Consider the following 56011-nt stretch of genomic DNA (forward strand, 5'->3'; position numbering starts at 1 on the left):
TCTAAGGTCTGATTCGTCCTCTCGGTCTGACCGTTGGTCTGCGGATGGTAGGCTGAGGACATGCAGAGGTCGATCTTCAGAGTTGCACAGAGTGCCTTCCAAAATCTAGATGTGAACTGCACCCCCCTGTCAGATGTGATATTGGTGGGGATGCCATGAAGTCTTATAACTTCCTTTATGAAGACGTTAGCTGTCTCCGCGGCAGAGGGAGTGCCCTTCATGGGCAAGAAATGAGCCATCTTCGTGAACCTGTCGACTACGACGAAGATCGCTGTATGGTTCTCCGAAGGGGGGAGTTCGACGATAAAATCCATGGAGATCATTCTCCATGGTCTATCAGGGACAGGTAGAGGTTTTAGTAAGCCCCAGGCTCTGGACTTGTTGCCCTTACTCCGAATGCAGGTCGTGCAGGTCTGTACGTAACTCTTGCAGTCGTTCTTCATCTTCGGCCACCAGAAGTTACGCCTGAGTAATTCTAATGTTTTGAACGTTCCAAAGTGGCCAGCCATGGGATGGTCATGACAGGAAGCCAGAACTAAGGTCCGAGCTGTCTGGGGGACGAAGATCCTGTTCCCATGCCACATAAGATCATCGCTGGAGGACAGCGGGATACCGGGTGGGGGTGAGGCGCCTCTGGAAGCCTGTTTAACTTGAGAGACCACATCTCCTTGGAGTAAGAGGAAGTTTCCAGCAGGAAGGATGGTGTCACTGAGAGGTGGATCTTCCGGCTGGCTAAACATGCGAGATAAAGCATCTGGCTTCGTGTTCTTGGATCCGGGGCGGAAGGTTATGTGGAATACGAACCGTGAGAAAAAGAGTGCCCACCTGGCTTGACGAGGCTTCAACCTCTTAGCTGTCTTCAGATATTCGAGATTTTTGTGATCTGTATAGATCAGGATTGGGTGGATAGCCCCTTCTAGCAGATAGCGCCACTCCTCCAGTGCCGACTTAATTGCCAGTAGCTCACGGTCGCCCACGTCGTAGTTTCTCTCGGCTTCGGATAGTTTGCGGGAGAAGAACGCAACTGGGTGGAGTACGGACTTAGGTCCCTGCCTCTGGGACAACACAGCTCCTACTGCCACCTCCGAAGCGTCAACCTCAAGGGTGTATGGCAGGGTAGGATCAGGATGTTTCAGAATCGAAGCTGAAACGAATAGCTTCTTCAGGGCTTCGAAGGCCTCTTGTGCTTCAGGTGTCCAGCGGAACTTGGTGCCCAACTTGGTTAGCCCGGTAATGGGGGCGATGATGGAGGAGAATCCCTTTATAAATTTGCGATAGAAATTCGCGAAGCCCACAAACCGCTGAACTCCTTTTCTATCGGATGGGGCAGGCCAGTCCTGGATTGCAGTTATCTTCTGGGGATCCATCTCGACCCCTCGAATCGAGATAATCAGACCAAGGAACTGGATACTTTCCTTCTCGAAAACGCATTTTTCTGGCTTGGCATACAGGCCGTGAGAGCGGAGGCGAGTCAGGACCTTCTTGACATGTTCTCTGTGGGTAACTAAAGTGGAGGAAAAGATTAGTATATCATCCAAATAAATGATAACAAACAAATCTAAATAGTCTCTGAAGATGTCGTTCACAAAATGCTGGAACGTAGCCGGGGCGTTGCATAACCCGAAAGGCATCACTAAATATTCATAGTGTCCGAAGCGGGTACGAAAAGCTGTTTTCCACTCATCGCCTTTTCTGATACGGACGAGGTTGTAAGCCCCCCGAAGATCCAGCTTGGTAAAGAGTTTAGCGGAACCCAGTCTCTGGAAAAGCTCAGGTACTAATGGCAGAGGGTAGCGATTTTTAACTGTGATTTTATTTAGTGCCCGATAGTCCACACACGGACGTAAGGATTGATCCTTCTTCTCGACAAAGAAGATTCCAGCGCCCGCTGGGGAGGTGGAAGGTCGGATGAACCCTTTTCTAAGATTATCGTCCAGGTAGGTCTTTAGAGTACTTAATTCGGATTCGGACAGTGGGAAGATCCTTCCGAACGGAATTTCTGCCCCCGGGAGCAGTTCAATAGGGCAATCATAAGGCCTATGAGGAGGGAGAGTCTCTGCGCCCTTCTTGCTGAAAACATCGAGAAACGCATGGTATTGCTCAGGTACAGCCTGTCGGGTTTCTTCATCCGCATCCAGACAGAGAAGGACTGACGAGTCACCATTGGGAGTCGGACAACAATGCTGGTGGCAGTAGTCAGAGGGGAACTTGATTACTCCGGTGGCCCAGTTGATGTGAGGATTGTGTGCCCTCAGCCAAGGCATGCCTAGGATGATGGGGAACAGGGGAGACTGGATGACATCCAGGCAAAGGAGTTCTTGGTGAGACCCGGCGATGATGGCGGGTAGAGGACTGGTCTCCTGAATTACTGGCCCTGATTCCAGAGTAGACCCATCAGCCAAGTATACCGAGAGCCCCTTCACTCGTGGTCTAAGAGGGATCCTGTTCATTCGGGCGAAAGACGAGTCAATAAAGCCACTGCATGCCCCGGAATCAATTACCGCGTGGGTTGAGATAGTCCTTCCTGGGAGCTGCAAGAGAACAGGAACAGCTAGATGGGAGATGTTATCTGGCAACATAGGAGACGAGACAGGTGGAACACGGAGGCACTTACACATCTTCGCCGGGCAGGAACGAACAAAGTGCCCTGGTTCCCCGCAGTATAGGCATAGGTTATTGACCCGACGACGCTGGCGTTCTTCCTGGGTCAGGGACGGGCGTAGTAGCCCCAGCTGCATAGGCTCCGGAGCGTCCGATGTGGATGCAACTGGAACAGGCGGAGGTGGGTGACTAGGCACCCGTGGTAACATCCAAACCGGACGGGGAGTCGTGGTGGATCGTTCTTGGCGGCGCTCCCTCAAACGCCTGTCGATCTGGATAGCAATGTCAATCAGGGCCTCCAGGGTCTCAGGAACACCCACTCGTGCCAGCTCGTCTTTCAGGGCCTCGGAAAGCCCCATGCGGAACTGGTACCGCAGGGCCGCATTGTTCCAGTCCGTGTCTGCACTCCAACGTCGGAATTCAGAGACGTAGTCTTCTACGGGTCTGCGTCCTTGTTGTAGGGCATGTAGGGCTGCTTCGGCAGTGGCGGCTAGCTGGGGATCCTCATAAAGCCTGGACATTGCCCGGAAGAAGGTGTCCATGGAGTCTAGGGACGGATCCTTCTGTTCCAACAGTCGGTGAGCCCAGGCCTGGGGTTCATTGCTTAATAGGGAGATGACGAACCCCACCTTCGTTGCCTCAAGGGAGAAAGTTCTGGGCTGTAGGGCGAAGTAGAGTTCGCAGGAGTTGCGGAATGCCCTGAACTTGCTCCGGTCCCCTGTGAACCGTTCCGGGGTTGGGACCCTGGGTTCCGGTGGCAGCATTACGACTGACGGCGGGGCATGGGCCCCAGGAGCCGCTGGTGCAGAGGCGGATAGCGCCTGGATTTGTTCCTCCAGTCTGCCGTAGCCCTCTTGTAGATTCTTAACTGCCTGTGTAAGGCCGGCCAGATGGTGGCAGAGTTCATCCATGGGGGAGGCTCCCTGCGCAGGCTCGGACATGGCTGTCCAGTACTGTCACGTACCTGGTGGTCGAGCCTGGAGTGCAGGGAGCGGCCCCTCGTATCCCCTGGCTATTGAACCCCTGAAGGTGGAGACAGGTATTCAACAGTCCAGAGGGCACAAGTGCCTGGTAGATGGTATTAGTCCGGGAGGTCAGCTGGGCACAGGTAACAGGCTGGTATAGCGGATGGTGCTTGACTGTCGCTGGCAGGCACAAGTGCAGGAACTGGCTGTGAGCAGATGTTCCGTAAAGCAGGAACTCAGGTAGGTAGCAGGAACAGCGGAATCAGATACAGGCCGGGTCAGCAGGAGACGATCAGCAAGGTACAAAGGGATGAGGCAGAAGACGTGGTCAAACAGGCAGAGGTCGTGGGCAGGCAGCAATCAATCAGAGTCAAGGAACAAGCCGGATGTCAGGAATCAGATAACAGGTTTTGGATACAAGCAGCACGGATCACGGACACGCTGTAGACTGGACAGCACAGATGGAAGGGAGCCAATGACTAAAGAAGGCTTCAGGGCGCCAAGCGAACGTACGACGGGTCAGCGCGCCCTCGCACGTAGACGTGCACCCGTTCGTGACCTACGTGTGCGCGTGCGCGCGTTCGTGTCGACGCGAGTGCGTTCGTTAGCTTTGACGCGCGTTGACGGGGAACGACGGACTCTCCACGACAGGCTCCGGCGGGTAAGGTTTCTATGTCTAGTCGAGACGTTAGGGCGATCGTGACAGGCCAAAACGTTCGGAATTCGCCGAACGGCCGAACGAACACGAAGCTCATCCCTATAGACTACATTCAGATGCCCAGAATAGGCACCTATGAGTACACTTTAGTGTGTATTGACATGTTCTCAAGTTGGCCAGAGTGCTGGCCGGCAGCTAAAGCAAATGCAAAAACAACAGCAAAGAAAATTTTGAATGAAATAGTTTGTAGATATGGAGTTCCTCAAAACTATTGAGAGTGACAGAGGAACCCATTTTACTGGGCAAGTAATGAAAGAGGTAATGAAAGCCCTTCACATACAGCAAGCTTTCCATACACCTTATCATCCACAATGTAGTGGTAAAGTTGAGAGACTTAATGGAATTTTAAAAAACAGATGTGCAAAAATTAAAGCAGATACAGAAAAAGGATGGGTGGAAGCTTTGCCATCAGCCCTATATTCTGTACGAACTACCCCTAAACAACCACATGGGCTGTCCCCCCTGTGAGATTTTATTTGGAGGACCACCCAACAGTTGCAGGCTTCTCACTCTAGTCTGTTACAACATGTTCAGATTTTGCAAATAACATTGAATAAAATACATGAAGGTTTTTATAAATCTATCCCCAACCCAGATTCTGTTTCAGGTATTCACAGAATCCAACCAGGTGACTGGGTGGTGGTCAAGAGACACGTCAGAAAGCAGCTAGAACCAAAATTTGATGAACCACATTTGGTGCTTTTGACAACCGGTTCAGCCGTCAAGTTGAAAGGAAAGCCCACCTGAATTCACGCCAGTCACTGCAAGAAAATCCTAAAGTAATGATATCCTTTGAAAAAATTAAGATTTTCTTTTTGTTGTTTGTGAGAACTGAGACATGGAAACATAACCCTTTCATCCAAATGTTAAAATTGTATGCAACCCATAGCAACGCTAGTGACTGCTGGGTGTGTTCTCACTTACATCCCCAAACAGGAACAATACCCATGATAGCAATGCCTCTCAAATTCACTGATCTAAACAGGACCAGAATAAATGGCTCATACATAGTCTCCAAAGCTAATGAGCACATCAGAGATCAGTAACTTTGATGGTTTCAAAACCGATAGACACTCCACAGATTTGTTCAAACATTACATGCCCGTTTAACACTAAATGTACACGGCTGGGCAATTCAGATTGCACCGGAGCAAAGATTACAGTTTATGGAGGGAACTATGGTCAATATTATTAAATCCCAGATCCAGAACTAAATAGAACCCTTTATAGTACAAATTGCTCACAGTTCCCAATATGTGAAAATATCGGATACCTGAGATTCCATGTTATTGCTTCCAGTTTTTTAGGAGCAGGGTTATATTATATATGTGGAAATAAAGCATACGCCTGGCTTCCTACTAATGTTACAGGTACATGTTATATTGGGAAGTTAGCACCTGTTTTGGCTGTTCGCAAAATACAGTGTGACCAGATCAAAGTCCAGAATATCCTTTAGTGTTCAGAAGAGAGCTGTTCACTGAAGGCGACATGGCATGGTCATGGTTCCCTTCCTGGACAGGATGGGGAATTGAAGCAATGAAAAGAATAAATAATTACACTAGAATTGTAGATGTGATTATTAACCTTACTGCCACTGATATAGGTTTATTAAGTGAAGAAATGGCTTAGATTAAAAAAGTAGTATTAGAGCACAGATTAACACTAAATTTTCTCGCTGCAGCTCAAGGTGGGATGTGTAAGGTATTTCGCACTGACTGTTGTATATACATATCTGATAATGAGGACATTATTAAAGGGCATCTTGCTAAGATAAGAGAACTACAGAATAAGACCAGAGATATTGCTAAAGATGGATGGAACCCCTTTAAGGGTTTAGAAAGGTGTTGTTGACTTTTTATATGGCATAACAACATTTGTTATTTACTTACTCATCAGGCTATTCCTCTGTGTGACTACCCGCTGTACCAACAAATGGTCCACCAGCCCTGATGAACCCATTATTGTGAGAAAACTAGGAGAGAGCTGAACAGGGCGCCGTCTCTCTGCACCGATGTAGCAGGAGTTACCAGCAATCGGCTGAATGTAACGCGGAGAAGAATGGTGTCAAATAAACAAAAGGAGGGAAATGACATGGACATTCACTGTACTGTTCATTTAAGCACAAAATACTCCATTTTGTTCTCACTGTTGAAATGTGTTCTGTAACCTTCACCTAACACACAGACACATCTCCTACTAAACTCTCTATACTCCCCCCTCCCTTCTCAATGTTTTACTTTTGCAATTGTTCTATTGGCTAGCTTTTTTTCTATTTCTAATTCTATTTTTATTTCTAATTTCTATTTGTTAGCTTTTAATAACATATTTCTATTTGTTAGTTTTTAATAACATCTTACACCACCCCTTTCTTATCTATGTATAAAATAACATGTAATAATACATTTTGACACTGAACGGACATTTTAAACACAGTGATTGAGTCCTGTGAATCTGTTCCTGTTGCTACAGTATTAACTTTGTTTTAGAGTCCCAATCAGAAATTAGTCACGCTATACATCCAATTTATATTCTTTCATTCTAGGTACATTTTGCACGCATCCACCCCTGAAGAATGAACTGGGTCTCGTGAAACGTGTCCGGGTAAACTAGATGCCTGTGTGTTATATGATTGCTATTACATGTATGTACCACTATTTAATTTATATGTATCCCTTATGAACTGCTATTTGTTTGTGACATCAATGCATGTATTATTTCTACTTGAATACATTGTTATACTGTATTTACTGCTGCTTTGTTTATTGGCTAAACTGTGCTAACCTCACTCAAAGTCCCAGAGCACATATTCTGTTTTGTTGCATATTTCAGGGATGGGGCTGTGTCACTCGCAACACCAGACCTTTCTCCTTTTTGTTTATTTATAATTAAAGCATTTGTTAACCCCCAAAAAATGGATCCTGCTCCATTAAAGCATGTTAAATGACACAGTGCTTGTGCTGTGTCATTTGCCCCCCTGTAACACCTAAAAACCTGGCTGATCCTGCCAGTTTCTACCCTCCCCCCTGTAAACTGACCACGGTATATCATAGCTGCTGAACCCTGACACCGTGGTCCGTTTATGTGCCTCTGTCATCCACAGCCCTGCTCTCTGTCTCCTCTGTGCTCTCTCCCCCTCCCTCCCTGCCTGTCAGCTCTGCCCCACCCCCTCCTTCTTGCTGCTTGAATAACTCTAACCAGTAAGGCACCTTCCGCACTGCCTCCTATTTCAGTGTCCCCCCCTGTGTATGATTTATAAAAAAAATGCTGCAAATACCTAATTTCAGAGCCAAGATCGTGATCATATGACCGGCCAGATATCTCCTCCTCTTCTCTTCCCCTCCCAACTGATGTCAGCAGGGGAATCTCAGCCCCTCCTACTGCATATCTCAGAAGAGGAAAGGAGAGATCCCGCCAGTCATGTGATCGCAATCTCGGTATTTGCAGCTTTATTTTTTTTAAATCTGAATGAAACTGCTGAGAAAGTGCCACCTATAGTGATGGACGAACTTCCGACGGGACGTTTCGCGAACGCGAAACGCGAACGGACACAAACGTTCGCGAAAACGACCGTTCGCCGCGGGCTCCATTGACTTCAATGGGAGGCGAATTTCGCAAACCTTTAGGTCGAATTTGCGGCCACGGGGTAATTATTAGGGGGTAGCACGTAGTCCCACCACCTGGACAATAGCATAATACATGTATGAGGTGAATTTGGGATCGATAACTACAAGCATTTTTTTTTTATTTGGGAAATTGTTCTGACAATTCAGGACTATGGAGCTAATGAAGGCAATGGAGGAGAGGGAAGGTCAGGGACCAGGGTAGGCAAACAAGAGGGTGCAGGAGATACAGAGCACTGACAGCAGCACCGTAATACAGAGCACTGACATCAGCACCGTGACATACAGCGCTGACAGCAGCTCCGTGACATACAGCGCTGACAGCAGCTCCGTGACATACAGCGCTGACAGCAGCTCCGTGACATACAGCGCTGACAGCAGCTCCGTGACATACAGCGCTGACAGCAGCTCCGTGACATACAGCGCTGACAGCAGCACCGTGACATACAGCGCTGACAGCAGCTCCGTGACATACAGCGCTGACAGCAGCTCCGTGACATACAGCGCTGACAGCAGCTCCGTGACATACAGCACTGACAGCAGCTCCGTGACATACAGCGCTGACAGCAGCTCCGTGACATACAGCGCTGACAGCAGCACCGTGACATACAGCGCTGACAGCAGCTCCGTGACATACAGCGCTGACAGCAGCTCCGTGACATACAGCGCTGACAGCAGCTCCGTGACATACAGCACTGACAGCAGCTCCGTGACATACAGCGCTGACAGCAGCTCCGTGACATACAGCGCTGACAGCAGCACCGTGACATACAGCGCTGACAGCAGCTCCGTGACATACAGCGCTGACAGCAGCTCCGTGACATACAGCGCTGACAGCAGCTCCGTGACATACAGCGCTGACAGCAGCTCCGTGACATACAGCGCTGACAGCAGCTCCGTGACATACAGCGCTGACAGCAGCTCCGTGACATACAGCGCTGACAGCAGCTCCGTGACATACAGCGCTGACAGCAGCACCGTAAGCAGCCCCAGGAGGAAGTCAGCACAGCACAGGGATGGTGTGATCCCCTCATAATAAGAACCCCCAGGAGGAAGTCAGCACAGCACAGGGATGGTGGGAGCCCCTCATAATAAGAACACCCAGGAGGAAGTCAGCACAGCACAGGGATGGTGGGAACCCCTCATAATAAGCAGCCCCAGTAGAAATATGACACCGCTCAACCTCTTCAAAGAGGAGGGTAGGGGCATATAGTACGGTGTGCTTTTTTGGGTCAGGGAAGTGAGCCAAATGAATTAAGAAGGTCTGTGTGCTTGATTCCAAAAATTGTTTATAGACATATACATGGTCTACTGATCACATGTGTTGAATTCCTCCGAGATCCATGCCTCATTCATTTTTAGAAATGTGAGGTAGTTAACACTGTCGTGAGCTAGGCGAGTACGCTTATCGGTCACAATCCCCCCTGCTGCGCTGAACGTCCTTTCGGACAGGACACTGGATGAGGGGCAAGCCAACAGTTCGATTGCAAATTGGGCAAGCTCTGGCCAGAGGTCAAGCCTGCCCACCCAGTAGTCTAGGGGTTCATCACTCCTCAGAGCGTCCACATCGGCCGTTAACCCAATGTAGTCGGACACCTGACGGTCTAGGCGTTCCCTGATGCTGGATCCGGATGACACCTGTCGATGGGTCGGCTGAAAGAATGACCTCATATCCGAAGTCACCAACACATCTTCAAACCGGCCTCTTCTTGCAGGCGCTGTTGGATTGGTACCCGCAAATCCTTCTCTGGGAGTGGGAATTGCTCCTCTGCCAGCGCACGCAAAAGCAGAATGCAGCATTTCTCGAAGCAAGGCCTGGAAGTGCTGCATTCTGACAGCCCTCTGCGACGGCGGTAACATTTCCGCCATTTTGTGTTTGTACCGGGGATCTAAGTACGTTGCCACCCAGTACTGGTCCTTGACCCTCATGCTTTTTATACGGGGGTCCCTATTAAAACACTGGAGCATGAAGGCCCCCATTTGCACTCAAGCGGAAGGTATGTGGTGGTGGTGGTGTTGTTGGTGGTAGTGTCTTTGGGGGTGCACATAGCAGAGAGTGAAGAAGAGGGTGCAGATCGAGAGGATGAGGAGGGTGCAGAAGAATAAGGCTGAGTGAGCCACTCAACCAAGTCTGGTGCGTCCTTTAAAGTAATTGAACGCACCTTCTGCAACTTCCCACTTTGGCTCAAGGCTGTTGCTCCTGCCCTACCCCTACCACCCCTGCGGAAGGGCCTGCCTCTTCCTCTGCCTGTCATTTTTTAAATCACCCTGTGACAAAACTCTTAGTCCCTATACCGCTGAAGGACTGCTGCAGTATAGGGCAGCGGTCAGCAGTAGTGCACGTCAACCCTATGTATTGTGGACCGATAGCGGTCCTTACAGAACAGCAGACTGTACTGCACTCAGGCCTATGTACCGTAGCACCCTATACCAAGTTACCAGTCCTTATAAAAACTTTTGTGGACCAAGCAGGTTGTGTGTTAGTGTTTAGCAGACTGTGCGTCAGTCCCTATACCGCTGAAGGACTGCTGCAGTATAGGGCAGCGGTCAGCAGTAGTGCACGGCAACCCTATGTATTGTGGACCGATAGCGGTCCTTACAGAACAGCAGACTGTAACGCACTCAGGCCTATGTACCGTAGCACCCTATACCAAGTTACCAGTCCTTATAAGAACTTTTGTGGACCAAGCAGGTTGTGTGTTAGTGATTAGCAGACTGTACGTCAGTCCCTATACCAATGAAGGACTGCTGCAGTATAGGGCAGCGGTCAGCAGTAGTGCACGGCAACCCTATGTATTGTGGACCGATAGCGGTCCTTACAGAACAGCAGACTGTACTGCACTCAGGCCTATGTACCGTAGCACCCTATACCAAGTTACCAGTCCTTATAAGAACTTTTGTGGACCAAGCAGGTTGTGTATTAGTGTTTAGCAGACTGTGCGTCAGTCCCTATACCGCTGAAGGACTGCTGCAGTATAGGGCAGCGGTCAGCAGTAGTGCACGGCAACCCTATGTATTGTGGACCGATAGCAGTCCTTACAGAACAGCAGACTGTACTGCACTCAGGCCTATGTACCGTAGCACCCTATACCAAGTTACCAGTCCTTATAAGAACTTTTGTGGACCAAGCAGGTTGTGTGTTAGTGTTTAGCAGACTGTGCGTCAGTCCCTATACCGCTGAAGGACTGCTGCAGTATAGGGCAGCGGTCAGCAGTAGTGCACGTCAACCCTATGTATTGTGGACCGATAGCGGTCCTTACAGAACAGCAGACTGTAACGCACTCAGGCCTATGTACCGTAGCACCCTATACCAAGTTACCAGTCCTTATAAGAACTTTTGTGGACCAAGCAGGTTGTGTATTAGTGTTTAGCAGACTGTGCGTCAGTCCCTATACCGCTGAAGGACTGCTGCAGTATAGGGCAGCGGTCAGCAGTAGTGCACGGCAACCCTATGTATTGTGGACCGATAGCGGTCCTTACAGAACAGCAGACTGTACCGCACCCAAGCCTATGTACCGTAGCACCCTAGACAGACCAAGTTACCAGTCCTGATAAAGAGCTTTGTGGAACAAGTGAGTTGTGAATGATTAGCAGACTGCAGCAGAAGGGCAGCAGTCAAGTATAATATTCTTTCTATATTTGGAAGAAAGAATATTATACGTGTACAAGCCTATTACCGTACCACTGATACCAGTCCTGAAAAGAACCTTTGTGGAACTAATAGTAACAGCAAGTCTTTAAAATTATCCTCACTGCCTGACACACTGCTTCCTGCCTGTCCCTATACAAATTGGCAAAAAAGAGTAGGCTGGAACGATTAGCTGGAACAGCTCTTTTGTGGACCTGATAGTAACAGCTAATGATGATGATGATGATGATGATGAAGAAAGACTAATCTGGCTGAGCTGTCCCTAAAATAGCAGCATACAGCGCTCTGTCCCTTTATCTAAACTGACAAAAGAAACTCAGGCTGCTGACCTAACACCTATACCAGTCCTGAAAAGAACTTTTGTGTACCAAATAGCTAGCGTTTTCTCTGTCCCTACTCCACACAGGATCCTTTCCCTACAGTGACAGAAGAAAGAATGTAAAATGGCCACCGGATCGGGTGTATTTATAGGTTAGGGGGAATGTCCAAGTGTCCATGAGCTGTCATGTCTCAATTGGTTGTCCTGTAACACATGATAAACGTGTCACGAAAGGTTAAAGTTCTTGTATACATTAAACACGTAAGTCCGCCGGGGCGAACGACGGAAAAAGGCGTTCGAACCCGCGGACGGCGAAAGTCGGAAATTCGCCGCGAAACGACCGCCGGGCGAAACGTTCGTCCATCACTAGCCACCTATCTTAGGCCATACAAATTGTATTACAAGTCCTTAGTCAGTTAAGAGCTATTTTTGGAAACCATCAATATGTATTGTGATTGTGGTGCTCTCCAAGTGTGTACATCTACCTAAACGTTTGTATAATAAATACATCTATTTTTCAGTCTGGCTACAACAGTCAAAATGTTACTGAAACCCATGAGTTTACACAGCCCTCCTGGCGGCTTGTCTACCAGTCCACCAGGCTGCCTGTCTACCAGCCCATCTGGCTGCTCTGTCTACCAGTCCATCTGGCTGCTCTGTCTACCAGCCCATCTGGCTGCTCTGAAGATCTCCCAGGATAAGGGTTTAAGCACAAAGATGTCCTCATAAAGCTGACTCTGTCCTCTTTGCTAAAAGATTTATTGTCAAACCGTTCTGCTGAAAGGATCTTCCTAAGCCAACCCGAGTCCAGCCTAAAGGCATAACCCCCCCAAACCCAGGGGTTCCCTCCTAAGTCACTAAGAGCCTCCTCAGCACTCCATCTTCCACCCAACTCATACCCTGGTCATATTTAAGGGCTGATCCATCCACCCTGCCAGGACATTTGCCTGGGGATTGATCAGACTCCCTTAAGTATGCAGATCAGGTCTTCCTGGCGTCTGCCCACTCATTTCTAGAAGCTTCTCCAGACTTCCAGATCCGGGGGGGGGGGGGGGGGGGACCAGAGACCTGCCTTTGTAGAGCCATCCAGTTTTGACCTGCAGTAACCCATTTCAATTTTTGTCTCTCATAGCTTACCATGAGTCATAACATAAATTTATAAAAATAGATAGGTATCTGCACTACTGAAAAAGGTACTAATATTGAAAGAGGAAAGTAGCAGCACTATTTATTGATAAGCAAATATAAAAATATGAAAAGTCCACATGCACCGCATGTGGACTTTTCATAACATAAATTTGCTTACACTGGCATTAATTGCACACTAGAGTGTGCTACAACTGTGTAAAATCCATTTTCTAATTTTACCTATAGGTAAGCCTTATTATAGGCTAACCTATAGGTACAGTAAATATCTGCTAAACATGCGCCGTCTAGGAGGTATTTACTTTGTACTGCACCGATGATGTCATTGGCGCATGCGCTGTGAAGAAATGGCCCTCCATGCTGTTTCTTCACTAGCGAGTACCGTGAATGCTGGCTCCCATGCGTATTCAGAGAAGTGAGGTCATGCTACTCTGTCTAGTTACAGAGCCAGAGTCCGCAGCCCCAAAAGGAAGAGGGGCGAACATAGATGTGGCCTCCAGCAGGGACAGCATGGGCTTCGTTTGCAGGTAAGTGTCACATAATGTGCTAGTATGCATGAAGGTAAAAAACCTTCATTCTTTCAAACTTTAAAGGATCTCCTACTGATGGCTTGGTGTCAGATACCATGGCATACCTTCAGAGGTCTAGTGGAGTCCATGCCTCAATGGATTATTGTAGGTAGTGTGAGGGGTTAGCTCGGCAGCGGGTGTGTGTGACCCCCCTGGATGGGTTCACAACACAAAATCAGGCACAGCAGACAGCGTTGTAGGTGCAAAAAACAAAAGATGCAGTTTATTTATGCTACATGCAGTGATACATATAACAGCCAAACAAAAAATAAAACATGAAAATAAATCCTGGTCAGCTTGACCTCTAACTACACACTTAGATTCCCTGTCTAACAACTGAGTGCAGCCTTGTGCTGCACCAGTCCCTGTCTCTGTTGTAGAGGTTTGCCACACAGGCGTTAACTCACCGCACAGAACAGATATCCCACTCCCCAGTCTATACAACACAAAACTGGTTCCAGGATGGAGTATCTCCCTAAGCATGCTGGGGTTTTATGTAGAGGTCTTTATGAGCCCACTTACTTCAGCTGGGCTCATTAACTCTTCCCCTCTAATTGTAAAGGTCTGTGTTAGAAGTTTTTGAGGTAATTAATATCTTAAAAGATAAAAGTTTCTGAAAATATATGTAAGTTATATGTTCAGTGGTAAGTGATGGTTTCTGAAGGTCACACAACAGCAGATCGTATAGATAGGAGTGGTTTTGTTTAGTAGGTATTTATATTTTGAGTTACTAGTCAGGACAATGGGTGGAGTTATGCTACTTATCTATAGACTGAACCATATTGGGTATATATGCAAATGTGGGTGTTATTAGGATATGCTGACATAACATCTTGAAACAGTATAAGAATGGACTAGGGTGATAGGAAAGGAAGGATCGGTGGGAAGAGAATGGATTCTACACTTTGGAGAATGTAGATCAGATAACCCTTTCCTCCTTCTGAAGCCATCACCATGCCATATGTTACCAGATGTCAATCTTGTCTTTGCTTGTCTTTCTGAACAATAAACGGACTATTGGATGGACGAAGGATTCTTCAATTTCTACTCCTGAAAGTACGTTTGAAATGCCTTGGATGAAAAATACATATATCCACTACACACCCTTTGGAGAAGGGTTATTGATTCACATATAACACAAAGACTTTGCTATTCATTAAGAAACGCCCCTGTGAGTGAGTATGTAGAGCTTCTTGTACACTACACTACATTTGCATTTTACTTACTCTACACTCACATTTAACATTGTCGTGCCAGCCACAATGATCAATTTTCCCTACTCCTTGAAAAAGGAGGAATGTGCACACAAATTTCAAGTTTTGGGAACAAATGATCAAAGAACCTAGAAGGAGGCGTTTGCGTCAGATGCGTAAAACGGTCCAGAAGAAAAAGTAGAGGGTGAGTTTTTTTCTCTTTGTTTTCTCACCTCTCTGTACACAGAATTAAAAAAAAAAAAAAAAAGATACAGCCTACGAAGTTGATTGACAAGGCCAGTTGGACGGTATACTTCAAGTTATTTTTGGAAAATCCAGGACTTTGTGAAGACGTAATTTAGTTACGTACGTGAAGATATCTGCCAAGGTTAGTTCCTAAGAAGGTGAGAGAGTCTCACATAAGAAAATATTGGGTTGTTACCCAAGAAGAAAAAAAAGTGTTGAAATAGGAACAAAGACTTCACGTTATTTGGTAAAGTTACCATTGTAGGTACAAAGGCAAATGTACACTTTGGGTGAGCTAATATGGAAGTCGGATTTTTGATGTTTGAAGATGGAAGGTCCAAGCACAAAGGCAAAGAATAGATCAACAGGCAAGACACTACAGCACACTACAGCACACAATTTAAGAAACAAGGCAAGACACTACAGCACACAATTCAAGAATTCAAGAAACAAGGCAAAGAGCTACCACTAAAGAAGAGAAAAAAAGAAAGATAAAGCAACGAACAACAAAGTTAAAGGGACATTATTCATCTCTTGTTTTATTTTAAGTACACACAGGACTATCATACTAACAAGGGGTGAGTGTGTTTGTTAATATAAAAGGGTAATATGGCAATGGTTAACATCTCTAGGCTCAGAAGTAAGTCTCAGTACGATCGGGAAATTGATATATTTCATATGTATGGAATATAGGAATACATGCAGTAGTAAGGTAATTAATTAATTTATGCCAGAGTGTAAAGAAGTTCATTAAGAAGAAAATTAAGTTTAATGCTGCATGTATATCTTTATGTATTAAGCCCTGAACAAAGTTTTCAGAGAAAAATTATTGATTAAGATTGTGGAAAGAACTGTATGAAATTGAGATTATGGAAAAAACATGATGTTTAGTGTTTTACAAAAATTCTACAGATTTGGTTTTAGGAAATAATAAGTTAAGGATTGAACAATTTTTACAAAAAATCCAAACTTGGATTTGGTTATTAAATTAAAAGTAGTAAATTGTTCTAATTTACTTAAGGTGACCCAGAGAAAATATTAAAATATGAAAGTTTTTGTTCAATCTAAAAATTGTAAAAATAACTATTGTTAAAAGTTTTTTTAAATGAGTATTTCTAGTAAAAGTAAGGACTTTGGTTGCGGGAGGAGTTTTCTCGGGGAAATGGTCAATCGCAGGTCATTGGGTAGGATCCAATCTGTGAGTTTCACGAGATTGTCTTCTAAACAATTTTTTGTCATTATTATAATCAGGGAAGTCATATAACATGGTGTACATGATTTCTCGCAGATGTACAAACAAAATATGTTTAAAAAGTGATAAAAAGGTTAAACATTTTAAAAACGAGAAACAAGATTGTTACCGAATTGTACAGTGTAGGGTGTACAAAGCATGGTAGCCAAGACTGTCAGTAACAGATCATTCTCTGAAGAGTATGTGACATGTGAGGAGTGTATTACCAACAGAGAGATGCAGATCAAGTTACAGACTGGTCAGTCATGCCATGACATTTTTCACTTTAAAGGATCAAAGCACAATATATTTTTGTGTTAAATTTTCCAGATACTTGGAAGAGGGTTCATTGATGAGGAAAATATATATTTAAAAGGTATCATTACTTACTAAAAGTAATTGTTTTGAAAAATAAGATTTTTTAGGTCTTAATAACTTTTTTCGAGAGTTCGTTGAGATTTTTGCAGACAAAGTATCTGTCTGAGTAAATTTTAATGAATTATATAGGCTTACTGTAGGGCAAATATATTTTTAATAACAAAAGATAACATTTGAAAATCTGAAGAAAGCCCTTATAAATTTAGTATTTTTGGTAAATATAGAAATTTCTCTCAGTCAGTTTACATTTAAGTGTATGTGGATGATGAGACAATTTCATTGGTATTTATAAATAAATGTGTTAAGGGTGCATTGTCCAATGCTACAGATCTGAGACATTGTGGGTTTAGCACCATTTGTTTTGAAAAACATCTTATGTTACACTAAAGGTGTTATTTCAAGGAAAACAGGAGGTGTCAATACACACAGCTTTGTCTAATGGCAATTGGATGTTAAAAAGATCAGTTGTAGTGTGAGGGACAGAGCCACAGTCGTGTAAATTAATCATGAGAAGTCACTTTTTCAACTTTTAGTGGACGCATTGAAAGCTGAATTTAAGACTGCCATGTGAGCAGTCAGTGACAGAGCAGGTGTGGTTCATTCAATCATACTGTATGAGGAGAATGCTGGGTTCTGAAAAGAAACTTCAACATGATCAAATTTCTTTCAGAAACAGAATATTTAGGAAAGCCCAACCTAAATCAATGTTCTTATACAAAATTTAAATAAATTGTCAGTGTAGAGGAAAAAACAGTAATCTGGCAAGATTATTCTTTTAGAAGATTTAATATTAGTCACAGGATAAAGAGGGGGACTATGACATGTTGTATTAGTTAGAATCAGTACAGACTGATAAAAGACAAAATTTATTGTAAAAATAATTGGATTACAATAATAATGGATAGAGTTATTTTTAAATGAAAATATTTATTTTTACATATCCAGGTACCTGATTGATTGATTTTTTGTTTTAGCTTATGAAAAAATTCTGAACTATTCATTTTAGAACACTTTGTCATCAAACTTCTGAAAATTGTTTTATTTGTTTATAGAATTATCTAAAGTGAAAGAGGCCTAACCTGATACTATAAAGTATTGAGGGATTTGGCAAATCCATATAGATTGATTATATTAATTTTTTCACTTGCTAAAGGAGGTTTACAAGGATATTTTTTTTTTAGTTAATGTTTCTTTTTGATAAATAAATTGAGGTAATTCTAGAAAAAATAATATTTTTTATAAAAACGAAGTTGTTGTGAACTTATGTCATATTCCATTGGGGTTGGATTTCAAACCATGGAATCAGTTAATGATTTAAAATTTTATAGGACAGGTAGTGAAGGACATGTATGCAATTTTAGGTTTAATAAAGTTTTTGTTTCTTATCATCTTAAGTACTCAGGTTTTTTAGAACGTATGAATAATATTGGTTAAGATGATAAAGGTAAATATTGGGTGACTTATTTACCTGCTATAGTTTAAAGGCTTTATTATTTTCTAAACATAGGGTTTGTTAACTTTTTGAGTTAATGACAGTCTTTTGAGATTAGCATACTTTGTTTTTTATATTATCCGTTGTATAGAAAGTAGTGTGGTTGCAAATTTTGCAAACAAACAGGTATAGGTATTTCAGAAGTTTGTTCACAAAACATGGCTAGGCCTTTGCTAAATTTAAATAGAAATGATGTCTTGAATGAGATTTCTACTTCTAATGAGTATGTTTAGTAATTTATTCCAGTAGCTAAAAGTTATGGTTAAGAATTATAGAGCTGAAGGTACCAAGGATGTCAACAGAGATGTCAACTGGGATATCAGTTGGGAAGATTATTTTGTTATTTTTAAGGTACATTGGAAGTATAGTTTTTTGTTTAAAAAAATAATTGGTAAAAATAAAAATAATTGGTAAAAATAAGAATAAAATGGGTAAACGCAGAAAGGATTATCATTCTAAAATGGTTTACATTGATTAATGAAAATTATTTAGGAAAACATAATTTTTTAGAAGAATTTGATACTTGTTTTCATTTTCTTTTATAGACACGTCTTTTGTTTCTAAATTTAAAGAAAACTATTTTTTTTTTAATTTAGTTTTTTTAAATTCTTCCATGACAATCCAATCAAGCACAACTAAATTTCTATTTGTTAATATTTCTTGTTTTTTCAAAAATTATTATTTTTTGATTATGTTATCAAGGACTATCATTTTTTGGTGAACTTGCATCAAAAGCGACATATTGATCGGTTGATCATTATGTGAGGGGGAGTTAGGATGTGCTTCTCATAGGAATTTTTTATGAATTATCTGAATAATGATGATAGTAATAAGATAATAGGAAAGACAAAAAGGTATAATTAGAGTATATGAAGAAAAGGATTTAAATGTGTCTAAACAAAGTTATTGTTGAATTTAAATAATTTTGGAATGTTTAAAAAAAAAAAATAGAAAAAGTTGCTTGCTGGTCATGGATAGATGGATAAATAAATTGAAAAATAAATAGAATGATAGATAGAATATATAAAATATGACAATCAACTAATGGGAAAGTTTTTATGTATTTTGTTTCAAATCTGTATTAAGGTTAGAATGAAACAATTTTATAAATTGATTAAGGAAGAAATGAAAAAAAGGTGAAAAATTATGACAAGTATTTTTAGTCGGAAAATTACTTCTGGTTTATCTGATCCAGTGATTAGCTGTGGTACATCTGGAGCAATTGATTCAAAATGTGTATGAAAGGGCGCCATAAATGAAGTGTGAGTGATTTAGCTAATATTCAAGTTGTGTGAATGTCATTTTGGTACCAGTTGTTCTTTATGACCAGAGTTTATGACTAAAGGTCAGTAGGTCAGTGGTTTCACAGATAAGAAAACACATAGAGAGTGTGTCATATAATGGAGCAATATACTTGAAAAGAAGATCATTTTTAAAGTAAGATCATAGATTATCCATAAAATATTTATATGATATGGTTAAAGTTATAAGAGTTTCACAAGAAGTTAAAAACATTTATAAAGTTGAAAGAAGAAAATATTTAATATTACATGATTTAGATGGAGAATTAATTAAAATTAAATATAATAGTTTATACTTTCTCAATGGAATGAAATATTTAAAAAATTCTCATAGAAACATCTCAGAATTTTTGAAAATGTTTATGTACAATATCTGACTCACTAAAATGTATTAATGAGTATTGTATTAATGTTTATTGTATTGTTTGTATTGGAAAAAAGAGAATCAGAGACATTTATTATTTAAGATGAATGCACTTATTATTTGTTGAATATTGTGCATTGAGGGGGAATATGTTAGAAGTTTTTGAGGTAATTAATATCTTAAAAGATAAAAGTTTCTGAAAATATATGTAAGTTATATGTTCAGTGGTAAGTGATGGTTTCTGAAGGTCACACAACAGCAGATCGTATAGATAGGAGTGGTTTTGTTTAGTAGGTATTTATATTTTGAGTTACTAGTCAGGACAATGGGTGGAGTTATGCTACTTATCTATAGACTGAACCATATTGGGTATATATGCAAATGTGGGTGTTATTAGGATATGCTGACATAACATCTTGAAACAGTATAAGAATGGACTAAGGTGATAGGAAAGGAAGGATCGGTGGGAAGAGAATGGATTCTACACTTTGTAGAATGTAGATCAGATAACCCTTTCCTCCTTCTGAAGCCATCACCATGCCATATGTTACCAGATGTCAATCTTGTCTTTGCTTGTCTTTCTGAACAATAAACGGACTATTGGATGGACGAAGGATTCTTCAATTTCTACTCCTGAAAGTACGTTTGAAATGCCTTGGATGAAAAATACATATATCCACTACACACCCTTTGGAGAAGGGTTATTGATTCACATATAACACAAAGACTTTGCTATTCATTAAGAAACGCCCCTGTGAGTGAGTATGTAGAGCTTCTTGTACACTACACTACATTTGCATTTTACTTACTCTACACTCACATTTAACAGTCTGCATAAAGCCTGAATCTAGGGCACACATATTTCCCATCCTGGCTACAACCAGGTGACTTTACCTGCGTGCTGCCACATACCCCCCCCCCCCTCTTGTTTCAACCTTGGGGTTGTAACACAAGCAGTCAGACACGCATGTATCCGAGACAAAGCATCCACATTCCCCATTTTAACACCAGGGCGATGCTTAACTGTAAAGTTAAATTCTTGTAGGGCCAGGAACCACCTATTTACCCTTCTATTGGTCTCCTTGTTCTGAGCCATCCACTTTAAAGGAGCGTGATCAGTCACCAGGTCAAAGTGCCTACCTAGCAGATAGTACCGAAGGGAATCTAGAGCCCACTTCACTGCTAAACATTCCTTCTCAATCGTGGCGTAATTTACCTCATGGGACTTCAACTTCCTGCTGAGGTAAATGACTGGGTGCTCTTCCCCGTCCCAGACCTGGGATAACACTGCTCCTAACCCAACGTCTGATGCATCAGTTTTTACAACAAAGTCCTTAGAGAAGTCTGGTGAGTACAACACTGGCTGGCTACATAAGGCTGTTTTTAAGGACTGAAATGCTTCTTCAGCCTCTGGGGACCATTTAACCATGACAGACTCTTTCCCTTTTGTCAGGTTGGTGAGGTGCACAGCCTGAGAAGCAAAATGGGGAATGAATCGTCGATAATAGCCAGCGATTCCCAGAAAGGCTCGTACCTGTTTCTTGCTGTTGGGACGTGGCCAACTCTGTATGGCCTCGACTTTATTGACTTGGGGTTTTATCACCCCCCTCCCAATAGTGTACCCAAGATATTTGGCCTCCTCCTGTCCAATGGTACACTTCTTTGGATTGGCCATAAACCCAGCTTCCCGGATAGAGTCTAGGACTGCTTGTACTTTCGGCAAATGTGAGACCCAGTCTGTGCTATGGATAATCACATCATCCAGGTAAGCTGCAGCATATTTCTGATGGGGCCTCAGAATCTTATCCATTTTCCGCTGGAATGTTGCCGGTGCATTCTGTAACCCAAACGGCATTCTCTTATATTGGAATGCCCCATCTGGGGTTACAAACGCAGTTTTCTCCTTGGCCGACTCGGCCAGGGGAATTTGCCAATAGCCTTTGGTGAGATCAAGAGTTGTCATATATCGGGCTGTTCCCAGCCGGTCGATCAACTCATCTATACGCGGCATGGGGTAGGTGTCAAATTTTGTAACTTTATTTAATTGTTGAAAATCGTTACAAAACCGCCAGCTCCCATCAGGTTTGGGCACTAGTACGATAGGACTGGACCAGTCACTCTGGGACTCCTGTATCACACCCAATTCCAACATCCTTTGAACCTCCCCACGTATTGCCTCCCGTCGGGCCTCTGGTATTCTATAAGGTTTTAGTTTTACCCTTTCTCCTGGCGGGGTGATAATGTCATGCTCTACGCCAGATGTTTGTCCCGGAAGCTCAGAGAAAATCTCTTTGTTACGAAGTACAAACTCTTTAACCTCCTGTTGTTGGGGTTTCGATAAGGTGTCTGCTATTCCAACCTCAGGAACTAAGCAATCAGGCTGTACTTGTGACAAAGTCTCTGCGACTAGGGATTCCCTATCCCTCCAGGCTTTCAGCAGATTGACGTGATAGATCTGCTCCGGCTTTCGCCTTCCTGGCTGTCTAACCCTGTAGTTCACCTCACTAATTTTTTCAATTACTTCATATGGACCTTGTCATTTGGCCAGAAATTTGCTTTCAACCGTAGGGACTAGCACCAAGACCCTATCCCCCGGGGAAAAAGTACGGGTCTTGGCCCCACGGTTGTACACTCTCTGCTGTGCTAACTGCGCTTGGGTTAAATGTTCCTTTACAATTGGCATTACCTGTGCAATTCTATCTTGCATCAGGGCGACATGCTCAATCACGCTCCTGTGAGGAGAACTCTCATTTTCCCAAGTTTCCTTGGCGATATCCAGCAGCCCTCTTGGGTGTCTCCCATAGAGCAACTCGAAGGGTGAGAAAGCCGTAGAGGATTGGGGTACCTCCCTAATGGCAAACATTAGATAGGGTATTAGACAGTCCCAATTCTTTCCATCTCTATCCACCACCTTCTTTAACATTTGTTTAAGGGTTTTGTTGAATCTTTCAACCAACCCATCTGTTTGGGGGTGATACACAGATGTACGCAATTGCGTCACTTTGTACAACTTGCATAATTCTTTCATAACCCGGGACATAAAGGGTGTACCTTGGTCCGTAAGCAGTTCCTTACAAATACCCACACGGCTAAAAACAAGAGATAGCTCTTTGGCTATGGTTTTGGCCGAGGTATTTCGGAGAGGAATTGCTTCCGGATAACGGGTGGCATAGTCCAATATAACCAAAATGTACTGATGCCCCCTGGCGGACTTCATTATCGGACCTACCAAATCCATTGCGATCCTTTCAAAGGGGACCTCAATGATAGGAAGAGGTACCAGCGGGTTCCGGAAATGTGGCATAGGTGCCGACTTCTGACACACAGGGCAGGAGGAACAATAATTTTCTATTTCCTTCATGACCCCAGGCCAATAGAATCTCTGCAATACCCTCTCTCTGGTTTTCTCTGTCCCCAGATGACCTCCCAGAATGTGCCCATGAGCCAATTCTAACACCAACTTCCTGTAAGGTTTGGGCACTACAAGTTGCTCAATGGTTTCTTCTGCCCTTTGAGCCACTCGATACAACAGGTCCCTTTCCATAGTGAAGTAAGGATAACAGCAAGTCTTATCTGGGTTCACTAACTCGCCATCTATTTTCACCACATTTTCCCGTGCCTTTATTAGGGTGGGGTCTTTTAACTGTTCTGTGGCAAAATTTTCCCTGTGAACCTCAAGATCCGAAAACTCCACAGACGGCATGTTTTCACCTGAGGATGTTGGCTCCCCCCCAGTTTCTCGAGTTTCCCCCGCCAATACCGACAAGGGAAATTCAGGAGAGTCCTCACCACTCCCAGAGGAATTCTGGTCATCTTCCTGGTTTATAGGGGCACCAGTGGGGGGCTCAGGACAATCCCAGAGTTCCCAGAATTTTGGAAAATCCCTTCCCACAATAGCATCATGTGGTAAGTGAGACACTAACCCCACCTGATGAGAGAGGTTACCTTTGGGGGTCTCAAAAAACACTGAAGTTACAGGATACACTCGGGTGTCCCCATGCACACAAATAACAGCCACCCTGTTCTTCCCAGAGACCTCTGTAGTAACTAATTCAGCTTTATCAATGTTACCAGGCTACCTGAATCCAGCAACACATCAACATTTCTACCATTAATACACATTTTACATAAATGTTTCTCAGGTCCCCGAATGGCAGTGCATGCAACTGTCGCAAACAGCGACTGACGTCTCTCCCTTATAAAGTCACATTGCATAGGCTCATCCACAACGGGGCAATTGGCTGCAATATGTCCCTCTTGCCGGCAGCGGTAGCAAATAATCTTTTTCGCTATCTCTTGCAGCATGGGCTTCCTGGGCTGCTCCCGCCAGACCTTAGGTAGAACTCCCACCCTCTCACTTTCTGTAGCCAAGTACCTCTCAACCAGATCCACAAGTTTATCTGCATTTTCTGGGTCTCCATGGCTTACCCATTTTTGGATGGCAGTAGGAAGAGCTCTCAGGAAACGATCCATAACAACACGTTCCACAATGTTTGGTGCGGTCAAAGTCTCTGGCTGCAGCCACTTCCTGCTCAGGTGAATGAGATCATACATTTGAGACCTGGGGGGTTTTCCAACCTGAAAAGTCCAATTATGCACACGCTGAGCCCGGGTGACACCCAGCCGTGCCAATATTTCTGTTTTTAGCACCACATAGTCTTTTGCTTGGTCAGGCTCTAGGTCATAATAAGCTTTCTGCGATTCCCCAGTTAACAGAGGGGCCACCAGTCCAGCCCATTGCTCCTTAGGCCACTTTTCCCTTTCAGCAGTCCTTTCAAATGTGGTCAAAAACACCTCCGGATCATCCTCTCCAGTAATTTTTGTCAATAAATGGCTCACACCAAAGGATCCGGTATTATTGTAACCACTTGCTTCATTGGTCTGCGGACGTTGCTGTATTAATGTCTCTATTTTCTGTTGAAAATTCTGCTCTTGCTTCTGCAACAGGTCTATGAAGCGGGCTTCAGATTTCTGCTGGGCTTGTTGCTGAGCTTCCAGACTCTGCAGGTGAGCTTTCTGCTGAGCTGCAAGGCTCTTTTGTAAAGCCGCATTTGTTTGCTGCTGATTTGCATTTGCTTGCTGCTGGTTTGCATTTGCTAGAGCCAGCTGTCTCAGTATCTCCTCCATGCTGGCCTTTAAAAAAAATTGAAAAAAACTGCCAAAATTCTCCACCAACTGTGAGGGGTTAGCTCGGCAGCGGGTGTGTGTGACCCCCTGGATGGGTTCACAACACAAAATCAGGCACAGCAGACAGCGTTGTAGGTGCAAAAAACAAAAGATGCAGTTTATTTATGCTACATGCAGTGATACATATAACAGCCAAACAAAAAATAAAACATGAAAATAAATCCTGGTCAGCTTGACCTCTAACTACACACTTAGATTCCCTGTCTAACAACTGAGTGCAGCCTTGTGCTGCACCAGTCCCTGTCTCTGTTGTAGAGGTTTGCCACACAGGCGTTAACTCACCGCACAGAACAGATATCACACTCCCCAGTCTATACAACACAAAACTGGTTCCAGGATGGAGCATCTCCCTAAGCATGCTGGGGTTTTTTTTAGAGGTCTTAATGAGCCCACTTACTTCAGCTGGGCTCATTAACTCTTCTCCTCTAATTGTAAAGGTCTGCATAAAGCCTGAATCTAGGGAACACATATTTCCCATCCTGGATACAACCAGGTGACTTTACCTGCGTGCTGCCACAGTAGGGATGAGCCGAACACCCCCCGGTTCGGTTCGCACCAGAACCTGCGAACGGACCAAAAATTGGTGCAAACTTTAGAACCCTGTTAAAGCCTATGAGACTTGAACGTTCAAAATCAAAAGTGCTAATTTTAAAGGCTAATATGCAAGTTATTGTCCTAAAAAGGGTTTGGGGACCCGGCTCCTGGCCCAGGGGACATGTATCATTGCAAAAAAAAGTTTTAAAAACAGCCGTTTTTTCGGGAACACTAATTTTAATGACGCTTAAAGTCTGGGGGGTGTCTATAGTATGCCTGTGAAGTGGCACATGTTTCCCATGTTTAGAAAAGTCCCTGCACAAAATGACATCTCTAATGGAAAAAAGTTATTTAAAACTGCTTGCGGTTTTAATGTAATGCCTGGTCCTGGCAATATGGATGAAAATCATTAAGAAAAATGGCACAGGTACCCCACCGCCCATTACCAGCCACCTTTAGGTCTTGTATGGATATTAAGGGGAACCCCATACTGAAATTAAAAAAAGGAAAGGCGTGGGGCCCCCAGGCCCTATATACTCAGAACAGCAGTATACAGGAGGTGCAAACAAGACAGGGACTGTGTAGGTTTGTTGTTAAGTAGAATCTGTTTGTAATTTTAAACTGGTACATTTTTAAAGTGTAGCTCCAGTCAAAAAATCTATTTTAAGCTTTTTGGAAAGCATAGGGAAGGGTTATCACTAGCTAGGTATTATCATCAGAGCCTTCAAAACACTGGGCATCCTCATGGAGCATGTACCCAACACTGTGCTCAAACAGTACGGGGGGACTCCTCAGGAGGACATGGTGGGGCTAGGGAAGGAGTGACTGATGTCCTTGAGATGAGGGAATAGGCCACATTGGCAGCTGCTTTGCCAGTACCCTGAGCCTGGGTGAGAGAGGATGAGGAGGATGAGGAGGGCTTGGTCATCCACTCTACCAAGTCTTTGGCATGTTGCAGCTTAACACGTCCAGCTGCTGAAAATAAGGACAAGCATGTCCCATGGCCACGTGCTGATGAGGATACACTGTGTCCACGACCAGCACTGTTGCCTCTAGACACAGAGTCTGCTTGCCCTCTTTTATTGGCTCGTGACTGTCTGCCTTTCCTTGTTGGCCTTTCCTGATATACTAATGGCCTGCAGGGAGATGTAGCTGCACCAAGCTGGGACGTATATACCGATTATATTGCAGCTAGCAGAATCAACTGCCTGCCTGTAGTATTATTACTATGAGAACACCAGCAATTGGGGTAGCTTTAAGTGCACACTGTGCAGATGACACAGTGCACTGACTGTAATTACTGCAGCTGCCTGTGGTATAGGATCAGCAGAACACCAGCAATTGGGGTAGCTTTAAGTGAACACTGTGCAGATGACACAGTACACCGACTGTAATTACTGCAGCTGCCTGTGGCATAGGATCAGCAGAACACTATCAATTGGGGTAGCTTTAGGTGCACACTGTGCAGATGGCACAATACACCAACTGTAAATTACTGCAGCTGCCTGCCTGTGGTATAGGATCAGCAGAACACAAGCAATTGGGGTAGTTTTAGGTGTACACTGTGCAGGTGGCACAATACACCGACTGTAATTGATGAAGCTGCCTTCCTGCGGTATAGGATCAGCAGAACACAAGCAATTGGGGTAGCTTTAGGTGTACACTGTGCAGGTGGCACAATACACCGACTGTAATTGCTGCAGCTGCCTGCCTGTGGTATGGGATCAGCAGAAAACCAGCAATTGGGGTAGCTTTAGGTGTACACGGTGCAGGTGGCACAATAAACCAACTGTAATTGCTGCACCTGCCTGCCTGTGGTATGGGTTCGGCAGAAAACCAGCAATTGGGGTAGCTTTAGGTGTACACTGTGCAGGTGGCACAATACACAGACTGTAATTGCTACAGCTGCCTGTGGTATAGGACCAGCATAACACCAGCAATTGGGGTAGCTTTAGATGTACACTGTGCAGGTGGCACAATACACCAACTGTAATTGCTGCAGCAGCTGCTTGTGGTATAGGATCAGCAGAACACCAGCAATTGGGGTAGCTTTAGATGTACACTGTGCAGGTGGCACAATACACTGACTGTAGTTGCTGCAGCAGCTGCCTGCCTGTGGTATAAGATCAGCAGAACACCAGCAATTGGGGTAGCTTTAGGTGCACACTGTGCAGGTGGCACAATACACTGACTGTAATTGCTGCAGCAGCTGCCTGCCTCTGGAATAGGATTAGCAGAACACCAGCAATTGGGGTAGCTTTAGGTGTACACTGTGCAGGTGGCACAATACACCGACTGTAATTGCAACAGCTTCAAATAAAATTCAAAGACACTGTCTCTCCATCTATCTCTCTCCGTCGACGCAACACACTACACAAGGTGCTGCATAGGCGGCCTTATATAGTGTGGGGCATGTACTAAACCCCCTAAGCCATAATTGGTCACCCTGGCTTTGCCCAGTTATGGCTCTCCGTTTTTTCTGCACTGTGATTGGCCAAAGCATGCGGGTCATAGTGCATGCTTGGCCAATCCTCAGCCAGCAATGCACTGTGATGCCGCAGTGAATTATGGGCCGTGACGTGCCATTCGAATTTGGCGCGAACAGCCCATAATGTTCGGAATTAGCCGAACGGACGAACAGCCAATGTTCGAGTCAAAAATGGGTTCGGCTCGAACACGGAGCTCATCCCTAATGGTGGGTGATCATAATGTTATGTCTGATCAGTGTCTACATCATTATCATAATCTGCAGACTCAGACTTCTGATCTAATTGGAGTAATTCAATGTTTATATATTGTATTAAATTGTGTGATATGATGTGAAATGATGTGATATGTGTTTCTTGTTTGATGCAAATCAGTCTTGTTTGCTGATATGTTCTGTCACCCAAACCTTCGACATTGCTTAAGTCTCATATTTTCCAATAATAATAAAGTTTTCAAGACAGCTACCTTCACCTCATGGTTCCGAAGACAGTATATGATAGGATTTATGAGAGGGGTAACTACACAGTAGAAAACAGAAACCACTTTGTCCATTGTAAAGCGGATGTGGGAAGTGGGTCGAATGTACATGAAGATGATAGTCCCATAGAAGATGGACACCACAGCTAAGTGGGATGCACATGTAATAAAAGCTTTCTTCTGCCCTTCAATTGATTGGATCTTTAGAACAGCGATGACAATGAAGGTGTAGGATATCATGATCAGAAGAAAACAGCCCAAGATAATACTCCATGATATGACCATGAAGACGAACTCACCTTTTGAAGTGTCTTCACAGGAGAGCTTCAGCAGAGGAGCATAATCACAAAAGAAGTGGTCTATAAAATTGGGAAAGCAAAACCTCAAGGTAGAGAGCCATACAGTAGGTGGAAAAGGAGCCAGGAGACCACCTACCCAAGCACCAAGAGCCAGTTTCAAGCTGGTCTTACCAGACATCAGAATTGGATAATGCAATGGTCTGCAGATGGCCACATAGCGGTCGTAAGCCATCACAGCAAGAAGACAGTTTTCTACACCCCCAAAGCTGAATAGGAAATAAAACTGGGCCAAGCATGACGATAAAGAAATCTCCTTGTGTTGGGTAAACAATGCATTGAGCATTTTAGGAACAGTCACTGTGGTGTACAAGATCTCCAGCATGGAGAAATTGGCCAGAAGTATGTACATTGGTTTGTGGAGAAGGCGATTCACTGCCACTAGTGTGACAATCAGAAAATGGGCTGTGATTATGAAGACATACATGCTGGAGAAGAGGAAGAAGAGAAAAAGTTCTACCTCTCTCAAGGTTTCAAACCCAACAATGATAAAAGAGGCCGCAATATTATAAGTCCTATTGTCAGTTATTGGCATTATCATTGAAAAGCAGACCTTGAACAGTAAAAATCTGATATTTTAATCATAGTTTTTATGTAACATTTCACTCTACCCGTTTCAGTGTTTGGTAGATGATGTAGAGTTAAAAACGAAACCCCAATAAACAAAAAAAAAAAAAAAACAAGACCAAAAAATTAATAAATAAATAAAATTGGCAGACTTTATGGACTACGCAGGCTTTTTCTGCTGTCACTTTTCTATGTTTCTACCTTTCTATCTTTAATAGTGTGATATCTCTGTGGTGAGCTCCTGGATCTGCAAACCTGTTATGCCAATTATGATGGCCCCCCACCATTGATGCTGTATTTTACATGTAATTTGTAACAGGAGGAGCTGGAACACCCAATGGGTGATGGAGATATCCAAAATTTCCAAGTGGACAGAAACAGGGTCTGGAATTATGGAGGAAGGATCTGACTGTTGAAGCTCAGGCTTGCTTGTTTTAATTGATCATTACTTGGCAATTATAGTTTAATGATTTGTAAATAAACTGATATGAGAGGGGTTTATTTCTAATGAAGATCGGAAAAAGTATTGAGCACACATTTATCCTATGAAAAGCCACCTCTTTGCCTCAAAGAGTGTTAATGCTGTCTGTCACCAGCATTAACACAGTATTTTTAGTTTTTCTGAGTCTTTTGCTGTAACATAATTTTATTACTTGTTGATCCTGACAATATATCAGTTATAATATCAAGTAGGATATTATATGACACTGCTATTTATTCGGCAGTGAAATCACAGAGCAACATTCTCATCCTGTGGATAAGGTAGTTTTAGATGGACTTTATGTACACCGCTATGAAGAAACCCCATATGAAGGACTTGAAAAATTAATATAAGAAATTATGTTTTATATTATAGGCATCGTACAGTGACTTTAAGAATTTATGTTTCTATATAGGATGCCAGTCCCAAATACAGAAGACAACTGCCTTATATCAGGATTCTCCTTGCCCTAAGCCGCAACACCAGGCCGTGTTATCCCCTTGGCTACTCATTATATACTGCCTCAGGATTTTGTAAACACAGCACTAATTATTTAAAAAAATTAGGTCTTTGGTGACCTTGATTTACCTGCATTATTGCATATCTTTCAAATCCATAATTTCTATTAGTATCCTTAACTGAATGGCATTTAGATTGCTAAGGAACTTTATATTACAATCAATTGGATTTTTTTTCATAATATATGTGTGGGAAGGTGTGGGGTCAGTAAACACACAACGTGTGGTTGCAGATAACAAAACTTGTAATAAAGGACAGGTTTGGACAGACAGCCCAGAAGGAAAGAGCCACACTGGAAAACACTCACTGTTCCATGCAATTTGGCAATGCAGCAGGTTCTGATCTTGTGTCTGTCTTAAAGGGTAGAATGCAGCCTGGTCAGTGCAGTCCCAATAGGGGAAGATAACAATGCAGGATGGAGTGTCCCTAGCCTGTCCTTACTAGTCTGGAACCTCACCCTGCCGCCAGGGCTGGACTGGGACAGAAATTTGGCCCTGGACTTCATCCAGACCGGCCCACTTACATTTTGAGTGTCCCACCAGCACTCCCTTACAACAGAGTGTCCCATCACCAGCCCCCTTACAACAGAGTGTCCCATCAGCACCCCTTACATCAGAGTGTCCCATTACAAGCCCCCTTACATCAGAGTATCCCATCAGCACCCCCTTACATCAGAGTGTCCCATCAGCACCCCCTTACATCACAGTGGCCCATCACCAGCCCCCTTACATCAGAGTGGCCCACTGAGCCATCGGCCCACTGGGAAACTTCCGGTAGTCCCAATGGCCAGTACATGCCTGCCTGTCGCTAATCACTTTTTTGACAGACAGGTGTTCTTTCCCTACTCTGTCCAAAAAAGCATGCAAAAGCCCGGGGGCAGGTACTTAAAAAGGTTCTGCTGACCCAAGATGGCCACCAGAGTCATCTGAATGCAGCATAGACAACTAGAACGTTGCCTTAGGGGACCAGGAAACTATAGAGAATCCAGGTTTCTGTTTACTTTCTCTCCGGCTGCAGTACTGCTCCGGGTGAGAGCCATCAGCAGTGGAGAAAATAGACTGCACCCGCCTACACATCCCACCTCTTTAATAAGTGCTTTCCTTGGTACAGTAATACAGTGAAAACAACAAGAAAATTGCAAAAGAAAGCATGGTTAAGGCAAAATAACAAAAACAACTTAAAAAAACAGAGTATCTTGCAGAAATTTGTCTGCAGTTTGGCTGCAAAGGGTGGCAATTCTCTTGACCTTCAGCTGAGTCATGAGGCATGGATTCATTTTCAAGTTGTAATTCAGGGGCCGCAGGTGGCAGGGGTTGCCCGTCTTCTCCACACCCTCCGCACATGGGCCCAAGTTTGTGTCTCTGGAAACATCAGAATAGTCTGTGATACTAAAAGGAGTTGCAGGGTCATCCATATTCCCGTCATCAGAGTTCCCTGTCTCTCCCAGGGGCTCAAGCAAGAGAGGAGGCAGGAACCATTCAGCAGGGGGGGCCTCTTGCATTGGTGGAAGATTCACAGGGTCGAATGCCTCCAAGTCATCGGTAGGCTTTTTGGAGCAGTCACCACTCAGGGCGCAGTATCTCAGCATGTTACAGTGAGTTGCCTCTTCACTAGGTTGGGCCAGTCGTATACAGGGGTAGGTGGGAAAGGTAGTCTCATCATCAGATACAGGTCATGCTCCCACTTGGGCTCCAGTTTACTGCTCCTGGCGCTTTTGGTATTTTTTACCAACACTCAGTCCAGATGCTTAATGTGATCTTCTATTGTCTTGGCGAAGATAATATCATCCAGATAGACTAACATGGTTTCAAAGTCGAAGTCTCCTAGGCATATTTCCATTAAGCGTTGAAAGGTGGTGGGGTGTTACATAGGCTGAAGGGAATGCACATAAATTCAAATAAGCCCAAGGGTGTGATAAAGGCAGGCTTTCCTTGGTCCTGGTTCTTAACAAGGACTTGCCAGTAATCGCTAGCCAGGTTTAGAATGGAAAAGAACTTGGCTATCCTGAGTATGATCAACAACTCCCCGACCCAAGGTAGTGGGTAAACATCCTTGTGGCTACAGGCATTAAGCTTTCAGTCAGTAGTCCACACAAAACCATAAACTTTCATATTTCTTATGCACTAGGGCTACAGGAGCAGCCCAAGGACTGCAGCTCTCCCAGGTCACTCAGCTCTGTAACATGTCATTGATCCTTGACCTGCTGGCACAGGGCTGGGGGAATATGTCTGTACTGTTCCCTAATGGGTGGTGTATCCCCTGTGTAGATTGGATAGTCAATGGCCTCAGTGAACCCATAGTCTTCCGGGCTGGCGGCAATACTAGCAAGTGCTTCTCCAGTAGCTGATGGAGTAGTCTTTGCTGCAGCAGGGGAAAGTCTTGGAAGGGTATGTCCAGCTCTATTAGCAGCATCTTGTATGGCCGTCTGTAGGGCAGCACACACTGCTAACCATGGTTGAGCCTCTGAGATGCAGTGGCAAGGCAACACGTACAGATCTACTATAGAAGCCTGGCTGGGAAGTGATATTGGGGTTGTTCACAGATTGATGAGCTGTACCCGGACTTTTCCTTTGTGAACTTTGGACAAGGTAAAGTCCACCACCCACTAGACATGTGCATTCGTTTTCGTCCGAATGCATTTTCGTCCGAATTTCAGGTATTTTCGTTATTGTTTTAACAAACGATAACGAAAGTGCAGAATCCGAAAAATGAAAGATCCAACAGAAATAAATGCTTTATTTTCATTTTCGTTGTGAGAACAGTTCGATATAGATAGGAGATTCGACATGACACTGACAATAACAATCTGTGTCTATCTAACCTGTGGTCAATGTGACTAACCTTAAAGGGGTTGTAAAGGTAAATGTTTTTTCACCTTAATGCTTTCAATGCATTAAGGTGAAAAAATATCTCACAGTGCCGGCGCCCCCAGCCCCCCCCCCCCGTTTTACTTACCTCACCCCTCGAAAGTCCCTCGCTTGCCCCCGCCGTTCTCTTCGCCGCTCAGCCTGGCCGCTGATTGGCTGGAGTGGATGGATTGAAGGCAGCGCAACCATTGGCTTGCGCTGCTCTCAATCACATCCAATGACGCGGCGCGCCGGGGGGTGGGGCTGTGTGATACAGCGAGCGGCTATAGCCGCCGGCTGTATCACGGGAGTGCACCCGCAGGTGCTTCTCTCCATGCGAGGGAGCTCGCATGAACGTGAGACGTACCTGCGGGAAGAAGCAGAGACAGCCGCCGAGGGACCCTAGGAGAGCAGGTTCGGGGCCACTCTGTGCAAAACGAGCTGCATAGTGAAGGTAAGTATAACATGTTTGTTATTGGTACAGGATTATTCTGACATAGAGAGAAAAGATTCAACAGAGAGAGAAAAGATTTGACAGAGAGAGAAAAGATTACTGCTGGAATTGGGTGGGGGAAGTAAAATAAAAATAATGATGATGATGAATGTTATTGGCTGATTGTAACCAAAGAGGAGGAGCAGTAAAATAGCTAGAACTAAGTACACACATACAGCCAACTTACTTTCACTTACGATTGCTAGCAGAGAGAGACATACACACGGAATCATTTCAGAAGACAGTCAATCTTAGCTTGGTTGTCAGAGAACCTGAATTATTTAGCAATTAAGCATAAGCACAGAAGCAGAACAATAGTGATGCAAAATACAGTTAATAGTGATACTAGTGTTGCTAGTGTTGTGATGGCCTCAGAGGCTGCTCGTGTTGTGGGGGGGGGGGATTTATTGTTATAGATTCTATATTATAGATTGAGATTCTATATAGATTCTACATACCCTAGCTTGTTACCTGTCTGATCAGTGATCACTATCACCAGTCCATTTTCTGTTTGAACTATATACATTCAACATGAATCATAAAGATTCGACAAAGCAGCGAAAAATATACAAACGTCGAATCTTTGGCTTATGGTGTCTGCTGAAAGTTCTAAGAAGATTCGACGGAGCAGCTAAACTATACAGAGTCATACAGTTTAGCTGCTCCGTCGAATATTCTTTGAACATTCGATCAAAGACACCATAAGCCTTCAATGACAGATTCAACCTTAATTCACTTGGATTTTCAGACAAATTTTTTACGAAAAACTAAATAAATAAAAACGAATTTCGGGAGTAACTAAATAAATGTATTTTTCGGACGAAAACAAGATTCCAAAACAAAATATTTCAGTGTGCACATGTCTACCACCCACTCCTCTGGCGCCACAGAGTCCTTGTGGGGTTTGACCATGAAAGTGTCTCCCTGCACCATTCTTCAATGGGGAGCGACCAGACCTCCTCTTGTAGGGGTGCCAAGAGTAACGTTTTCTTGGAGTGAGTGCGGACCACCCCCACTTGTTCAGGCCTCGGAAGGCTTGGAGCACTCTGAACCACACCATCCTCATGCCACTGCCCTGGGCACACCAGTTAAGAGTGTTCAAAGCAGGAAAGGTAATTCCAAGTATTTCAGCATGTTCATGCCCAGTACAGCAGGTACTGCCAGATTAACTGGGCCATAGGTCACCACTAACCCCAACCACTCCACTACTTGGTTCTCAATTTGAAATTACACCCATGTGATACCTTCAACCAGGATAGGTAAATTATTGGCTGCTCTCAGAGAGAGCCAGCAGGGGTCCAGTTGTTTCTGTGCTCCAAACCTCTGGGCTTAAAAGTCCATGACAGTGACCTCTAAAATTGTTTCAATCACACATGGGACCTCCTGGTCATTGACAAGGGCCTATACCACTGGACTTGTCGTGACCATAGACTTTGAGTTGCCAGTTGTGGGGGGTCATCCCTCTGACCTGGGAGCCACTAGTTTACTATTTTAATAATGGCCTGGATGAGTTTTTGAATTCAGGCTACCCACAGTTCTTAGATATATGTCCATAGAAACCGCACCAACAGCACTTCCGTTCCTTCAGACTATATTCCTAAGTTTCCTTGCAGCAAGATTGAGTGTCTTTTTTTTTTCACTTGAGCATTGCATGTGTGTAGCCAATTGATTCATAATTATATTATTTGTTTCCTAGTAAAAGTGCTGGGTGTTTTTGGGGGTAAATACATTTTATTTTATTTTGATAGGGCCTTTTTTGGGTGTCAGTCCACATTGTAAAATTATTGCTGATACAGTCACAGCTGCCCTTTGTTTGCAGCATGTCACAGCATACTTGTGTGGTAAAGTTTTGTGCACCAAAGCACATACTGTATTTGTTTCCCAATTTGCCATAGCTGCCATTAAATTTATGCAATCTCTGTTATTTAAAATATTAGGCAGGCCTGGGCGTGTCCGGACGTGCAGCAGGGAGGACGCATGGGAGCTGAGTTCCACACAGGCACCGAATATCCACCATCATCCCTGGCCTAATTCCACTCGGTGGGGCCCCGCTTCACCGGCATTGGTGTCTGGATCACCTCTGTTGCGGCCCCGGCTGATTATCGGCAGAGTTTGACTGATCGGGCCTGCTTTGGGGCCTGCAATTGGACCAGCGCTGTGGGTTCCCCGGTGCCATCTTGAGGCCTGCAGACCCTCTGGAGCCCACCTCACTTTATTCCCGTGACCAGGGGACGGGTGCCCACTCCGTTCTGGCCCATTGTTCGCCTCACCCCCGGAGGGCACAGAACACTGCCCCATTGGCTGACTCCAGCTTCCCGTGGCCTGACACTATCTTGCGACCTGCTGATCCAGACTCCCACACCTCCAGGTCGCAGTGAGTACTAAGAATAGACAGTTAGTCACCCATTTCCTCTATGGCTGACACATCCTAAAAGTGACTGCTTTCCTGTGATATTGGTAGTGCTCCGATCCCTGTTCCGATCGGGAGGGCCCTGAGCCCACGTGGAGCGGAGCATACTTGGATGGCCACTATTTTCAGAAAATTCCGTGGCTTCGGCCTACCCCTGGTAGTCGGCGGCCACCTTTCTGCTCCAAGTACTCCTCAATCCCCACTACCTCCCCCCACCTGAGGCTTAATTCTTTCTCTGCCAGGCTTGGTGCAGCTGAGGGGTTGATATCCACTTTACACACAGCTATTAAATGGGTCACTTTTGATATTGACAGTCGTTTTTTAACAAAAGAATTATGGTCACCGCAATCAATATGGAAGATGCCATTTAAGTGAGCTTAAGGTCCCACCTGCTCTCCAAGACCCCCGAGATGCTACCCTAGTCATCTATAGCTTTGGGGGTAAGCTTGTTCATCCATTACACTACTTGGGCATCCCATGAGCAAAATTGGCCAGCAGCAGAAATATTATAAACCTCTGTTTGGGCATTGCAAGGTGTCAAATATGGAACGCTTTGTCACCAGATCCCAGTCGGCACTCCCCAACTACCCGCAGCCCCTATTGTTACAATGGATCCATTCCTGGGAACAGAGAATGCTGTGAACTCTTCACTTGCTACCTCCCAAGGCCCAGACTTGAACTCACCCTCTCCACAGGTGATCCTCACCCCGGACATTTTAGATGCTAAATTGGATGCTAAATTTCAGCTCTTACTTCAACAAATTACAAGCAATGTCTCGGCAAAGGTGAGCAAATTAGCAGCAGAGCTGAGAGGGGAAATAATCCAACTCGGAGAGTACACGGATACGCTTGAAAACAAATTTGATGAGATGATTAACTATGTGCAGGCTATTGAGGAGGAAAATCATAACCTACGCCTCTCAGTTTCCCAATTACAACTACAGCAGGATAACTTGGAAAACAGGGAAAGAACCTACGCTTCAGGGGTATCGCTGAAACAGTGGGGGATCCCGATCTACATGCTTATCTCCTGGGTCTTTTTACCACCTTGGTCCCCACAGTGGTGGATATAGATTGGTGCCTGGACAGGGCTCACAGGTATCTGGGTCCGAAACCTCTGGCTGGAGCTAGACCTAGAGATGTTATAATGAGGTTCCACTTTTTTGAAAGCAAAGAGGCGCTTACCCTGGCTACATGCAATAAATCCCAAATTATGTACAAGGGGGCAAAACTGCAGATTTTTAGCGACCTCTCCCCCATCACCCTTGCTAAACGTAGGAACCTGCGTCCAATCACCTCCCACTTGCAAAACCACAAGATTCCATACTACTGGGGGTTTCCTTTCCACCTTGTTTCCAAAAATGGAGTCCAATATGCCCTGCGTGAACTACAGGAGGGCAAAGCATTCCTGAAAAACCTTGGATTTCCACCTCTTCCGGAAGAAGATTTGAATCCTACAGCCACCCAGGTCTGTCCACCTCCTAACACTACCAGCCACATCTGGAACGCTATGAGAGGCAAACCGAAGAAACATCTCTCCACACCCCAACGTCTATGTACCACCAAACAACTTCCTTTAATCTTTATACAGTTCTCCTTGGATCCATACTTCAATGGATTGCATTGCATTCTTTGCATTCCCGTTTCTTCACAAATTTAAAAGAAACAAAATTTGATGCTCTGGCTCTATTAAGTTATGTATCTACCGTATTTTTCGGACTATAAGGCGCACCGGATTATAAGGCGCACTAGCAACGACCGGCTGATAAAATGGATATTTCCATATATAAGGCGCATCGGACTATAAGGCGCACCGGATTATAAGGCGCACTAGCAACGACCGCCTGATAAAATGGATATTTCCATATATATAAAGCGCATCGGACTATAAGGCGCACGGTCGATTTTGTGAGAAAATTTAGGCTTTTACGTGCGCCTTATAGTCCGAAGGTTTACGTCAAGATGACAGATACTGTTAACAAAGAACTCCAGCGATGTCAACAGGTCATATATAAGGCGCACCGGACTATAAGGCGCACGGTCGTTTTTGGGAGAAAATTTAGGCTTTTACGTGCGCCTTATAGTCCGAAAAATACGGTACCTTGTTTCCTGTTCAGGGTAGAGTTATACTTTCCCAATCCATGGGACTTTTACTGTCAATGACTCCCTGTTGTCATTTTATTCTAAATGTTTCCAAGTTCATAAGGTGAGCAGCCGGACCTTCCCATCTCTCCACGCTGAGTCTCCTGGTGGTTACCCGTACACGTCCCTACCTGGCCATGGACCAGGGTCTCCTGAGGTGTACTCATCTCTCAGGTTTTCAAAAACTTCAGTTCTTTTTTTTCTTTTTTTAATGTACGTTGTTTTTTTTTATTACTATGTCTATTATTATAGATCAGCTCTATAGGTTGAAACTGGAACGTTCCTGTTTCTTTAACTTGCAGTTGTTTCATTACAGGGTACACTTAATACCACTTAGTTACCGAGGAGTGGCTATCACCAATGATGTTTATAGACGGAGAGACATTTGTTTTTCTGTTATCTACATTCTGCTGTTCTTCATTTTTACCCTTCTTACTCAAGCTCATTTATTTAGTTTATATACATGGCTTTAAAGATCATATCTTATAATGTGAAGGGTTTGGGTTCCATCCGTAAAACGCTGGCTGGCCCTGAAGGACTTCAGGGACTCAGGCGCTGACGTGATAATGATCTAAGAAACCCATTTCTGGGCAGATAGCTCATTCAAATCTGCCTCAAAGTTTTTCCCCACCTCTTTCCTTGCCTCTGATTCCACGGGCAGGGCAGGAGTGGCGATTCTATTTAAGAAGTCATGCCCTATAAAGGTTAAAGACTCCCATGCTGATCCCCATGGGAGATACCTAATTTTAGATTGTCACTCTCTGAATACTTCTTTTACTCTTGTCTACTCCCCCAATGCAGGTCAGATTGATTTCCTCAATAATCTTTTTAATTCCCCTCAATACTGTGCACAACCTTTTACGATTGTTAGTGGGGATTTTAATCTGGTTATGTCTCCCACTAGAGACAGGCAGACGCTCCTTACTACTACACCCTCTAAAAAGATTACGTCCCAAGCCAATGCTTTCCGTAAATGCATTAGGTCGCATCAACTCTTCGACTCATGGAGGATCATGCTAAACAGTTCACATTTTACTCCCCAGCTCATAAAATGTACTTGCGACTTGATCATTTTTTTATTTCAGCCCCGCTTATTCCTTATGTAGTCGAGTCTGACATATCACCCATTACATGGTCGGACCACGCTCCCATCATGTTAGACCTTATACTATCTCAGGCTTACACCAGATCCTGTCACTGGCATCTTAATGACCATCTCTAATGCCCCGTACACACGAGCGGACTTTTCAACATCCAAAGTCCGAAGGACCGAGTCCGTCAGACTATCCGATCGTGTGTGGGCTGCAACGGACTTTTGATTCGCCAAAGTCTGAAGGACTTTAGAAATGAAGCATGCTTCAAATTTTCCCGAAGGAACTCCGCCGGACCCGGTCCCCTTCGAAAACTCCGCTCGTGTGTATGCTACTCCGACGGACTAAAACCGACGCTAGGGCAGCTATTGGCTACTGGCTATGAACTTCCTTATTCGAGTCAGGTCGTACGTCATCACGTTCGAATCCGTCGGAGTTTAGTGTGATCGTGTGTGGCCAAGTCCGTTCGGCCGAAAAGTCTGTCAGAACTCAGTCGGAACTCCGGCGGAACTCCGGCGGAACTCCTTTGGAAGTCTGTCGGACATAAGTCCTCTCGTGTGTACGGGGCATTACAGTCTGAAGTCTCACGTTCTATTTTAGCGAAAGGCTTGACAGTTTTTTTCCAGCTTAACTTAGGGACAATTTCCGTCTTCTCTACATTGTGGGAGGCGCACAAGGCCGTTTTTCGCAGTGCTTGCATAGCTGAGAGTTCTCAGTTAAAGAAAGATAGAAAATGACTTATAGAGTCCCTAACATCCACTCTGGTAACTGCAGAGTGGAGGCTGTTTTGCTCCCCCACGGTGGCGAAACTGCGTAGGTCACTTCCCTTAGAGAACAAATCAAAACAATACAGCTTGACAAGCCAGCTAGATCCCTGCTATGGACAAAACAAAAATTTTATGAATACTCAAACAAACCCCATAAAATGTTAGTCAACAAATTGCGCCCACGTCCATTCAACTCATTCCCGACTACCTTCTACAGACAGACAGATCAAAAACACACTGCCCCTGTGAGATATCAGGAATTTTTGGCAAATTTTACCATAAACTATATAAACTGTCTGACCCAGGAGAATCACTTCAATTTCACACAGGGAAAATTTGAGACTTTTTTCTCTAACATAAAACTTCCCAAATTATCAGTAGAAAATGTAAGTCAATGTGAGGTATTAAATCCGGATGTAAATCAACCCTGGTGTCTCAGAGGTGATGACTGCACAAGGGAGTGGTACTTATGACACAGAGAACATCAATAATATGGATACTCAATGAAGTGCTCTTACCAGCAGAGGTGGACACACATACTGTCTGGCAGTGGGTCAAATGCGCATAAATGGTGGTCTTTTGGGTGTGATACCGAGGTGCCGGATGGTTGTCTTTGAGTGGAATGACACGGTCCCGATCCCAGGGATATGTTCACGGCCACAGGTGGTCTCTACACACGTCCAAAGCTTCAGAATCCACCACATCAGTGCTCACCAATACCGAAAATATCATGAAAAAGGAGGAAAAAAAGTGCTCCATTTAGGGCAGATCAGCCAATAATGTTTTATTAGAAAATATTTTGCAGTCAAGGAGAAATAAAAAAGGACACAAAAATTTAATAAAAATAGCATAAAAATGGTGATGTCCATTATCCCGGAAGAGATCCTGGATAAGAAACAAATATCCATAGGGGAAAACGGAACGAACAAACGCAAAAGAGGCCAAAACTTAGGCACATTTTGGGGGGAGCTTTTTCCAGAGATAAAAATGACATATGAAATATAAACATATACAACAATATATAGTTGTCTACATTTAAAACATCCCGAAGAGAGAGAAAAAAAATAACAATAATATTTTTAATTATAGGGACGTATATCAAAAGTTACAACGCCTCAAGCTTGATTAATGAAACAATTAATGTCCCATTCAACATTCATGCCAAATGGCGAGTAACACTTTAACTCGAATATCCAGTAAGTCTCAAGGCGGGACAACCCCCTGAGACTTGAATCCCCTCACCAATGAGGCACAAATTTATCAATAATCTGAAACTGTGTCCCTGTGGGATCCCTATTATGATGCTCGCGGTAATGGCGTGGGACAGTGTGTTTAATACAACCCTGTTTAATTTTGGATATATGCTCCCCGACTCGAACAGAGAAGGTTCTAATGGTCCTACCCACATATTGTTTTTTACAAGGACACATTATCAGGTACACAATGTACCTGGTAGCACAGGTGGTAAAGTGTCTCATGTCGTAACTACGTGAGGTGACCGTAGAGGTAAAAGAGATGGACTTCCGCCTGCCACACAAATTGTGTAGGCATACGGTACACTTTCTGCATGGGAAATAACCCTTGCAGTTCTGAAAAAAAGAAACAGCACTAGGGGGATCTAAGGTATTGGGAGCAATCTCTCCCTGAATCGAGTGGGACCCTCTGAAAATAACATTGGCTCGCTGCAGGAGGGAGGGTCCCAAAATCCTATCACTGAGTAGGACATTCCAATGTCGACTCAGGATCTTTTTAATCTCTCTGTGCTGGATAGAGAATGAGGTAAAAAATGACCACTTGAATTTGTCATCAGTAACTTTTTTAGGTCGACTGACCAAAAGCGAAGTTTGATCCAACTTGAAACTCTCTGAATTTCCGCATCCAAGTTCTTCAGATTTGTATCCCTTCTCAACCCAACCTTGCCTTCAATATTTGGGATTGTGACAAGTAATCGCTGATACCCATACAGTTCCGTCTCAAAAGGAGAAACTGACTTTTCGGGACCGATCTCAACCACTGTTCGTGGTGACAGCTATCTATCGGGATATACCCATTTCTGTCGGTGGGCTTAAAATAAGTTTTAAACTCCAACTTCCCACTTATAGCCGAGATGTCCAAATCAAGGAACTGGATGGAAGTAGCAAAAACCTTGTATTCTAAGATGATACCCCTATCGTTATCATTTAAGGTTACCATAAACTGGTCTAGGGAATCCCTAGTGTCCGTCCATATGAGGAGGATGTCGTCTATGTACCTAGCCCACAGGGCAAATTTCGCCCTCTGGGAAGCATAGACGACATCCTCCTCCCACTGTGCCATGGAAAGGTTGGCCAAGCTGGGGGCATATTTAGCTCCCATGGCCACACCCCTTACCTGCGAATAGAAGGTACCCTGAAACCAGAAATATTTGTCCGGCTGCGATTCTCAGCAATTGCATGATAAAATCCCTATGTACAACCGACAACCTGGAATCTCTAAGAAGGGCCGTCTCTACGGCCTCAAAACCAAGGGAGTGTGGAATAGATGTGTACAAGGCTGACACATCAGCTGTAATCAAAAGGAATTCAGACTGATATTCAACATTTTGTAGTAACCTAATGGTGTCACTAGTATCTTTCAAATAAGATGGTACTTGTTTAACCAACGGCTGCAAGTAAAAATCAAGGTATCGACCAATCCTCGAGGTCACCGAATCAATGCCACTGACGATAGGGCGACCTGGAGGGTTGGTCGAATTCTTGGGAACTTTTGGCAAATAATAAATGGTCCGTATCCTTGGAGCCTGTGGAACCAGATATTCTCTTTCTTTTTTGTTTAGAATAGACAAAGAGAAACCTTCATCCACAATCTCCGTCAGGGCCCTCTTATAGTCTCTGTTTGGATGTTTCTGTAATTTCACGTACGTGGTCAGATCTCCTAGAAGCCTATCCATCTCTCTTATGTAGTCTGTTTTGTCTAAGACCACGATTCCTCCCCCTTATCTGCGGGTCGGACAATAAGGTCTTTCCTATCACACAGGGATTTGACACCTTGCTTAATTCTTGGATCCTGGTAATGTTATTTATTAGGTAATTTATCTAAATCTTGCAATACCAGATTTTTGAAAACATTAACAGAATGGGAAGTGTTACTGGGGAGATTAAACAGGGACAGGTTAGAAAGGCCAGAGTGTACAATGTTACTCTGGACTGTAGAACCCGCATTCCCGCATTGAGGGGCGTTTCCCAGTTTCGGCATGGTCCAATGCTGTGTGGCTCCCTATCCCAGTCCCGGAACGAGGCTTGGAGCGTGTCGACCCAGAAGTGACATTCCGGGCCATGCTCTCAAGTCCCGTAATGAGGCCTGGGGCGCGTCGACCCGGAAGTGACGTTCCGGGCCGCGCTCCCTAGCCTCACTGCGAGAACCAGGCTTGGGATGCACCCCCATGTCGTGGGAGTGTGCTGGGTCCTGAGTGGCCTACACAGTATGGGGCGGCGATATTCTGCCCCTTTGCTGTGGTGTCATTTTAGGAGCCCTTTCACGATTGGCTTCCTCGTTTCTGGGCGCAATGGAGGCTTATGGTGTACGCCTCCGGTGGGATGTCCCATTTTTCACCCTGCATCCACTGTCACCATTTGTGTGGCTATTTGGCCCCACCCCTTGTACTTTGGAGGTGGTGGTATGCACATAGTATTTTTTATTATATTCACATCCAATCTGACCGGTTCAATGTTTTGTATATACAAGAAAAATAAAAAAACAATTCTTTATTTATATTGTTTTATTCATATATTTTTTCTTAACCACCTATTCTTTTATGGTTGTCCCAGTTATATCATGGGGTATATGCCTAGATGTGGCCAATGGGATTGGGATTTGTCTATTGGGTGCCTTTCCCCTGGGAGTGCTTTGCTCCGTGAAGTACATCTACCTATTGAGGTTTGGAGTGCAAACCAGATGTGCACTTCCTGTTTTCGCCATTTTGGGTGGGGCTTTTACATTTTTCTTCCATTTTGCATTGTGTATAAATATGATAGCAGTGTGGGGAGTCAGATGATGCCCCTGTTGATGACCGTTTGAGTCAAAACGCGTAGGGATGGCTATCTGAGAGTCCCATACTGCTTTTTTTTTACGCTTTTTTAAACGATTTTATGCTATTTTTATTATATTTTTGTGTCCTTTTTTATTTCTCCTTGACTGCCAGATATTTTCCAATAAAACATTATTGGCTGATCTGCCCTATATGGAGCACTTTTTTCCTCCGTTTTCATGATATTTTCGGTATTGGTGAGCACTGACAGGGTGGATTCTGAAGCTTTGAACTTGTGTGGAGACCACCTGTAGCCGTGAACATATCCCTAGGATCAGGACCATGTCATTCCACTCAAAGATAACCATCCGGCACCTCTGTATCACACCCAAAAGACCACCATTTATGCGCATTTTATCCACTGCCAGGCGGTATGTGTGTCCACCTCTGCTGGTAAGAGTACCTCATTGAGTATCCATATTATTGATGTTCTCCATGTCATAAGCACCACTCCCTTGTGCAGTCATCACCTCTGAGACACCACGGTTGATTTACATCTGTATTTAATTCCTCACATTGACTTACATTTTCTAGTTTTATACTAGTCATTGGACTTTAATTTGCACATTGCACTGCACTGTTCACTTTGTGATCTTTATTTATTTTTATATAGTTATTACAAGCCTTAGCGCTACACATTTTTTGTTCATATTTGTATAACTTTGTTTGTTTGAGTGTTAGCAGCTACAGAATTTTTTTTTCTTTTTGTGGTTACCACCCCCTTTATTCTAGGTTTAGCGCGGTGTTATCCCCATCTTTTTTTGTTTTTTTTCCAAATTATCGCCAGCTTGAATAGGGCTATAACGGTTGAGGAGCTTTCGACTATAATTAAGAAACTTCCCTTACATAAATCTCCCACCCTGTTCGGCTCCCTGCTCCTACATCTCAGTTATTCCAAATCCTGGTAAAGACCCCTCCATTCCAAACAACTACAGGCCTATAGCCCTTTTAAATTCAAATTATAAGATATTTACCAAGATTCTTGCTTCCAGATTGTCCGGGCTTATTCCTAAACTAATCCATAGAGACCAGGTGGGTTTTGTCCCTGGCGTACAATAGATCTGATAGATATCCTGGATAGGTCTAATCGCTCAGCATTGATTCTAATTTTAGATGCACAAAAGGCCTTTGACAGGCTGAGTTGGCCTTATATGTTTGCCAGTTTAAATGTATACGGTTTTAATGGCCCCTTTTTAAGAGCTTTAGAGGCCCTTTATTCGACTGTCACAGCCCAAGTGCAGATGTCGTCCTTCCTGTCGCCTCGCTTCCCCATGACAAACGGAACTCGACAGGGTTGCCCTTTCTCACCATTACTTTTTATCTTATGCCTAGAACCCCTGGCTGAGTCTATTCGCACTGATCCGGACATTAGTGGGGTGCCGATGCGACAGGAGGAATATAAATTATCGCTTTTTGCGGATGACATCCTGCTTACTATTACTAACCCATTGATATCTCTCCCCTCATTGCACAAATTACTGTCCTCTTTTGGTGACATATCCGGTTACAAGGTTAACACTTTCAAAATTGAAGCTCTTCCCATACATATCCCAGAATCACTATTATTTAAGCTAAAAGAATCATACCCTTATAAGTGTGCAGTGTCTCCCTCAAATATTTGGGTGTACTTCTCACTCCCTCGTATTCTTCTCTATATTCAGTTAATTACACCCCTCTGGTTTCAGACATAAATAGATCCCTGTTGTCCTGGACAAAATATCCCCTGTCCCTGTTGGGTAGGATTTAATGTCCTCAAAATGTCTATTTTACCCAGACTACTCTACCACTTTGAAACATTGCCAGTCGCCATACCGTTCTCTCAACTAAAAGCACTTCAGAGGTACTTTCTAAAGTTCATATGGGGTGGCAGGGCTCAGTGAGAAATTTTCTGGCAATGTTCTCTGATCCAACCCTTTTGGCATGAGGTGATGCTACTAATACAGAAGGTGGTAGAGGTGTCCCTTCCGCTAGACCCCTTAAATTGCTTATTGGGGCTTCCTTTTTCAGGCTTATCCAAAAAAGCCAAACGGCTGACTTCGTATATTTTATTAGCTACTAAAAGGCTTATTCCATTATGTTGGTTGTCCAACGCACCTCCCACATGGCCCAGATTTCTCCACCTGATAGCGGAAATTCGGAGGATGGAATACCTAACTGCTACTGTACATGATTCCATCCCCCAATTTGATAAAGTTTGGGAACCCAGGGATCGATCGGAATACGGGACTCCCATGCCAATGATCACCTCTGAGAATGTTCTAAATTTTCATTGAATCTGTTCCTATCTCCTCCATCTCTCTCCCACAATTATCTATACCACTTTGTGCTCTCCTAGAATTCTATGTCATTCACCATATACTCTTCACAAATGTATTTTTCTTTTATCTTTTGTAATTGCTCTTTGGTTATGAACCTTAAGTGTTTACCTGTGAGGTGTTTGCATAATATAGTTTTGATAGATTGTGCAGATCCCCCCTGTGCTCTGCACATATGGACATTGCTTACCGGAATCTAATATTTCTGTAATATTCAATGTTATCATTTTGTTATTGTTATCAGTGCAACATGTACTACATAACAACCTTGTATGTGCTCTTTAAAACCCAATAAAAACACAATTAAAAAATATATATATTAGGCAGGCCTACAGGAAGAGGCAGAGATCTGCACATGGAGGTCAGGCTACCCGATCTAGGCAGGGCAAATCTGTCTATTGTATCCATGCTAGAGCCATGCTATAGAGAAACAGCTCATTGAGGAGATAATGGAGTAGCTGACAAAGTCTTGTCTGCAACTGCTCCTACAATGCCCTCTTCTACCTCTTCTTCTGCTCATTCCACCATAACCCCGCAAACTAGTTACAGGGACTCAGTGGAATTATATTACCACACGATCATTGACTTGCTGCAAAGGATGATCTTCTTCATGAGCAAGTATTCTTCATTTTAGATATTGAAGATGTGAAGGGCCAGGATAATAGAGGGAGGGGAAGGCAGGAAGCAGCAAGAGACAGTGATGCTCCAGCAGCTGGTGCTTACTGTCAAGTGGGCACAGCAAAGAGAATAGGGTGGATGATAAGGTAGCAGGTGGCATGTGGGTGCCACTGATTAGAAAGGGGGAAAGTTCTGAGGAAGAGGCAGAACAGTATGGAGACACACTTATTTCCAGGGGCGGAGGACTGGAGGGAGCAGCTGTCCTAATCCATCTGGTGGCACTGCCCCACAGGTACGGGCCCCTGCTATCCACAGAGCCAGTCCACAAAGCTCTGCAGTCTGGGTCTTTTTTAATATATCTGCTGCTTTGGGTACCATGTGCATGAGAAAACACATACTGTAACTTTGTACTGCAAAGCTCAGTGGAAGCAGCACCTTAACCGCTAGAGATCCGCGCTATAGCCGAATGACGGCTACAGAGCGGACCTGCTTTGCCGGGACTACGTCTATTGACGTCGTCTCGTGCACGAGCAGCCTGCGCACCCCCTGAGGGGCACGCGTGGCACGCTCTGTGATCAGCGAGTCTATGTGACTCGACTGATCACAGATCGGAGTAAGGGGTCGATTCCGACCCCTTACCACATGATCAGCTGTCAGCCAATGACAGCTGATCATGTGATGACAACAGAGCCGGTAATCGGCTATTTTTCCTCCTCGCGCTCACAGCCTGGTTTATTCACTCCTACATTGCAGTTTTACCAAGTTGCTTGCATATTGTCCATCCACTACACAATATTTGTGGCAATTGTCTCTCAAATAATACAATCAAATTTTTAGTTCAAAATAAAACCTACCTCATCTCCTCTGCCTCTTAAACTTTGGGCTGAATGCCGGGCGACATTGTCTAGTTCAATAAGAACCATCGGACCTTCGGCCCATGTGTATGTGAGCCGGTCTGACAGAAGCTGGTCATTTGGCCAGCTTCTGTCGGATAAGCTTGCTGTAAAACCAGCAGCTGACCGGCTCCCTTAGTGTTCTAGTGGGTGGCCGTCCTCTTGTCAGAACACAACAGCTCATAACTCATAGTGTGTACCAGGCTGTGCAGACTTATGAAGAAACTTACATACTGTCTCGCTACTGAACAATATTGTCTCTTAAATAGGGATGAGCTTGGTGTTCGAGTCAAACGCATGTTCGACTTGAACACCGGCTGTTCGCCCCGTTCGGCGAAGCCAGAACTCTATGGGCCGTTCTTGCCAAATTCGTGTGGCGCTCATGGCCCACAATGCACTATGTGATCGCAGTGCATTGCTGGCTCATGATTGGCCAAGCATGCACTGTGACCCCGCATGCTTGGTCAATCACAGCTCCGGCAGTGAGGAGAGCCATAATTGGCCACAGGCAGGATGCCTGTGGCCAATTATAGCTCAGGCTGTTTAGTACACGCCCCACACTATATAAGGTCGCCAGCGCGGCGGCCTTGTGTAGTGTTCCGGCGTCTGCAGGAGTTAGTGGGTGTTGTGTGCCTCCAGCGCAGTATACCCCTGTATCTACATTCATTGCTGTTCTATAATAGAGCCATCTGCAGGAGTTAGTGGGTGTTGTGTGCTTCCAACGCAGTATACACCTGTATCTACCCTTTATTGCTGGTGTTCTCTAATACAGCCATCTGCAGGAATTAGTGGGTGTTGTGTGCCTCCAGCACAGCACAATATACACCTGTATCTACCCTTTATTGCTGGAGTTCTCTTATACAGGCATTTGCAGGAATTAGTGGGTGTTGTGTGCCTCCAGCACAATATACACCTGTATCTACCCTTTATTGTTGTTGTTCTTCTAATACAGCCATCTGCAGGAGTTAGTGGGTGTTGTGTGCCTCCATCACAGCACAATATACACCTGTATCTACCCTTTATTGCTGGAGTTCTCTAATACAGCCATCTGCAGGAGTTAGTGGGTGTTGTGTGCTTCCAGCGCAGTATACACCTGTATCTACCCTTTATTGCTGGTGTTCTATAATAAAGGCATCTGCAGGAGTTAGTGGGTGTTGTGTGCCTCCAGCACAGCACAATATATACCTGCAACTACCCTTTATTGCTGGTGTTCTCTAATACAGCCATCTGCAGGAGTTAGTGGGTGTGTGTGCCTCCAGCATAGCACAATATACACCTGTATCTACCCTTTATTGCTGGAGTTCTCTAATACAGCCATCTGCAGGGGTTAGTGGGTGTTGTGTGCCTCCAGCACAGCACAGAATACACCTGTATCTAGCCTTTAATGCTGGTGTTCTATAATAAAGGAATCCGCAGGAGTTAGTGGGTGTTGTGTGCTTCCAAAACAGCACTGTATACACCTGTATCTACCCTTTATTGCTGGTGTTCTCTAATACAGCCATCTGCAGGAGTTAGTTGGTGTTGTGTGCCTCCAGCGCAGTATACACCTGTATCTACCCTTTATTGCTGTTCTCTAATAGAGCCATCTGCAGGAGTTAGTGGGTGTTGTGTGCCTCCAGCACAGCACAGTATACACCTGTATCTACCCTTTATTGCTGGTGTTCTATAATAAAAGCATCTGCAGGAGTTAGTGGGTGTTTTGTGCCTCTAGCACAGCACAGTATACACCTGTATCTACCCTTTAATTGCTGTGTTCTATAATAAAGGCATCTGCAGGAGTTAGTGGGTGTTGTGTGCCTCCAGCACAGCACAATATACACCTGTATCTACCCTTTATTGCTGGTGTTCTCTAATACAGCCATCTGCAGGAGTTAGTGCATGTTGTGTGCCTCCAGCACAGCACAGTATACACCTGTATTTACCCTTTATTGCTGGTGTTCTATAATAAAGGCATCTGCGGGAGTTAGTGGGTGTTGTGTGCCTCCAGCACAGCACAATATACACCTGTATCTACCCTTTATTGCTGGTGTTCTCTAATACAGCCATTTGCAGAAGTTAGTGGGTGTTGTGTGCCTCCAGCACGGCACAATATACACCTGTATCTACCCTTTATTGCTGGAGTTCTCTAATACAGCCATCTGCAGGAGTTAGTGGGTGTTGTGTACCTCCAGCACAGCACAATATACACCTGTATCTACCCTTTATTGCTAGTGTTCTCTAATACAGCCATCTGCAGGAGTTAGTGGGTGTTGTGGGCTTCCAGCGCAGTATACACCTGTATCTACCCTTTATTGCTGGTGTTCTCTAATACAGCCATCTGCAGGAGTTGGTGGGTGTTGTGTGCCTCCAGCGCAGTATACACTTGTATCTACCCTTTATTGCTGTTCTCAAATAGAGGCATCTGCAGGAGTTAGTGGGTGTTGTGTGCCTCCAGCACAGCACACAATACACCTTTATCTACCCTTTATTGCTGGTGTTCTCTCATACAGGCATTTGCAGTAGTTAGTGGGTGTTGTGTGCCTCAAGCACAGTATACACCTGTATCTACCCTTTATTGCTGGTGTTCTATCATGCAGGCATCTGCAGGAGTTAGTGGGTGTTGTGTGCCTCCAGCACAATATACACTACCCAATTGCTGGTTTTCCCATCTCCCTGCAGACCATTACCATGTCTGGAAGGCCAACAAGGAGAGGCAGACAGGCACGAGCCAATAAAAGAGGGCAAGCAGGCTCTGTGTCTAGAGACAACAGTGCTGGTCGTGGACGCGGTGCATCGTCATCAGCACGTGGCCATGGGACATGCTTGTCCTTATTTTCGGCAGCTGGATGTGTTGAGCCGCATCGTACCGAAGACTTGGTAGAGTGGATGACCAAGCCCTCTTAATCCTCCTCATCCTCTCTCACCCAGGCTCAGGGTACTAGCAAAGCAGCTGCCAACACATCCTCTTCCCTCGTCTCAATGTCATCATCAGTCACTCCTTCACTAGACCCACCATGTCCTCCTGAGGAGTCCCCCAAACTGTTTCAGCACAGTGTTGGGTACATGCTCCAGGAGGATGCCCAGTGTTTTGAAGGCTCTGATGATGATGCTCAGCTAGAGGAAGGCAGTAGCGTGAGCGTAGAGAGAGGGGAAGCTCAAGAAGGACAGGAATCTAGCAGTCATGTTCCACAAGCTGCAGCATACTGCCAGGTTTGCTACAGTGATGAAGAGGGAGGGGATGATGAGGTCACTGACTCCACGTGGGTGCCTAATAGGTGAGAGGAGGAGGAGGAGGCACATCTCCAACGAGGCAGGATGCCCTCCGGGGGCCAGCTTAGGGGCAGCACACCGACTGCATCACACCTCAGAGCTCCGCCTGTGCAGGGCGCTGCCTCGGCGCGTTATTCCAAAAGTTCTTTGGTGTGGGCCTTTTTTGAGACAAGTGCATCAGATCTCACCGCTGTTATTTGCAACATATGTCTCAAGCGTATCTCGCGTGGCCAAAACATTAGCCGCTTGGGCACCACATGCTTGACCAGCCATATGTTAACCTGCCATACAGCTCGTTGGCAAGCATACCTTAAAGACCCACACCAAAGAACAAAGTGGACCTCTCCTTTCTCCTCATCAGCTGGGATCTCTAACCCCACTAGACCTTCAGTCCTCTATGAAACCTGCACTGAGAGGAATGAAGGTGTAGAATTAGGTGTGTCACAGCCAAGTTCTTGCGGGCACTCTGCTAGCTGTACACCCACGTCCGATTGTAGCAGGCAAATTTCCCTGCCCCAGCTGCTAAACCGTAGAAAGAAGTTCACTCCCAGTCATCCACATGCCCAGCGGTTGAATGCTAGCTTGACTAAATTGCTATCACTTCAACTTGCTGCCTTTTCAGTTGGTAGACTCGGCCCCCTTCCGTGAGTTTGTGCAATGTGCGGTTCCTCAGTGGCAGGTCCCCAAACGCCACTTTTTCTCACGGAAGGCGATCCCGGCTCTCTACCGGCATGTGGAAGGCAATGTCCTTGCCTCGCTGGACAGGGCGGTCAGCGGTAAGGTGCATATTACCGCTGACTCATGGTCCAGCAGGCATGGACAGGGACGTTACCTGTCTTTCACGGCCCATTGGGTCACTCTTCTGGCAGCTGGGAAGGATGCAGGACAAGGTGCAGTAGTGTTGGAGGTTTTTCCGCCACCACGCCTCCAAAATACTACTATTGGTTGTGACACACCTCTCTCCTCCACCCCCTCCTCTTCTTCTTCCTCCATGGCCTCTTCCAGTGCTCTGTCCTCGGAACCAGCGGTGCTCCGTAGGCGTTCAAGGGGCTACGCAAGTACGCAAGCAAAAAGATGCCATGCTGTGCTTGCACTGGTTTGTTTGGGGGACAGGAGCCACACTGGGGCAGATATTTTGTCATCTCTGCAGGGGCAGGCCGAGAGGTGGTTGACACCAAGCCAGCTTAAGCCAGGAATGGTGGTTTGCGACAATGGCACCAACCTCCTGTCCGTCCTCCAACAGGGACAACTGACCCTTGTGCCCTGTGTGGCTCATGTCTTTAACCTGGTGGTGCAGCAGTTCTTGGGCAGGTGCCCGGGCTTACAGGATGTCCTGAAGCAGGCCAGGAAAGTCTGTATGCATTTCTGCCGATCATTTAATGCCAGTGCTCGGCTGGCTGAGCTCCAAAAGGAGTTGAACCTGCCCAAAAACCGCCTAATATGAGACATGCCCACCAGGTGGAACTCAACGTTGGCCATGCTGCAGCAGCTGCACACGCACCAGAGGGCCATCAATGAGTACCTGTGCGACTACGGCACCAGGACAGCGTCAAGGGAGCTCGTTTTTTTCTCACCACACCTGTCGGGCATGATCAGGGATGCATGCACTGCCCTGCCACTGTTTGAGGAGGCCACAAGAATGGTGAGCAGTGACAGCGCATGCATCAGTGACACTGTACCTCTTGTCCACCTGTTGGAGCATACGCTACGTGGAATAATGGACAAGGCACTTGAGGCATAACAGAGGAAGGAAGAGGAGGACTTCCTTGCCTCTCAAGGCCCCCTTTATCCAGACAGTGTTCCTGCTGTCCCACCCATCACACAGGAAGAGGAGGAGGAGGAGGATTTGTCAGCATGGAGGTGGAGCCTGGCACTCAGCATCAGCAGCAGCAGTCTTGTAGGGATGATTTACAGTCCCAAGAAACCCGGGACTTCTATGTGGCTGGGAGGAGGTGGCTGTGGATCATGTTGTCCTTAGTGACCCAGAGAACTCAGCTAACCTACGCTGCATGGCCTCCCTGATCCTGCAAAGCCTGCGGAAAGATCCTCGTATTCTTTGGATCAAGGAGAGGGACCATTACTGGCTGGCCACTCTCCTTGATCCACGGTACAAGGGTAAGGTTGCCGACCTTATCTTGCCGTCGCAGAGGATGAGACATCTCCGGGAGGCCTTGCAGAAAGGTCTGTGCAACACGTTCCCAGAGACTGGGAGGTTACAAACTCCTGGTCCTGGACAACGTGTTGCTGAGGCTTCGGTCAAAAGGAGCGGTGGAGAAGGTGGCCATCTGACCGATGCGTTCAGACAATTTTTTAGTCCGTAGCCCCAAAGTATGATCAGTTCCAGCAACCATCGCCAGCGTCTGATTTACATGGTGCAGAAATACCTAGGGGCAAGGTCAGACTTGGACACCTTTCCCACCGAAAATCCTCTGGCTTACTGGGTCTTGAGGATGGATTACTGGCCAGAGCTTGCACAGTATGCAATTGAGCTACTGGCCTGTCCTGCATCCAGCGTTCTTTCGGAACGCACCTTCAGTGCTGCTGGTGGCTTTGTAACTGATCACAGGGTGCACCTGTCCACCAACTCGGTTGATCCACTGACCTTCATAAAGATGAATCAGTCTTAGATCACCACCAGCTACCAAGCACCTGAAGCTGATGTAACCAAATAATTTTTTTTTAAATATCACATCCCTTCAAGACTGCCTATGCTGATGCTGAGTGACTGTCCTGTTATGTTGACTGTCTATCCTCTTCCTCATCTGCTGATATCTTGGAAGAACATTTTTGGTTCTGGGTGATGCCACCAGCCCAATTTTTCAGCCCCTGTTTAACAGGGGTGTGTAATTACAATTGTTGATGCAATGCTTTGCAGCATGGCTCATTCCTGCACTCCAACTAGAGTATATGGGAGAGGTTGCAGTGTCGTGGCACCAGCACCAGTGCCTAAGGCCCAATTTTTCAGGGGCATGTAATTACAATTCTTGATATAATATTTCCCAGCAGGGCCCGTTCCTGTGCCCACCAAGAGTAACTGTGAGGACTTATAGTGTTGTGGCACCAGCACCACCCCCACAACCACCAAAGGCCCAATTTTTCTACCACTGTTCAACAATGGCATGTAATTACAATTCTTGTTATAATTGTTCAAAGCAGGGCGCCCCAGTGCCCACCAAGTGTCACTTTGAGGGCTTACAGTGTTGTGGCAACACCAGCACCTGTTCCGCCATTTCTGCAGAGCATATAGGGCAGGCCCCTACTTTCAAACATCCAACTTACAAACGCCTCCTACTTGCAAACGGAAGGAGACAACAGGAAGTGAGATGAAAAAAGATGGATGGCAAAACAAATTATACAGGGGTGATAACCCTTCCCTATGTTTTCCAAAAATCTTAAAAATAGATTTTTTGACTGGAGCTACACTTTAAAAATGTACCAGTTCAAAATTACAAACAGATTCTACTTAAAACAACAAACCTACACAGTCCCTGTCTTGTTTGCACCACCTGTATACTCCTGTTCTGAGTATATAGGACCCGGGGGCCCCACACCTTTCCTTTTTTTAATATGGGTACGGGGTTTCCCTTAATATCCGTACAAGACCCAAAGGGGCTGGTAATGGGCAGGGGGGGCTACCTATGCCATTTTTCTCAATGATTTTCATCGATATTGCCGGAACCAGATATTACATTAAAACCGCAAGCAGTTTTAAATGACTTTTTTTCAGTTAAATGTCATTTTGTTCTAAACACGGGAAACACGTGCCACTTTACAGGCATACTATAGACACCCCCCCCCCCCCCCCCCCGGCACGATATTTAAAAGGAATATTTCACTTTTTTTTTTCACTTTAATCGTCATTAAAATCAGTGCTCCCGAAAAAACGTCAGTTTTTTAAAACATTTTAGGCATTGACCCATGTCCCCTGGGGCAGGAGCCAGGTCCCCAAACCCTTTTTAGGACAATATCTTGCATATTAGCCATTAAAATTAGCACTTGTTATTTCGAACGTTCGAGTCCCATAGACTTCAATGGGGTTCTAAAGTTCGCACAAATTTTTGGTGTTCGGCTCATCCCTAATGAGGGATCTACAGGAGCAGCTAAGTGAGTTTTTCAGCTTTTGGTGGAGGCACTGATGCACCAAATCACTATAAGATGGTGGATGGTGGAGATAGTCACCAGGATTATATAAGACTTATGCCTCGTACACACGATCAAACTATCCGGCGGACTTGGTCCGGCGGACTAGAGTCCGCCGGACAATCCGCCTGTGTGTGGGCTCCGGCGGACTTTTTTTCCCCAAAAGTCTGGTGGACTTAGAAAGTAGTTTTGACTCAAAAACTGTCCGCTGGACTGCGAGTCCGGCAGACAATCCGGCCGTGTGTGTGCTAGTCCGCCGGACTTTTGAAATGAATGGACTTTCCCGCGCACGGAGGAAAGTGCGTTCTTTTTTAACGCAGCTCCAGGTAGCCAGGACTAGCGAAGGAAGTCAATGTCACCACCTTCGTCGGCGAGATTGACATGTCGCCGGTCCCGTCATCTGGTATGGACTTAAAGGGGAAGCCCTACACCGAAAAAACGGCGTGGGGGTCCCCCCAAGGTCCATATAAGACCCTTATCCGAGCACGCTACCCGGCCGGTCAGGAAAGGGGGTGGAGACAAGCGAGCGCCCCACCCCCCCAAGCCATACCAGGCCGCGTGCCCTCAACATGGGGGGTGCT

General features: G+C 44.8%; 1 protein-coding gene across 1 annotated transcript; it reads right to left on the minus strand.

The window, feature by feature from the left end:
• Positions 1 to 19273: 19273 nt before the first annotated feature.
• LOC143985624 (olfactory receptor 10C1-like) lies at positions 19274 to 30338 on the minus strand. The gene has a single exon (XM_077484734.1). It carries the CDS (start codon positions 29372 to 29374, stop codon positions 28397 to 28399), a length of 978 nt encoding a protein of 325 aa, XP_077340860.1. The 5' UTR covers positions 29375 to 30338; the 3' UTR covers positions 19274 to 28396.
• Positions 30339 to 56011: the final 25673 nt, after the last annotated feature.

Source organism: Lithobates pipiens, unplaced genomic scaffold (genome assembly GCF_037356315.1).
Source record: "Lithobates pipiens isolate NorthernLeopardFrog02 unplaced genomic scaffold, aLitPip1_a1.2 Scaffold_1, whole genome shotgun sequence".
Classification (NCBI taxonomy): Eukaryota; Metazoa; Chordata; class Amphibia; order Anura; family Ranidae; genus Lithobates; species Lithobates pipiens.

Excerpts from the sequence above, each read along its gene's own strand:
- LOC143985624 (XM_077484734.1), bottom strand. The coding sequence starts at position 29,374 with ATGATAATGCCAATAACTGACAATAGGACTTATAATATTGCGGCCTCT.